This window comes from Amphiura filiformis, unplaced genomic scaffold (assembly GCF_039555335.1).
Source record: "Amphiura filiformis unplaced genomic scaffold, Afil_fr2py scaffold_49, whole genome shotgun sequence".
NCBI lineage: Eukaryota > Metazoa > Echinodermata > Ophiuroidea > Amphilepidida > Amphiuridae > Amphiura > Amphiura filiformis.
The window spans coordinates 765,349-832,000 of NW_027305513.1; the positions used below are offsets into that span (position 1 = coordinate 765,349).

At 37.8% G+C, this 66,652-nt stretch overlaps 2 protein-coding genes across 2 annotated transcripts; both read left to right on the forward strand.

Moving 5' to 3' along the window:
• The first annotated feature begins 1,913 nt into the window (after window positions 1-1,913).
• Window positions 1,914-10,792, forward strand: LOC140144317 (uncharacterized). Its single transcript, XM_072166143.1, has 10 exons — window positions 1,914-1,940; window positions 2,261-2,386; window positions 3,097-3,207; window positions 4,032-4,082; window positions 4,232-4,429; window positions 5,673-5,862; window positions 6,776-6,879; window positions 8,581-8,844; window positions 9,504-9,618; window positions 10,653-10,792. The coding sequence occupies exons 1-10, from the start codon at window positions 1,914-1,916 to the stop codon at window positions 10,790-10,792; spliced, it is 1,326 nt and encodes a 441-aa protein (XP_072022244.1).
• A 454-nt stretch (window positions 10,793-11,246) lies between these two features.
• LOC140144318 (E3 ubiquitin-protein ligase rnf213-alpha-like) lies at window positions 11,247-23,686 on the forward strand. Its single transcript, XM_072166144.1, has 5 exons — window positions 11,247-11,531; window positions 15,810-16,010; window positions 21,191-21,280; window positions 22,512-22,699; window positions 23,432-23,686. The coding sequence occupies exons 1-5, from the start codon at window positions 11,247-11,249 to the stop codon at window positions 23,577-23,579; spliced, it is 912 nt and encodes a 303-aa protein (XP_072022245.1). The 3' UTR covers window positions 23,580-23,686.
• Window positions 23,687-66,652: the final 42,966 nt, after the last annotated feature.

Sequence of the window (66,652 nt, forward strand, 5' to 3'; positions counted from 1 at the left end):
GACTTAGCTGTGGTCTAAGACCACGAACACAGCCGTGTTGTGACCCCTTAATGACATTTGACCCCAAAATATATGAAAACCCCATAGACATTGGCTAATGTCAATGCACATTTGCACGTGGCATCACTATACGCCATGTTATTTGTGGCAGAAGGGGCATTTTGAAGATATTTCGTTTTATACCGGAAGTGACCCCTTAATGACATTTGACACCAAATCTGTGTACACCCCGTATACACTGGGTAACACCAATGCATGTGTACAAGTGGCGTCACTGTCCTATGTAATTTGTGGAAGAAGATGCATTTTATAAGTATATCTTTTTATACCGGAAGTGAACCCTTAATGACCTTTGACCCCAAATTAAAAAATACCACATATACACTGGGCAACCACAATTTATGTGTGCATATACCGTTACTGTTCTACGTTTTTCTTAGCTAATAAAATTTTGTGAAGATATTTCATTTTATACCGGAAGTAACCCCTTAATGACCTTTGATCCCAAATCTGTGTACACCCCATAGACACTAGGTAATTACAATACATGTGTGCAAGTGGCGTCACTGTCCTACGTAATTTGTGGGAGAAGATGCATTTTAAAGGTATTTCGTTTTTATACCGGAAGTGACCCCTTTATGACCTTTGACCCCATATAAAAAATATCACATATTCATTGGGTTACTGCAACTCATATGTGAACATACCGTTACTGGCCTATGTTTTGTTTAGCTAATAAAATTTTTTGAAGGTATTTCGTTTTATACCGGAAGTGACCCCTTAATGACCTTTGATTCCAAATCTGTGTACACCACATAGATACTGGGTAATATCAATGCATGTGTGCTAGTGGTGTCGCTGTCCTACGTAAGTTGTGGGAGAAGATGCATTTTTAGTTGAAGTCATGTTTTTGACCCCTATGACCTCTGCGTGACCTTTGACCCCATGAGTTTCATGTAACTTGTAGGGGCACAGTCAATGATTATTGTGACCAAGTTAGGTCAAAATCGATGTAAGCATGTGAGTGCTAGAGCAAATGAAAAATTGACAGAAGAAGAAGAAAGAAAGAACCTGTAAGAAAAAAGACACAGCCGTGACTAACGTCAACGGCTGTGTAATCAGAGAGGCAATCCAAATCACTCAACCGTGACGAGGGTGCATACTTTCTAGATCATGTATATGACCCACTGCTACAATCACAATCACTTCCGGGTAACGAGGATGCCTCGTTAGCAACTCAGTTTCGCGGGAGAGTGGACCAGTTCATCTGTGATCAAGCCATCAGACAAGATTGCGAAATCGTAAAAGAAATATTTGTATTGATATTTGTGACCGTCTACCACAAACCGCTTGTAAAGTCGGCAAATTGTATTCCGAGCTACAGTGCAAAATGCGCATAAAGGTTAATCAAAATGTTCTTATTTTCTGATCCAATAAATTGCACGTACTGTGTACGTTTCGATAACCAATCTGTTATCTTTATCAACACTGAATGAAGACTGCTACTGTGAACTGGTCATCCAATCACCTATTGATTTCTTGGTGATTGATTTGGTGTTGCCAGTTGATTTTTTTTTCCTGTTGGATGTTTTGAGGATTTTTCACAGGATGTAGCAGTTCATCAAAAATGTGAGAAAGTTGAAATTGACCTTCATCTCTGTTCATGGTGGCACCCCTTCTCTTCCTGATCTCTATAGCCTCCTTGACCCAACGTTTATATCTGTCTTGCTAATCGTCAAGCTATATACAATATTCCTTGCTTGAATTGTGATCTTGCATACGTGGGAGAGACAGGAAGGAAACTTGGTACTCGACTGGACGAGCACCGCGCGGAAGCAGAAAACGAACTTGGAAAAACAGTCACCAGAGCAAGCAGGAAAGAATCGCTTACAACCACTCATAAATCGGCCATCATGTCGCAGAGAGGAACCATGTCATCGGTTGGGGGAGGCAAAGGTCATAGGCACGGAGCATCGAAACGTAACAGTAAGTGCAATTTATTGGATCAGAAATAAGAACCTTTTGATTGACTTTATTTTACCGATCCTGATGAATTTGTTCAGCGCATAAAGGTTGTATTCATATGCACCTCAAGTCGGTGCTACATGTTGATCCATTGTAGTGATCAGCGATTTGTGTTAACGCGCGACGAGGCCTGTGGATTTTGCTTACCACTCCAAAAAACCACATGTTTTTGTTTGTTTAGCTTTTTCCTTGTAAAATCCACGGTTATCTTTATGTCATATTGTCCTTTTAACAGATTCAACGAGTATTCGATGGATTCGTTGTTACTGGTGCAACGTACATGAACGTGCGAGACGCTCTTTACCAGTCTCTGTCAAATGTGAATGTGGTGCAAATTCAGCCATTTATTGATGCAGCGCAGGTTTGAACATCAATGGATATCTATAATTACCAATTCATTACCAGAATACAAAACCCACCCAAGTCCATACTTTGGCCAAATTGAGTTAAGCATGGGAAATTGTTGCTTATACATAGGCCCATCACATGTATAAAAGAACAACTCAAACCACCTTCTACGTGCGTCTATTGAGCATGTGAAGTCCAAAAACCACCAGGACTTGGGTGGTTTTTGCACACATATTATAGTGCACTCGCAAATTGGGCAAGATGGCAGACGTGCTAAATTGAGGTGATAGCAACAGTGATGAAGTGATAAAAAACGCAGAAATGAAGCCGAATTGGCACAGCACAAGAAAAAAAAAAAGACTGAGAGCAAAGGGTAAAGAATACACTTTGTAATTTAAAAAACAACCCAAGTCCGGCATACAAAATGACCTCCACGAAGTCACACAGTTTTTTTAATTTTCTAAAGATCACTTTCCATGGACTTTGGTTTTGTGTTCATGTATTCAATTAAAAGCAATGTTAATTTTCGGCAAAACGAAATCAACAAAAAATGTGCGGATAATCATTATTGCGCTTGAAGGCTACAAATCAGGTTTTAATCTTGATGAAAAAGCTGTTCAGTCAATACCGGTGACTACGTCGAATTAAATAAAGCAATTAACTATAAAATATTTAACATCCTTTTTCTTTTCATAATTATGTGTTTACTCCCTTTATTTGTAGGCTTTGGTTTGCCCAGACAGCCAAAAGGAAGCAGTAGTGTTACTAGCAATATTTAGAGAGGTTACCCTTTCAAATGCTTCGTTGGACACAGAAATGCGATCAACAGAAAAGGTAGATATTTTTTTGTAATTTGTGTTGTGTATATTCGTTTAATTGTATAGGCCTTCCAATATAGATATTTGCACTTCTCCGGACATATTTGGTGCTTGGAGCCTAAGGGGGGGGGGGGGGGTGGTCTCATCAAATAATTTGAACGGGGATGTGCCACGCAGACTTTCGGATGCTGACTTTCTCTATACCTACTTTTTGCTGTTTATGCTACCCGTCAGTATACCAATTTTCAACACAAAACACCATAAAATGACACAATTACCCTAATTGGGAGATTTTATGGGTACTTTTGCAAAAATGCGCCTTTGTCTTTACTTCACCCACCCATCGATATACCAAAATCGCTGAAAAGGTACCCCAAAACAGTGGCACATTTACGTATACCTTCAACCAGGGTGAGACCCCCCGGAGCTTGGTGTTTCCAATAAGAATTATATGAGTGAAAGTAGTTGGAAACCAACAAAACGGACATTGCATGCAGGTTAAATTATTTATTTAGTTACTGGTACTTGACAGGCTTTCGGACATTGTTTTTTATCAATAAAACCAATGCATACACGAAAACAACAAATAGTATACGAATCTTAAGAATATACTCTTTACTGTTTTGTTGATTGTATGGATTGGTTTCAGGTTCACCTGATGAAGGAAAATGTCCGAAAGCTTGTTAAATATCTAAATAAAGACTGTGATTACCTGCAACCTCCGTTTTGTTGGTTCCTAACATCTTCTTACATTTGGTTGGGTTTTATACCATTTGATTGATTTTGGCCTACTACCTAGGCATATTATTGATTGTTGTCCTTCTATTTCTGTCTTTGCAGATGAAGCAAACCCTAACGAGTGTCATCCAGGATGGACCATACGAAAACAAGGTTAGTATGATGCTTGGTATGATGATTCTTGTCATAATAATGTGGATTAAAACCACGCCCGTCGTTCGTCATCATTACCATAGATGTCGGAAAAGATAATTTTATGAATTTTATTTTGAAGGTATACTCTTTATATTTTTAATCTATAGGAATTTGGTTTTCGGTTAGTTCGAAACCTGCTTCACGTAGAAGGGAATTACAACCTTGTCGTGGCACCCAAGCAGTCATATGACCATCAGATGATCATTGCAGTAGTGGTTCATTCAATGTTATCCATCCAATGTAGCCCAAAGGATTACCTACGACAGCCGTTGCAAAAGTTGCTACTGGAACCACGGGAGATGAAAGTAAGAGGACTTCTTTAAACATTGGTTAAACAATACATTTTGATAGACCTGTAAAGCCAGTTTTATTAAATGAAATGGAAACTTCAAACATTTAAGACGATTGAAATTAACTGATGCGTGATGTGTTATGCGGCGGCCCAAACACGTTCAATTTGATCACTATCAAAGACCCTAGATACAAGAGTGCATACAAAAATCTACCTTTGTGCACTATACACATGAACATTAGTGCACAATGGTAAATTTTGTATCCACTATTGCCTCTAGGGTCCCCAATATTGATCAATAAAATTGATCGTGTATAGGCCGCATAAGTACAAGGAGTCCTCTTTTTTATATTATTAGTATCAAATTGCACCTCCCGAAATTATCTGACTCAATTACTCTAATTTACATTTTTATTATTTATTAATCTGCTCTTAGCGGTCAAAGCTGTTTTCCAGTATTGCTGAAACTGATGAAGATCCTCAGAATTCTTTATTGCAATTGATAGTGTGCGCCAAATTGAGTTAAGCATGGTTATAGACAAAAATACTAGTATTTTGTCACAAATGTAAACATTTTTGTCGGCAAATGACTAATTGAGAATATTCCTTTTGCACATGTGCATTTTAAGTGTTCATCGTTAAATCACCACGCTGTTATTGATAAAGGAAAACAAATGTGTTGTTCTCCCAATGTTGAACATTTTCTTGAAGTAAACAATATAACAGCCATGGAAATTATGATTCAGTGAGTAGGTCCTATCAAGGCTATAGCTAGCCTAAGTTGAGTGCCGGCTAGTTTTACTATCTACTATCCAATCTTTTTAGCGAACGTAGGGGATCAAAAATAGGCTACGGGTTATTACCCCCTCAATTTTGTTTTGCTAAAGATAATAATAAAACCTTTTTTTAATGTATTTAAAAAAAATGGACGCCGAGGCCAACACAACAACATTTTTTAGCTAAGCTAGAATAAATTATCGTTGTGGGAAACAGAAATTTATCAATTTGATCATAACAACTCTAATATAACTGATAAACATCTCATCATCTCGTCAAACCCATTAATAACTCCTGTTGTATTAACTAATAACAGTGGATCAAGCGTCGACTCGACTGCGAGTAACGTGTTGGTCATTAGATAAGTTGAGAAGCACATGTAATTGTTCAAAATGTTCACGCGGAAATCTGATTCATAATTATCTGTAGAATGTTCTGCATCTGGTTGTAAAAATAGCTGCTTTATTGTTTATCAACAGGCGATGCAAAACATTCTTCCACGAAGGCAATCTGAAGATGTTGACCTTGGCGATTATCTATGGAAAGTCATACTTTCTAAAGTGAGACGTCTGAAAACTAACTTTCGTATGTCTGACAAGAAATGCGTCTTGTTGGTCCACTTAGTGTTGAACAAGATACTGATAACTCAGCCAATGAAGAGGACGGAAGGTAGGATAAATTATAGATCGACCGCCGACCCCAATTGTTATGTTAGATGCATCTATGAAAAAGAGGAAGGAACGAAAAGAATTTGAAGCATCTAACCGTTAACCACATATATATATCTTGATATTGACAACCATTATATAGCACACTTTTGTCTTTTGATACATCGGTTCAATGAGGTTGTCTACTAGTTTGTCATCTCTATTATTATAGTATTTTCCTTTGGGCCGCCAACAGCCTCCAATGTTGGCAATGCATTATGTTTATTGTTATACTTAGTTTGTATTTCGTTGATTGGTTGAAAGATCTATCATGAAATCGTTTGGATTTATTTATGGTCAAAAGTCATCTTCAATACAAAGACCTGTACGGAGCACTATCAGGAGGTCATAAGAAAACAGTCTAATTTTCTTTTGGGCATGAGTAACAAAAGTAAAATGAAAATAGTTTGCATATTTTTATATCTGCCGCTTAGAACTTCCAGGCACACATAAAACGTTTTTGACATTATTCGCGAAGAAAACGTATAAATGCTGGGTTATATAAAGGGTATAAAACGTTTTCATTTATACATTCAAAAACATTTTTGAAAGATTCCACCAAAATATTCTAACATAATGTTATTTAAGTATTGACCAAATAAATATTTGGCAAACCATTTTTCCAAACAATAATGGCAATACAATTTTGATATCATTTTAAAAATGTTGTTGGCGTGTGTTTTCATACAACAGGTTTTAAAATGTTTTCGCGATTTCTATAAAACCCGACATTAAAACGTTTTTACTAAAACCAAAACCTAAAATATAACCACCAGTAAAAAATGTTAAAAAACGATTAGTGTTTGCTGGGTTAGAACTAATTTGTGATTTTCAACTGTTTAAACTTTAATATTTTCCACTTCTCTTTATCAAAGGAGCTTCGTTGCCCACTCAGCAGGAAGCACTGTTGGAATCAGATTACCGCTATAAGACATGGAAGCAGAACTTCATCACAAACTTTATCAGCCCTTTTGCAAAAGTATGTATTATGCAATCCATATTAAAAATAAAGAAGTGTAAAAGTAAATTAATGTGTTGCAATAAATTGATCTTTAATTGCCATCGTTTAAGCACATTTCACACGCCAGATTTATGCAATACATATCGATGGTTGAGAACCAGCAAGCCTTACCTAACATGAGTTATGACTTTCCAGTTCTCAACCCTCGATATATACAAAACACGTCAAATTCACATTATCAAATGTCTATACCTATTGGTGTATTTGAATACATGAATACAAAAGCCACCCAAGTCCATGGGAAGTGATTTTGAGAGAAAAACCTGTGTATCATTTTAATTCCTTCAGTTAGATTTACCTGGTCAATATAGTAAGTTTTACGTGCAAATGAGTGGATTAACCTGTATTAGGTATGACGATTAGCATTTCAGGGACTTCGTGGGGTTCATTTTAAATTTTGGACTTGGGTGGTTTTTGAATCATATACAAAGACAACAATGTTAGAATGAGATCACCACTAGTAAGATAATACAAAATAAAGCACACAGGTATGTATGTTGATAAGCATTCTGCCATGTAATATAAACCACACACTTTCCTTTATTAAACCCATTTTTGGTTCAAAAGTCACTCTCTAGCAATGAATGTGTTACAAGTGGACTTTTATACATACTGGATTTCAATCAATGTGTTACAAGACTCAAATCATGGAATTGGGTGATTCTTTCATACATGCTATTTTTCACATGCTCAATAGACACAGAGGATGAATTTGAGTTGTTCTTCCATACATATGACAGGCCTATGTATAGCAACAATTTCCCATGCTTAACTCAATTTGGCCAAAGTATGGACTTAGGTGGCTTTTGTATTCATATATTCATTTGCTTGGCCAAAGTATATACTTACTTTAATATTTCGTCCTACTTGTCGAAGGACTTCATCAGATGTGACCATCTGATCTACCTTCCCGGGAAACTGACTTCTGGTCGTGAGTGGTCTTATCTCCAGTCTTCAAAAGTGGGTCATATACGTGACTTAGGAAATAAGTGCCTTCCTCTCTATTCATGGTCTTTGTCCCCCTCTTTCTGATCTCCATTGATTTCTGTACTTCTCTGGACCTGACATGCTCTTTGACAAGTATCTTGGAGTCCTCCCAATTGACGACATGATTTGCCCTTGCGACATGGGAAGCGATGTAGATCAGAAAGAGGGGGCCAAATAAATATTAGAGTACTGGTTTTGCCAAGCAAATATTTATACCAATTGATTCGAAGATACAAACCTGAGGAATTTATTTACATAAAAAGTATGTGAATTTACCACAATAATTTATTTTGTTTGTTAGTTTGGAAGGCAATGACACTCGTATAATAATAATAATAATAATAATAATAATAATAATAATAATAATAATAATAATGATAATGATAATGATAATGATAATGATAATGATAATAATAATAATATGCCACTTGCATTCTGCATTTGTTTTTCAAATTCAAAACTCTTGCTCATTCAACCCACATCTCTCTTGTAATCTCCTAAGTCTCGTTATGCAATAAACAGTTTACTCTCGGTATTATAAATTTTAGAAATAATAAACCGCACTATAAAGGTATATTTTTATCCGGTGACTGCAAGATGTTTCAGCCACTTCTGAGTGTATTCTAGTTATTAATTGATAACAATAAATGTTCCTATTATTTCCAAATACAGGACCATGGGCTCGTATCTAAATGTTGCTTAAAGACCGAGAGAGACCTGCAAGCTGACGAAAAAGATGTAGTGCTACAAGTTCTCCACAAACCTGAATCACTGGAGGCCGCCACAGTGGGAGATGTACAACGACTCGCAACGTTGCCAGTAGCTTGGCAATACCAACCCCGAATAAGTGTTGCCACATTGCACCAATACATGGATAGTGAACGGCAGAAAAGTGGACAGAAACAATACCAACTATTGGATGCATTCATTCAACAGGTATACATGAAATTAAATATGCAAATTTAAAAGTACAGTTAAAAGTAGAGAAAATACCTTTTTAAACTCCCTGATGCATTAATTCAAATCACGGTTTCCCTACACCTAATGAATAGAGGGAAGGGGGTAGCTGTTCTGTTTTTCAGAATAGTTCATTGAATGGCGATCTTGCGATCTTACACAGATACTCGATCTGTTGTCATCTAATACCCGTGATTCGAAAGTAAATAGTTTACCTCGCATTTCAAAATTTAGTTTTTTCTTTGGGGTTTTAGTTGTTGAGAAAACACCACCAACATAGTAGAGCTCCAGGACACAGCTATCATAACAAACGACACTTCTTTTTAGTACGTTTTATATTGTATTTAGATCAACGGGTGTTTAGCATTAAACACTTTTCTCCCCCGTCAGATAGGGCCGGAAAATATTTTTTTGTGGCGGACGTGTTTAAGCGGCACCTTCTGTCTTTTACCCTACCCTTTGTGCGAATAAGCCACGTTTTATAAACGTGAACATGGGGAGGACATTTTTGAATGTTAGAATTTAGAAAGCAGCATTTGACGAAAATGGAGCATGAAATAAAGCTAAAATGAAGCCTTCTGGCATTTATTGATGTCTGAACTGCTATAGGTGATTATTTGTATGATTTATAACTTCAGGAGCCAGTACTGAGAGCAATGATCTACTTGCCGGATATCATTCGCTTGCAACGCCTTCTAATTGAACGGTATCATAGATGTGTCGACCTAGTAGAAGCCAGAAAACTTTCCGCAAGTAAGTTACTATAGAGCATAATGCATATTATTTGTTTAATTTTATTTATAAACACACAGGTGTAAGGATAATATGTGATGCGATCAAGCAAAATCAGTCGGAACTCGGAAATATTATATTTTCAGTTTCTTACAAGATTTTTAAAAACATTTACAAACCTGCATTTTGCAGAAAACTCCATTGAAATTGAGCAACCAGTTCCAAAGATCTGAGCAATTAAAGAGTTTCCAAAACAACAGGAAACAAAAAGAAATATTTGCTTTGTTTGGCTATATCTCAAAATCAATATTTCCGAGTTCCGACTGATTTGATCGCATCACATATGATTCATCGAATCAATATTGTAACATTCACTGAGGAGGACACCCAGCGTTTTTCAAAGTTCTGATTTTTATGCAAATGTACCCTGCAGAAATCATGGCTTTAGGTGCTGTAAACTACATGCCCAGTCGTTTTATTCATACGTTCGAAATACTCGTCGAACGCGTATGCGATGTTCATAGTACAATGTACGTACCTACCGTACGGGATGATCATAACACATCTCAAGGACTGACTTCATTCACGATCGACGGAGTAACACGCATTGTTAGGGTCAAAATTAAAAGGAGACAAATCTGTTTTATGTGAAAATGTTACAATATTGCTAGGGCTAAGTACCACTGCCCCTCAGAAACTTGAGTAATGCCTGTGCTAATTTAAAGTTTTGTGATTTTGTTTTCATGGGATCTCTTATTTTTTTGTTTCTTTAATTAAGTGAGTAATCAAGTGAATTTGATGCAAAAATGGTTAACTACCACTCCATTTGTAAACCTTTCCAAGATTTACGTACTCAATAACATGTTTTATGTCATGAGTGGAGCGGGTTCTAAGGTCAATGATAGTGACTGTGATGAGGAAAAAAAATGTTCCAAGCTACTAATGTCAAGGATTTAGGCCTATCTATACCATTGTCAGTAATATGTCTTAAAGCCGCCATGTGAACTATCACTCACATCAGAACATCGTTGTTGTTGTTTTAATTTCAAATGTAGCGTATGATGCTGACAAAAAGACCACACGTTTAATGGAAAGCTTTCTAACTGCATGGAACCAAGTGATCGAAATAGAAGGGAATGAGCTAGGTAAATTTCTTGTATTGTTCATTGTTTTACCTTCAAATTCTAAGTGTTGAAGTCTACGATTATCATGGTTGTTACTTGTTTTATTATATGCTTGTTGTCCGCCTCAAAAAGAGAATTCACGTGTAAAATTTGCACACTAACTAAATCGTTAAAAACTAAATGCAGATAAAAGTTAGTATAAAATTATAACCACACATTACTGGGATCAATTTTTTCATGCCATCACGCACACAGCTGCTTCAGCAAGCATACCGAATGAATACAAAGGCAAGTTGGACTTCAAGAATTGCAATCTGGTCGTGTTTCTTCCTACATCAACCGGTGATGGTCTGTGCTCTACTGAATTGGTGAACTTCCTCATTGAATGTCACAATGCCTTCATTCAATTTTACCAGGATTTGAGACAATTCCAAGGAAGGCTAGTATATTTTTATTTATTTATTTATTTATTTATTTATTTATTTATTTATTTATTTATTTATTTATTTATTCATAAACCCCCAAATGCAACCCCGAACATCTTTTTTTCCTCCTGGAAGTGTGACGAATTCACATCTCGTGGCTTATGATTTGAACAAGGAACTCCTACCCCTTATTCATGCACATTGCTGCCGTACATTAGAAGAAAGTTCATTGACATTTAACCTGGATAATTTAGAGCGGGCAATAGAAGATCATTACGTCAGAGGAAGACCGCTGATTACAAAGAGAGTAGAGGAGTTGATTTTCCGAGAAGGGGCTCTCAGCAATAGGGTATTCCAAGCAATCAGAAAGAGCGTAAACCCTCAGGTAAATATAGTCGAGAGGCTCATTTAAGGTTATACGATGTATTGTTGGTCGAAGCAGCAGAAAAAAAGTAGTTCACAGCATCTTGCGAATGGTAGTGAGCTTTAGCAAAAATTGCATTGCTCAATTCATAGCGAGCGTGTGAAAGAATTCAAATATCACTGAACTTTTGTAAAATATGTTGATTCAGATAATGAAAAACGATTTTTTGGCTGCTTCGACCAACAATATCTCGTATACCCTTAAAGCCATAATGTACGATCTTATAATATGAAATTGGTTAAGTTTTTTCAAACCTGATTTACACATGTCCCAACTTCCACCTAAATGGAATCAGCCAAATTTGTTGTGCTAGTAAGTCAACAGAGCAAAGTTCGACATAAAATCATAATTCATAAAACTATGACTTTATGTCCTGTTATAGAACTGCATGTTAAACGGTCAAAATAACCAGTAGGGTTTTTTTTCACTATACCTTGCTATTTCAGCTCAAACTCGACAGAAACCCTACCCTACATTATTACTAGTATTATTTCAGCATTTTGAGTATAGAATAACCAATTTGAAATTTGATGGAAATCGTACATTAAGGCTTTAAATGACACTTGTGATACACAAAAGTGTTGGCTAGTAATCATTTGGCTATTTAAATCCTTTTTCGACTGGTAAAAGTTTTCAAGATCAGGTCACTGAACTTTAGTAGAGGGCAGGATAGACTACGACTACTTACGAGTGGGATTTTAATGTTACCACACAAAGCAACACTGCAATATACAAAATGATCCATGGTGTCATACTGATATACCAGCTACAACAATCTCTATCTTTACGATCAGAAACATTGAATTTCCATTTAAGATAAACAACAATTACCTGTCATAAGTAGGTGTTTTGAGTTTGAAAATACGACTAGACAATAAACGGAAGCATGATGAATTACGTATATCTAGTCTCTGACTCCAATGCACATGTCTTTTTCTTCGATATCGAGTGATTGAGCGCAAAACTAAAAATATCAGAGATTTTTACTCTAAATTGTGTCGGAGCACTATTTAGTGCGCCGAGTAAATCCGCTTTTAATTTGATTTTCTTTTCTCTGTACCCATTTGTATGGCTAAATTCGATCTGGTTTAAAAACAAACGATGCCTGTAGTGCGCCATTACTATGGTCCTTTTAGGGGCTATATCATATCCTTTTCTGCAGATCTCAAAAGCCTCATTTCCCAAAATCTAGTACATTAAAAACCTCGCGTCGAAGTTTTCCCAAAGTTTAAAAAATAACGGTTAGTTAATGAAAAAAGAAGAAGTGAAATTTAGCAACGCGACAAGGTTTATTTGCCCGTAATAGAGTTCTATTGTATTCGCTATTGTATCCGCTATTGTATTCTATTCATAAAAACTACTGCAAGAATCGCGGCTGCAAGAATCGCAGTTCTTGCTGGTCACTACCGCCGGCGTTTCGCATTTATTAAAATTCAAAATGATCGGATACTCTTACAATTATAGACTTATACCCGCTTTTTATATAATATTAACAAATTGCAATTATGAAAACTAAAAACTTTTAAAGTGAAATATATTTACCATCGAAAATATATCATACTTAATTGTATATAATCTATATTGAACCCCGAAGTGCCCAATTATACCAAATGGAAATTCATACTAGCACCTATGGGCATCTGTTGACGTATAACAATGATAATCTTTCGTTCATGCTTCACACCTAACTCGTTTATTTGCACACTGCACGCAAGAAGCATATTGGAATGGCTAGCATCGAGCGATGGCAATAGCGGCGGTAGATGCAAGTATGAACAACATCATTCAAGCGTTTAATCCCTTATAACCTTTAGGTCCGAGAAGTGTGAAAGTTTGTGAATGATGTTCTCTATACGTCAGTGTAGAATCATCGTATGCAATTTCAACCGCAGTAGGCATATTATGACACAATAATCCATTAATTACTCGGACTAGAATCCAGAACCCACAGTCTTTTGATAGTTGGTGGTTGTGTAAATATTTTGTAACACTATAAAAAGACAGCTTTGTACTATACCAGAGAAGATGTAATTCTGTTCTCCTGCTTTTCTTACATCTTCTCTTGCAAACTGGAATGTGTATGTGGAGAATTGTAATTTTAATATCCGATGCTAAGGAAACAAGCAGGTATGACTATAATATTAATCAAAATCAAGAATAATATCAAACAAATCCTCCTACTCTCTCAGTACACTTGATTTAGGCCTGCATTATGATTATAGGCCTACGGTAATAAATACTTGAAGAAAAAAGTTGAGCTAAACAAGAAACCTTTCGTGCTTGGCTGATCCTTACTGGATGAAGGTCATATAGAGGCCCTGCATGCTTTTATCGATTGGCTCTAAACAAAGGATTTGAACCGGTGTCCTTCACTAAATCATAGTGCAGTGCAGTCATTTCAATCAAATGTTGTCATCAACCTATTTGATCGTAGTGCATTTGTTATGTGTACGAGCGTGTTTATAGTGGGAGCAGATGTGCGGTACATTACGGTAAATTTCTATCCGGTCAGAAATTATCCGGATAAACACTAGCAGTATATGTATGTAGGGTAGATCGATATCCTTCTCAACCGAAGGATATTGTATTTGCACTATAAACACACCAGTATAAATTGTGTGTGGTATTACCGGAAGTAGGAGCTTCGTCATGATGGGTAGACACTAGTATTTTGATAAGTAAAATAGCTGGATGAGGTATGTAGCTGGTTGGGGTGGTTACGGGTCGCTAAAACCACTAACCGCGAAATATGGATATCCAACTAGTTTGCCCTGTATGGCTACAAAGAATCACTAACCGCGCAATGTGGATATCCAACTGTTTTGCCCCGCAGGGCCATAAAGAACCACTAACCGTGGATATCCAACTCAAAAAAGCATCAATATCTACCAAAACGCGAAATATGGATATCCAAGTAGTTTACCCCGCAGGGCTACAAAGAACCAATAATCGCGATAATGGATATCCAACTAGTTTGCCTCGCATGGCTACAAAGAACCACTAACCGCGGAATATGGATATCCAACTCAAAAAAGTATCAATATCTACCAAAAAACGTTTTAAAACGCAAAAAGGGGCCAAAGTTTAAAAATCTTTCCTGTGTGGCTTTTCACCCTTTTTAAACTTGGTACCATTTATGAAAGTTTCTAAAGACCCATACAGAGTCATCTATACCTGTTGGTTTTCTTAGTTGTCAGTGTTTATTTCGTAGAGTAAATGAATTAATGTTCGTGCGTGATTGAAGTATTTCCGTATAGACGTTATAATGTATTTTGATTTAAGAAAAAGTAGCAAATACTCACTTTCTTACATTTTTCATCGTCATGTTGGATTCTGCGCCTTATGTAGAGATGTACACTACTCTTTATATAAACACACAATATAATAAAATATACACCTTCTATAATGTTTTTGATAATAGGCCTACATACATTGATATAGCCTAAGTCATATTGCACCGCTTTCGAACAGTCTCAAAACTATTAAGTGCTAATTTTGTTGCATGGAAAAATTATGACCCGTTCTTCATGTTATTATGATTAAATGGGACCAAGTTTAAAAAAGGGTGAAAAGCCACACAGGAAAGATTTTTTAACTTTGGCCCCTTTTTGCGTTTTAAAACGTTTTTTGGTAGATAGCACTTGCCCCTGTAAATTAGAGTCGGATATTATTGATGGTTGGACAATAAAAATCACTATTGATGTTCGTGTGTACAGTGCACAATGGCAGATTGTGTAAGCACTCTTGTATCTAGGGTTTTGATATTGATCGTGTATAGGCCGCATTAGACCAGTTAAAGGTTCATGGTCAAGCCAATAAAAAGCTTCAGGCCATCTAAATTAATGCCGATATAGGCCAGGCCAGCTAAAATGATTTAGTCGAGACAGTTAAAGCTTCAGTCAGTCAGAGTGTTTTTTATGAATTGAAGCAGTTAAAGGCGATCAAATTTATTTCACAATTTCTTTGAAATGATTTGTAATATTGATATTGAAATATCATAGCAGAAATTGTATATTTGAAAATCTAAATAAGTTTATGCCGTTTCAAAATGACACATGGTACTATTGTACATTCAAGTTTAAAACGATCTCGGCCTGAATTTTAACTGACCTTTATACTGGCACTATTCTATTATGTGGCTTTCCTTTAGATTCAGCTACTCGGATTTTAATAACCACAATATTGTAGCAATCTCCTTAACAGACCTAACCTAACTGTATACAAAACAATTTTTAACAGGAGATATTGTCCATCGCTCTTCGGAAGGATATACTGTCCGAGCTCACTTCCATCACGGCTCTTCGTGACTGCCTTACTGTGTCAGAGACTGTCATTGGATTCCTCTCTTCGACAGGTGGCGACCCAGAGATGTACATTAAGGATTATCTGGAAAATGTGTTGAGTCTGCCCAAAGAACAACAATTGCAACTCAATCCCAAGGTATGTAGTATGCACGTGGCAAACTATACTGCGCCAAAAAAGTATCCTTACACTTGGAAGAAAAATCCTAATTTTAAAACTAAACCATATTTGGGTTACTTTATTTATTTAATAGATGCACTCATCCGGCACATTATGACACCCCACTGAATCCAATATGACTTCAAGAAGTTACAAGCATTTGATTAGACGAAGGTCCAGTTTTAAAAGTGCCAACCCAGCAAACACAAAAACGTTTTAAAAACGTTTTAAATAAGTTATATTTTGGGTTTTGGTTTAGGTAAAAACGTTTTAATAACATTAAAATGTCGGGTTATATAAAGGTCATGAAAACGTTTTAAAACGTTTTGTATGAAAACACACTACAACAATTTTTTTTTAATGCTTTCGAATTGTTATTGTATAAATTAATTTTGCAAACATTTTTGCGAAATATTTTGTCAACACTTCAATAACATTATGTTAAAAGGTTTACACCCAGCAAACACAGAAATGTTCTTAAAATATTTTTTTTCAAAACGTTTTAATAACATTTAAATGTCGGGTTATATAAATGTAATGAAAACGTTTTTAAAACGTTATTGCAAATATTTTGGGAAAACATGTCTGCAAAATATTTTTTCAACCCCAAAATAACATTCTGTTTAGAATGTTTTGTATCAAGTTTTCAAAAATGTTTTTGGAATGTAATTAAAACGTTTTTATACCCTTTATATAACCCGACATTTAAACGTTTTCTGCAAAACATTTGTGTTTGCTGGGCAGTAGATTATCAACAAATGTCTTTTAATGTTATGAAAACGTTATATGCCATTAATGTACCTTTTATATAACCCGACATTTAAACGTTTTCTGACAACCTTTTATAACCTTTTGCGAATGATGTCGAAAACGTTTTGTGTTTGCTGGGAAACTGGCCTATTCAATACTCCACGGACTAGACATTTGGTTTGAGAATGGTGAATGGCTTATTTATGCGTGCCTTTAATTTAAAACAAAAGAAACAAAAGAAAACTGAAACAAAAGAGCTGGCAAATTAAATGAAAGTTATGGAAAGTACAGAGAAGTAAAACTGAAATAAAAACTGCTTTAAATAAAGCTTCATTGAAGAAACGGTTGTCTCTTTCTTGCACTTGTTGGAATCTTTTTGCGCCTTGTATAGGGCAGTTTGTCACTTTTAAAACTGAACCGCTGTCTATTCAATTGCTTGTAACTTCAACGTGGTGACATAATATGCAGGATTATATTATTTTTCCATGTGTAAGGATACTTTTTTGGCGCAGTATATTATCAAACTTAAATGTCAAACGATTTTTTGCTGCCTTTATGTGGACTGATTTACCCAAAACTGCCAGGTTAAAAAAATGTTGAGGTCTCGGTCACCCATCTTTGCACAATATTTTTGTGGGTCCTGAGAGCACTTTAGACACACCAAATTGCATTCTGAATACGAGGAACGTCCTCCTGATATCATATAATGTTGATTTTTTGGACAAAGATACATGTTAAGGGGGTACTACACCCATCACATTTTTTGCGGGTTTTTGCATTTTGTGAAGAAATGGACAAAGTGGTATGCAAAATGAAGGGCAAATCTTCTCGTTATATTGGTGGCATCGGTATGAATGTAGCTTACATGCTTTTGAAGATAGAAGCCAAAAGGAGGTACATCACTCATGCTTTAAATTCACTTCATTTTGGAAAGCTTGCTATCAACGGATTTCGTTAAAATTTTGGATACGTGTTGCCAACGCATTAGAGAAATAATGTTGATATGTAAAATGGGAATAAGTGGTTCCTGATGGCTTCATGAACTTGGTGATTTTCAGTGCTCCACGTCTATCAAAAACGAACTGGTTAAAATGCTTCTATTTTCAATGTTGAGCTATATTTTGTATTTGTAACTAGCGACATTATTTCACTGAAACTTAATTAAGCCATAGGTAACAGGTTACCACAACCATACTACAGCAATGTTGAAAAAATTGCATTTCTCGTCACCTATACCCACCATATTCAATAAGACTCGTAAGCTTAAGATTTGCCGATTTTGGTAACTATTTTGTCGTTATTTTCTAATCCATTTCAACTAGGAACTCCAAAATTGATACAGTGATATAATATTTTAAGTGGATTAATATTTTTTGAGTCTTACCTATCATTGTCGCTATCCAAGGCAAAAAAAAGCAAATATATTCCATAGAATTCTGCACTCGCCACGGTATCCGAATTTTGACACGCGAATTTTGACTACAATCTATTGTGTCATAACCAGTTGCCGTGTTTTATGCATGTATATATTTAGGTATTTTTAAGCTCAAATTCTGGCGTATGGGGCAATCCCAATACGGAGCCATGGAGTAGGAAAAAAAATTGGACAAGCCAAGACGGGCCGGGGGAAAGGAATTTGGGAAAATTGAGCAGATCGACGGGGGGAAAGCGATATTTGGTGCACATATATTAAATGGGACACGACTGATTTTTGAATAACACGCACTTTTGGAAGTCACGTCACGGGTAGGCTACAGTATTACGCAGTCAAAATCATGAAAATTTTCCTGCACGTTATCCGGCACGCTACGTAGGCCCTACGCTCGCATTTAGACATTCCCATCTATACAATTTTAAAGGCCTTTCCAGTAATCCCAGCAAAGTGTGAAAAATTAAAATTGTTTATAATGTCTAAAAGTGAAGGATACCCCGGTAAGTCATTTCAATTGTCATTTGGTATTTTTGAAATGTATAAATTTGGCATAGGATCCTATCAGCAGTAGGCCAATTGATGTAGGTGGCCTATCATAGGCTTAGCTAGTAATCAGATTCGTGTAAAATGTCTGATGATTTTTTTCTCGGGATGAGATTTTGTCTTTAGTACTCGGCGTTTGGCTAAACCACTAATACTATAACAACAAACAGGGACAACAAAGGCGATTATGGCCGGGGAAGGGAAGGGGAATGCAAGAGGTACCGGTAAGAAATTTCAGTTGGTAGGCCTACACCATTTGGAAATCCCCCAGTGAGCCCCTTATCATGCTTATTGAATATTTTAGTAGTGTTATGACCCCGGGCTACTTTTATTTTTCCGTGTTACCTTTAAAATGTACGCCTATCATTAAATTGCGGAATTGTAGGCCTATACTCGTGCTTTACACCGCTGATTCAGTTTATATTATCGCAACTCGCCATCTGGGGCGGTGAATTGCTTTCCCCATGCCAACAAATCTTTGCCCTCCCACTTTAACATGCCAACCCCTCTATCGACATACCAAAACATTATCCCCCTACACCTAGGCCTACATGGCAGCCGGTATTCAGTTTTAGGCAGGCCGAGAAGGGGCAAGCCGCAAGTTTTGGCACGTAGGCCTATATTATTGCAAAAGCCAAGTATTAATATACCCCCGGGGTATAGGCCCTAATAGGTCTACTATTATTTAATATGTTCACTTTTTCTACTCACTTTATTAGGGCCTACCATTTAAAATGTCTAAAATTGCGGAATTGTTAAAATGTCTTAAATTGCGGAATTGAGCAAATTTCTCATAGGCCTACGTCCAGTGCCGTAGGCCCCTACATAAGGGGGCAATGGGGGAAGCTACCCCACCCCCTGTGGGAAGTCCGCCCCTAGACTAAATCCTCCAGTCTCGAATATACGCACGGCCGTTGCACTGTGCTGTATACGAGCCGCCGCCATGTTTGTCCGCCATTTTGCGAGTGAGAGGCCAGGGACTCAGGCTAAGTCCGCCCCACCCTTGGATGCGGTCGCCCTGAAGAATTTTACTAGGGTCTTTTTTGTACTTTTGAGCCTATTTTGTTTCGTCACAAATTCCCCCTTGCATGAGGGTTTCCCCTTGCACTCCTTTGCCCCCCCCCTTAAAAATTCCTAGCTACGCCCATGATCCCCCATGACGCCACTTCACGGGGAGGGGAAGAGGCACAACATACATTTCTTGATTTTATCAGGGATTTTACCAAGAGAAGGTGCTAGGCATACATGCTCATGTTTAGTTCAGTTTTATACACGCATTTGAATAGGAATTGTTTTGCGCACTTACTTAATGTTTATGGAGCACATTTTCTTCATTAGTTTGTCAAGTTGATGTCAAATGTTCTATTCTATATTATTTGGCAATAGTGTTTTTTTTGCCTATAGTATGTCCAAACATGGTCCAATGTTGTAATTTGTTGTTTTTGATCGCAAAGGTCGGATATTTTTATTCCCGATTTAACTGTGCACCCGCCTGAGGGCTTCTGCAAGGATTCAGAATTCGGCGAAAGTTTGACGGTAATTTTGCCTTTTTGACACTAAAACGCATTCGATCCTTAATTTTATTTCAACAACATTTTTGATTAGGTAGCATAATGAGGCGGCTACCAACTTTTTTCCCAAATCTTAAAGAATTATTCTCAAATGTCTGACCTGTGTATTTCCTATTGGTAATACAAATTGACGTGTCAGCCCTAAATATACATAGGCAGGTCGTATTTTGGACCGGTAGCGAGTCTAATACGTACTGTATATGTGAATATCGATGAATGTTAGAAACGGCAGAAACCGGTTGTGAAGAAGACTACGTGGATCGTATAAGCGTCCTTACCAACCAGTCAACTTTAAGACAAATAGGTGAAAAATGACACTTTAACGACGTTCTTTCATATTTTTTTTATTTCACATGATCCGTGCATATATCGCCTAGTTATAAATGAAAAAATATTTTTTTAGACCAATCAAACCAATATATGGGTGTAGTACGCCCTTAAGGGGTTGATTAATTTCTTTGTAAGGAAAAACATACATGAAAACATATCGACATCCAGGGTTTCGTTACTCATTGTCCAAACTTATGTCAAGCGTAGAACCTTGCCTCTCAATACTCTCTGAGCGTACCCTCTGGTGTCCCCCCTCTCTCGCTTGTTGCACCCATGTTGGTATAGGATACAATAATGAGAAAGCTTTACGATGTTTTGAATCGATGAAAGATTAAAAGTCACAATTGTTGTTAATTCCTTTTTACGAGGAGAATACCTGGGAGAATGCCTGATAAACACATCGATCATACAGACAGAACGTACAGCAGCACATACAGAAGTATGATCTCACAAACTAAATACTAAAAACATTTTTACAACTGGATAACAACTGCCGATTTTTATTTGTTGTTCTTATGTTATTTTTGTTTCAGGCTCATCATTGTAGACTTCGGCACATATTGTCCTTGTGGCAAGTACTGTCGGTAGAAAGAGCAAAACGAAGACTTGCTTCAAAGAAACAGGTACCATGGTAGCCCTGGACTCTTTTTACATGATAAATTGCTAATATTGGTTAAATCATACAAAGCTTCGAGCGCAGCGTTTTTGGTGACGTATTTCATATCTACAATCCAGAAAACGCCCTTAAATCGTTTTATATATTATTAGTCTTACGAGATCGGACAGCAACGTTTGCACCGTAATTTTGTGTGACCTGAGAGTACATCAGACATACTCAATTGCATTTTGAATACGAGGAATGTCCTTCTGATATCAAAAAATTCTGATTTTTTAAATTTGCGATACAATACATATTTTATGACAAATTATTAAAAATTTATATTTTTGACATTTACCAGTCCTCACAATAAACTTTATAAATCTAATGATGTGTATTTAAAGTGTAGCTGGGAGGAAAATTCGAGCATTATTTGAAAATTTTGAACGTTCGTATTGAAGATATACATTTTCCCCCAAAAGACCTAAAGAACTTCGAATCCGAACATGCTACAGATGTGTAACAAAGATTATGTTAATTTTGTAACCCTCTTTCATATTCCGGGCATAACTCAATTTCGATGAAAAGTGAATTTTATTGAATCTTTATTGTGGCAAATGCACTGATCAAAAGAGCACCACTGATAGTGAATTTAAATTTGAATCATGTGATTAGAAAAGTAGTCAAGTAGATGATATAAGACCATTCCATTCTTACTGTAAAAATGTCTAGTACTTAATTTTACTTCCAAGATTATGAATATTTTGAGTCATCCAGTAGTAGAAACTAGACAAAATATGAATCAAATTCTGGACTCGCCAACAATTTTTCAGTAACGTTGCGACCTGTTCACCGGGTCTTCATCAGACTGTGCAGAGAATTGACTGATGGTTTGGTCACGTGATGGTAATAGGCGAGGAAGTTGGCAATCTGGCCACCAATTCACACCTGACGAAATCATCATCTTCGATAAGGAGGAGAGGTGAATTGAGAGGGATTTAAAGAAGCCACCGAGAAAGAGCCAAACAGCCAGCACTCAACAAGAAGTGAGGTCTCCGTTTCCTGCTATCGCACGCCTGGGACCCCACCGTGAAACAACTTCCTCGTCGATTACTATCACGTGACCAAACCATCAGTCAATTCTCTGCACAGTCTGATGAAGACCCGGGGAACGGGTCGCAACGTTACTGAAAAAATCGTTGGTGAGTCCAGAATTAGATTCATATTTTGTCTATTAATTTTACATGGTTCTACAGGATCCATTTGAAGGAGTTGGAAAATACTTCAGAGAACCCTTAACAAAGGAAGAGAAAGTAGGTGTGCTGAAAGGATTAAGACACGTCAATGTTGAAGACTTCCTAGCTGAATTATTTGAGTTTATGGTGGTCCAATTGAAAACAATACCCATGGGAACGCAAGACACACGAGAAGAGCGTCCAAGACTGTAAGCATATATTACGACTCTTGCATTTTACGTGGTGCTTTGCGAAGAATCGGTGACCGTCAAAAATTATTATTGACAGCAACAACAACATCAATAATAATGATAATAATTATTATAAAAATCCCCGTCTGTAGCAACGGGAAATTGAAAAAGCACAGAGAGCAGCGTGGTCAAGCGGTTACGGTCTCTGTCTCAGGTGCAAGAGGTCCCCGAATCAATTCCTGGTGGAGGCAAATATACGCTCTCTCCGTTGCTGCATTTGAATTATGGGGCAGTTGCATTGGACGAAAACCTCACAGCCAATTCCGATCAGGGTAACGTCTGGCTGTTTGTGTACTCTACCTGGGCATCATGGGAGAACAGTACATTGTCAAATGTTGAAGCGTAAATAAGATTCAAAATATTTTGGTTAATGGCCTCAGCTTTCGATCAGGATCTTTATCAAAGGCATTTGATAAAGATCTTGCTAGGATCGAACGATCAGGCCATTAACTAAATTTGAATTTAACTACATAGGCTATTTTTGTGGATAAACAGTTTCAACAGCTCCTTAACTAGGTATAAGAAATACCTTCGGTCTGTCCATGTTAGAATATTTCATGCACCTGCGACAAATTAAATGACCCGGGATAGGTTTTTTTTTTTTTTTTTTCTCACGAGAACACAGTTCTTTTAGGGTCTCACTGTATGAAACAAATATTCTTGAAACTAAACGTTTTTTTTCCTTTACAGGTTGATGGCTGAATTCAATTCATTCTTAGCGAATAAGGGACGTGGATTACATGGATTCGACAGGATGGCCGATCGTAATCACAAGCTTGCTGTTTCAAAAGCAGTGGATGTCTGGTGTATCGCTGCACAAAAGAAATCCACCAGATGACGTCAATAAAGGTGTCCAATATTGAGACGTGCAAGTGATCTTATTATAAATTCAGAAGTGCGAATGATTAACATAACATTTAATTGTTAAGGGAAGGGGTATGAACGTTTGGACAGTATTTATTGTGGGAGATTAGAGCACATCAGACATATCGAATTGCATTCTGAATACGACGAATGTCCTTCTGATATCAAATAATTTTGATTTTTTGAAATTCGCAATGTGATACACATTTTATGGCAAATCATTAAAATTGATATTTTGATATTTAACAGTACTTGAAGTAAACTTTATAAATCTGATGATTTATACTTAAAGTGTATGTAGGTGGGATGAAAAGCCGACGATCAATTGACAATTTTGACCTTTCGTATTGAAAATATGGATTTTTTTCCCAAAACACCCAAAAAAATAGGTCTTTTGGGGAAAAAAATCCATATCTTCAATATAAAAAGTCAAAATTTTCAATTGATCGTCGGCTTTTCCTCCCAGCTACATACACTTTAAGAATATATCATTAGATTTATAAAATTTATTTCGATGACTGTTATATATCAAAAATTTGAAAAATATCAAATTTTAATAATTTGTCATAAAATGTGTATTATATTATCGTGAATTTCAAAAAATGAAAATTATTTGATATCAGAAAGACATGCTTCGTATTCAGAATGCAATTCGATACGTGGAGGTGCTCTCATGTCCCAAAAAAGTACTGTCGAAACGCCATAAACGCTCATTCTAGATCCCTTAAGAGGTTCCAGGGATTTCAAGACAGACCATTGGGACAAATTCTTCAGATAATGTTGTATTATTCTATGTACAATATCGTAGCATAAAAATGCAAATGGTAATAATTATAACTAGTACAAGTTTTGAATAACATGATAAGAACTATAGACCTTTTCAGTAATTGCCCACCTTTCGCCGTAGATGGGGTAAATATGGAATTCGCCCTCGCTTTCGACATTTTTTGTCACGATTACCCCATCTACGGCGAGATTTTCCCTCGCTTTCGACACTTTTTGTCACGTGACATCGATGTTTACCCCATCTACGACGAAAAGTGGGCAATTACAGAAAAGGTCTATACAATACGTACTTGCAAAGGTAAAATAAAGGTGTAGTAATGTTAGTTATATATATTCCGATTCGTTGCTTTGCAGATTATGTATGTCGAAGTGTAGTGTTAGATTATGTATCGGAGTTTATACCCATTACCCAGTTTTAATATTTCATAATGATTTTATGTTTTTGTTTATGTCAGGACCGGGGCGTTAGAATTTAAGTTTCTTAAAAGATATGTGCAGTTTGCTATGTCTTTCACTATCATATATAATACTCTGGGAAATACAAGATAAGATAATTTAAGACGTATATAATATTATGTTAGCGGCTTTTGTCAAACAGGTATTCGTATTTTTGTTTTGTTTTTTCCAAAATACATGAATTCATGATTTTCTTGCCTTCATTCAAAACTTTCCATTTAGATCAAGCAGATGTGGTATGCAAATGGAAGAATGGATACACAATCGTTAGTGTTTAGGGTTGGACTTGAATTAGTGGTGTGATTTCTTGTCGTAACAGTTTTTGCCTTGGAGATTCATACTGAAGGTTTAATGTTTCCCAACAATAATGTGGTTTAATTGCATAGATTTATATTGTTGCCACTAGTTGTTAGCCTTGGATTGTATATATATTTAGAGAATAAAAGATATGATTTTGTCTTTTGCCTATCCAATATCGTGTCATAATGGATGGGCTGGTCAATATTTTGAGTAGTGGATTTTAACACTATGATGTGAATGGAGGTTAAGACAAAAATGTAAATGACGTGATTAGGGCTATTCAATAATTACTTGTACGTGGAAGTGAAGTGTTAGATTATGTATCGGAGTATACCCAGTACATGTATCATATACATAGGCACCCAGTACGTACAATACCAATTTAATGTTGTTCAGAATGATGGACAGGATTTTAAGATACGACCTTGTGAAAAATTATAAGTTTCTTTTTTGGCTTAGTGTATATTTTATTCTGTTATTCTGAACACACAGTGGCGCGTAAGACGTAAATGCTTTTGTCTCATCGTCATAATTAACTTTGTTTTTAATTATGTATGCCTTAGGACCAATGACCACTGACCATTCTATATTTCATACTACTCAGAAAAATACAGTAGTTCATGTAGTTTGAGAGCTATAACGTAATTGTTTATAATTACAAATCAACATAGCAAACATAGAGTTGTATAAACTGTACCTTTAAGAAATAGCTCCTCCAATGGTTTGCCGAGAGTTTGTTGATGACACAATTTGCCGATTTCCCAACATGCTATTATCAGCATATAAGCCCCCAATCCATATATCTTATACCTTTTGATATGAGAGCCAAAAGGTGATATGTTTACCGTGTAAATAATTAATTCAAAATTATAAAATTATCTTGTATTTTGTTGTCATAATCCACTTTAGACATATTGTGCCTTACAAAATCCAAAAGAAAAATATGGGTCTTCCACTGATACAAAAAATATGCAGTTTGCTGGTGTTGAAAATCCAGCTAATGTTGGGGCTTCTGAGTGCTGATTGGACCATGCTCTTTTAATAAACCTTGAGAAGAGAAACTTTGCAATGACGAAGAGGAATCTGTGTAAATTCATAAAAACTGTCTTTTGTATTATGTTAATAAATATTTTGATCAATCTTTAAGACCAAGTATTATTTTGACCAATTGTTTAACTACTCGGGAAAACAATACAAGTGTAAGAGTTTGAATGAACTGTATGCTGAAAGCAATAATTATTGTAAAATTTGCCCTAGTTTGTCTGGGACATTTGCTATTATAATAAAGGAGGACGCCTTCATTGTGTTGTCACATTTCTGATTTTACACGATTGTAATAAACTAACATACTCCTCCAAAAATATACTGAAGATGCTGTATTTTATTCTATACGATCGAAATATTCTTCGAACATGCTTATGGCTGAAATGTCTACTTGAGTGCGTGAATCTACGAGATGTTTGTCATCACATTGAGCCGATTGACTTCATTAAAATTAGAATGCATCGTGTCCTGTGAATAACTATTATGATATTTAGTCCTACTTTTGACCCCCCCCCCCCCTTCATAGACATGCAAAATTTGTAAATGTGGATTATATTTCCTAGGTTATTCATCATCCAGAATTGCCGCAAATTAAATTTGTGTTTTTACTTGTTTATAAAATCTCCTGTGAGCTGGTGCTGCCAGGTGCCGTGACCATGGTGACGCGCGATGGCGTAATCGCAACGCGTACAATATTAAAAACAATATTGTATTGCATCCGGGTATTTTGCAAAAACTATACAATAATATATAGTTTTGTTGTATCGCTCAAAAGCCTGATATAAATAATAATAATAATAATATTATATTATATTATATTATATTATATTATATTATATTATATTATATTATATTATATTATATTATATTATATCATCAATAATATTATTATTAGAGTCACGCGGTAGCCGTGACCAGCAAGTTTAAAAAAAAAGACTGATAAATACAATTTAGAAACAGATGCTCCGCGAGACTATATTTACACGTAACATTGTAACATTTACACGTAACCGCTATTGTTCTCGCTGGGTACAAAATATATCTAAAACCATGCTAAATCTTATTTTACTGTCCCAAGTGTAACTCATTAATTCAAAAAAGTGACACCAATCCTACAGTCAATCCGATTGTTTGATAATAAACAAACACTCTTGCTTCGTTTCACGCGGTATTTCATAGCCAAATTATTGGCAAATCATACTGATATGAATGATATCAACAATTTTTCGACGCTGCTACAGCCCTACATGCCAGTCACTGTCGCACTACTTTTAGAGATTCACTTTCAGATATACCGTATCATTTTCCTGGATACCCTACATACAAATTCTGGACCCTTCGTCAAAAAATCAAGTTTTTTCACAATTCTTTTATTCTTTCCGGACCACAGCACACACTCATATTAAAAAATAATCCACTTTCACACGCTGTTATATCGCGACGTCATGATTTTTCGCTCAAGTTCGAAACCTCCCACCATAAAATGTTTTATTAACCATTTTAAGGGCTAGGGTATGAACGTTTGGACATTATTTATTTTGGGACATTAGAGCACATCAGACATATCGAATTGCATTCTGAATACGAAGAATGTCCTTCTGATATCAAATAATTTTGATTTTTGAAATTCGCAATTTAATACACATTTTATGACAAATCATTAAAAATTGATATTTTTGATATTTAACAGTACTCGAAGTAAAGTTTATAAATCTGATGATTTATACTTAAAGTGTATGTAGGTGGGATAAAAAGACGACGATCAATTGAAAATTTTGACCTTTCGTATTGAATATATGGATTTTTTTTCCAAAAACACAAAAAAAAAATTAGGTCTTTTTGGGAAAAAAATCCATATCTTCAATATGAAAGGTCAAAATTTTCAATTGACCGTCGGCTTTTCCTCCCAGCTACATACACTTTAAGAATATATCATTAGATTTATATAATTTACTTCGAGGACTGTTATATATAAAAATTTTTATAATTTGTCATAAAATTTGTATTATATTGTGATTTTAAAAAATGAAAATTATTTGATATCAGAAAGACATGCTTCGTATTCAGAATGCAATTCGATAGGTCTGAGGTGCTCTCATGTCCCACAAAAATGCTGTCGAAACGCAATAAACGCTCATTCTAGATCCCTTAAGGGGTGATGGATGCCCAGAAATGAGAGGAATCTGCCATGTTTGCTGTGAATTCGTGCCTAGCAATATTGATCACAGGGTCAAAATTTATGGTGCACATCAATGACCAAGTTCTCTAGTTTTATATTTGAGCATGGCCACTTATGTAAGTTCATTGGAAAATATTTAAATAGGCTTGTATATGTGATGTTGCGTTTCAGCTCACGCACTTTTTTTGAGACGCGATTTCATTAAGTTCCCACTGGCCGATTTCCTAATATTTGTACATTTGTGTGTTGAAAACTCTAAAGAAAGAATTATGAATATGATGCTTATTTCCAACTTCTGAGCACAACATATGCCTTAATGAATCGTGTTAATGCAGACAATTCGACATGATTTTACACGCTTGGAAACGTCTATATTCATTTGATATTTTGTCAATCTAATTTCACAAATTATCCCACTTTTTTTTTTAACGCAAATGACTTTTGCGAATATTCAGATAAGCATGTACACTAAATTCACACTAAATGGTGTCCCTTCAACCTGTTGTTGTTCTCATCTCATTAATTTTTGCTTTAAAGAAAGTTGATCCCTTGATAAAGGAAGGTCCTCTCTATTTACTGACCAATCAGGAAAGAGTTTTGTTAATGTTTTCTGGTGGAATCGGAATTTCTTAAAACACCCCGTTTTAGGCCTATAAGTTGGACCACAACAAGTACTGTTGCCATTTATCAGTGCTTGGACTTGGTGCATGGAGATGTGTTTACATAGACAATACATGGGTGAGGGCACCCCCACAGTCAGTAGGAAACCGTTTTAGCAGACAATGTATTGACAAAAGACATCCCTAATATTATGTTACGCTATATTGGGTATCTCTTCTATTGAAATAAGCATTAAACCGTCGTATTAAGACTGGGGTCTGGATCACTTCAGCAATGTGCGGACAAAGCCAAAAATAAAGGTTCTTGGAATTTGCCTAAATCTTGTGATAGGAAAGGTATTTGGGACTAATGATTTTGTAACTTGATAAAAAATTCGAAAATCCCTTGTTGCCATGGTAACGGTTCTTTGAAGATTGCCACAGGGAAAGTACATTTTTCAATTTTACAGTTCGAAAAAGACACATTTTTCTAGCTAGCACTAATGAAATTGCTAGAAGTATGGAACCATTTAAATTGCTGCTGATAAATACCTATGTATTAGACGTTACAATAATAGTATTGCCAGTTTTCTCACCCACCTAGAATATTGTGTAATATGCAATGCAAAATCCCTCTTTTTTGCAATTTTTTTCATTAGTAAAAGTGGTATAACTTTGAAATTCAATAACTCTCAAGTTTGCTGATTAAAGTCAGGGGTTGGATGAGAATGACTATGAATGGGGATGATCAACCAACCAATAAAAAAATTGGGGTCTTTACCCCATAACGAAGTTTTACTTTGAAGAAAGTTCGCTATTTTCGATAAAAATGAGCTAATTACATAGCACTTTCACAGTATAAAAAATCCTTTATTGGCTTGTGATTTGCAAATAACATACCCAGAATAGTTTATTGACCCATCATAACCATTGGTTATCATTTGTTTAAGTAATTTTCACTTAGTAAACTGCCAGTGATCCCTCCCCCAGCCATATGGTTTAATGCACGAAAAATGTGCAAAGTTGGGCGCAAAATGGTTACCATGGGCATTAATTTCTTGGTGGTGGTTATCTGTCTTTTACAATTTCTACTCTTCCTAAACAATGGATAAATCGATTATAACTATTGAAACCAAATAAAACCCATTATATTTCAGTTGGTCACTACTCTGGAGTAGGCTAGAGGTTTTCCATGTATAATAATCATTTCTACTTCTTATTTAGGCCTATATTCACTACTGGACTCATTGATTGACTTTATCTGAAATACCTCACCAATAATCTAAATATGGTTTAAACATAATGAGAATGTGATAATTTCGTGGATTTATAATATTAAAGTCCTTTTTACCAGTTGTTTCTACCTTATCTGGGGCTTATAGCAACAACAGCAACTGACATACCAAGTAACATTTTCCATTGTTTTATACAATGTTATCTATAAATTTAGTTCTAAGACTGCATGATACTGAAAACAAATCTCAAATGTAAGAAAGATCAAACATTGTACAAAACAATAGAAAAATGGTTTTAAAAACATGGGGGACTGGACAATGCACTTGAATTATTGTTTTTAAAATGCAATGTCACAGTTGTTTTTTTTTTTTTTTTTTTTTTTTTTTAAAGTTAAATGTGGACATGGTGAAGCCATTGCCAACCCATCATAAAGTGATGCCCAAGTCTTTACTTTGTGTAGATTGTTAGAATTATAAACGGAGTCGCTCATGTGTGGGATTTTCTAATGAGATAATGAACAGTGCCTGACAGATGTCTGTGAGAGTTTTGATGCTGACACTGCTAAGTTTGTCATCTTGTGCTCTAAATAATCTATTTGTCCCCAAAGTAATAGGAGTAATGGGATGATAAAGTTCTGGTTTCTGCACCGCTTGCTTTAGGCACTCTTGATATACCATTGTATCTGCAGGATCTGCAAGTTCATCATTGATCTCTCGGAAAAAAACTACTTGTGTGTTGTGGGGTCAGATACTCGTCTCAGATGTAGGCCTGCTAAACATGCTAAATGCCCTCTTGTTGCTATTTTACATCCGCCAAAAACACATTTGCTTAGCAACAGCTGAAGGGTCTCTGTATTCCCAGCCCGGATTCCCAGTGACCTCTCCATGCTCATACCCATCAATGATAAATTCTTTCTGCTTCTTGGAAATTGGGTTTGTTTGTTTCTTGCTGACTATAGGTTAAATACCACTAATTATGTATTACACGGGTTTCAATGGCAAAATGGCTAATTTCTCATATTCAGAACTCTCACAGTTAAATGCCACTAATATCATGTGAAACTATATGATTTAGATGCCAAATGATCAAAAACTCAACATAGGGAGACTTTTCTTGTTTTAACGCACTTAACCGTAAACATCTCAAAATGGCATGGCAGTGCGCACTCGAAGCTGAAAGTTACAATATGGTAGGGCGAATATTTACTAAAAACCGTAGCCGTGCGTATGTATTTTGGTACTATTACAACAAAAATGTCATATAATGAGAGAAAATATACCATTTTGAAGCATCAAACCCTAAAAAGTACTTTTTTGGCTATATTACTTGGTCAATTTCAGCGATTTTAAAGCAGTCTTTTCAGATGCCATGCAAACAAATAGTTACTCGTCGTATTTCCATGTATCGCCCAGGCCTATTGTGTGTTGCTTATCTTCGAGTTTCGAGTCTCGAGTCAAATTTTCGTGGTATATAACCTTTAGGGCCAATTCATGACCTAATCATATCTCTGATTCAGAAAGAATGCATTGCTGTCCGTTTGTATTTCCTCTTATCTTGGCTGGTAGGCTTTTTAATTTTGATGTTTGCAATTTTGTCATATTTTCCTGACTGAATGTGAGCTACTAGCGTCAAAGCTTCAATGCTTTATGTATGTACATGTTTCCTTGGGTAACTGATTAGCGTTTGCAATACCTCTTGAATCCACCGTAGCTTCATCTGCTGAAGATAAAGCTTCACATACTTCCTATATTGCTGATTGGTGTTCTCGTAGAATTGGTGAACACTGTTGATTGTACTGGGTTAGTACTAGTAGTTGCCTGATGTTAAAAGCAGCACATAGTTCATGATGTTGATGATTTTCAAATGTTTCTTGGTTAACATTTTCTGATGTTGAATTCCCTGAAGATCCATCTGCTGGATCTGCTGGAAACTGCTTGCCCCTTCCGGCCTGTCAACAAATCTTTGCCCCCCCCCCCCCCGCACATGGCATATGTTTGAGTTCCCAATTTGCAAACCTTATAATAATGGTCTAGATGTACATGTATAATGCCAGCGTAGTGAGCAAATCATTTTGCATATTTGAACATTTCTGCACTGTTTTTCTACGCCCTTATCAGAGCGTGTCTGTAGTATAGTCTGCCCCGTAAATGTGCTCCAATAGAAATATATTCAATAATTATTTCATTACGGTTATTTAAACACAATCCTTTTAAGCGAAATTTGTCTTTTTTGCCATAAATTCCCCTTAAAAAATACACATTTTTTCAAAAACTTGGTACTTTTTCGACGCCCTTATCAGAGCGTGTCTGTAGTATAGTCTGCCCCGTAAATGTGCTCCAATGCCACCACCTAGCTTGCAGTGGCAAACAAAAACCTGGGCAAATCAGATGTGTCGTTTACCGGTATATTGTCAGTACCCTATGAGCTCCTTTGCGACGGCTAGGAACCATGGTATAGGTTCATGTTCTAGACCCTCACCCCTTTGACCTTTTAAAATTGCTCCCTTTGGGGTTGCCAAAAATTCTTGGACCCCCCCCCCCCCATATTTACCCTTCCTACAGGGCTTATCATTATTGCACAGCCCCTGATTGGTGTTCTCGTAAAGTTGGTGAACTCTGTTGTTTGTACCGGGTAGCTAGCTGTCTGATGCTAAAAGCAACCTGTATTCCAAGCGCTGCCCTCTATCTGTATTTGAATAGCGCTGCGATCTGTCTAATCTGCTTAACATGCTTAAAAGGCCTGTATGTATAATATAGCTTGTTTGTACCATTTAAAACTGAGACTCAAATTTAGGAAGTCACTTAATCATTTCATCAATAGAAATATATTCAATAATTATTTCATTACGGTTATTTAAACACAATCCTTTTAAGCGAAATTTGTCTTTTTTGCCATAAATTCCCCTTAAAAAATACACATTTTTTTCAAAAACTTGGTACTTTTAAAAAGCCAGAACTTCTTTAGAAGTTGAGACCCCAATTTTTTGAAACTATATATCTGTCAGCAAGGGTTCACTCTAGCTATGCCACCATACAATTACAAAATATCAACTTCTTCTTTACAGTTACACCCCTTCAATGTTGGGGTAAAATGACATTTACAATTTTTGCCCAAAAATGTGTTTTTTCTACTTAAAATTAAAGGATCTTTTAAAAGAATGACAAGCTCTTTCTTCATTTGCAAGGACTACCAAAGCATGGCCCTATCTGAAGAAAAAAATTAAAAAATTATATCACATGTTATATATTTGTGGCATTCGACCAAACTTTGCCCTTTTTCAAAAATGAAAATTGTAAATTTTGGTCATTTTCGACTAAAATTTGTTTTGTCCGACCATGCCAACAGGCCAAATGCAACTTTTAAATGTCATTTTTAAATGTCCCCCTAAACCCTTTCCATGCTAAAAGAATCAAGGATTTCAATTTTTTGAGTTTGTCCACATATTTAAAATGTTGCTTGACGGTAACAGATCCCTAGTCTTAAGAGCTCGAAGAAGAGGTTAGTTTGATGGTTATCTGGTCCAGTAAGAGCGACGCAGTGAAGCATCTTCTACGCCTCTCAACTATGGTTTGGGTGGAAATGTGCGGCTTGATTCCGAAAAACTACCCGACTTTAAATCAAATTAGGGGATATAGGGTATCAAAATTTTCACAGTTACGCCATTTAGGGAAGCAATAACTCCTATGCGCCCAGGCTAAGGGGCACCTAGGTCTGGATAACCTTCCGACACGATAATACTAGAGAGATTGCGAAATTTACGTGAAATGTGACACGGGAACGCCAACGGCAAGCTACATTAGTCGAAAATCGGTTAGTATGCCCTCTAGAAGGTGAAATCTATTGTGAATTGGTCAATCGTGGAATTACCGTAAGGCGATTACGTTGCGGTTGGTAGCAAAAAATGACGTTCCAAAATGACAAAAAAACGCATTATAAAATGCAGAAAAATGTTATGTTTATCATGTTATGAAGCGAATCAAAGTATCCTAATAGAACAAGTAGAGTCCGACATGTAATATAATCCATGTTGGGGGTTAAAAATTGATCTCGTATAGACAAGAAGAAGTGAACAAATTTCGATTTTTTTCGACGCGAATTCGAACGGGCAGATTGCCTATTCATTTGTGTGTGGAAAATGCCGTCCAAAAATCAGTTTGCGAAGAGGTGTTTTAGGCAAGATCGTGTCGTGTTACGGCATAAATGCGGTATAATTGTCTGTTTGGGACGGGGAACAGAAGTTCGTGCAACGCTATTTTCGCCTTGCTTTTTCGTTGTCCATTAAACAGCTGTCAACGTGTTTTGCTTATGGATACTATTCAGCAAACACCAAAATGTTTTTGAAACATGATAATGCATGTGTTTTTGGTTTTGGTTAAAACATTTTGATAACATATCGATGTATGTTTATATAAAAATCATGAAAACTCGTGTTATACTGAAAAAATAATACAACAACATTTTAAGCCAAAATTCGAAATGCTATAGTAAAATATCATTTGGCAAACATATTTAAGTGTCCATTGTGTTAGAATGTTTATCAGCAAGTTTTGAACAAAAGGTTTTTTGAATGTTATTAAAACTTTTAATGCCCTTGACCCTCACATAACCTTTAACCCGACATTTAACGTTTTCTATAATATATTTGTGTTTGTGGGTAGTAATCGAACTAGGCATTTTAGATTATAGTATCCAATTTCATTTTGCTTTAGAAAGTAAACAGGGTATTATTTATATGATAATGGAGTTTGTTTCTTTTTATTTGAATAATATACACCAAGGCGACTTCCTAGGCATCCAACATCAAACTCTGTTTAGATTAATTAGACAAATAGCATACACGTGTGAACATAGGCCTATACTCATTTTCCAATAGCGTTGTTGCGGCTCCCGTATGCATATGCACCGTAGATTTTGATGAATAGACTTACGGTTAAAAGTCAATCAGCTGTATGATTTGAAGTACTCAATATGCGTGACACACCACGAAGAGCGTGCTGATATCAATCAATAAATCCCACTTGAAATCGAATCCAAAGTATATACACATAACAATGAGAGGGTTTGTGGTTTGTGCATCGATACATATATAATAGTAGGTCTAATATCTCACCCTCTCTCAGGCTCCTCTCAAGAAAGAGGGGGGGGTGGGGGCGGCATGAATTTCTCTTTCGGGGATAGGGGCAAAGTGAATGTCTGTGGTGGGGTAGACAACTTTTGCTCAAAATTGGCGCCACAAGTTTACATTTGCATAATTTTTTGTGTACTATGTCATAAACAATGGAGGGCCAGGATTTTTTTCGGGGGCATAGGGAGGGGGCTAAATCAACTAATTTTCTCCCATGCCCCCCCCCCCCGCGGCGCCGCCTATATGTATTTGTTTAAATTAGGTATTTTTTTAATCTCAATTTCTATTGTACTAAATAAAAACCGAAGGGATGATATAGGGCTGATTATACTGGCCTTTGGAGTGGTCAGGCGCCCTCTCTATCTCTCTCATCATAATGCTCTCTCTCTCCCTTTCTTCTCTCTCTCTCCCCACATATGGCCCCAACCCACCCACCCCGTCTCTCTCACTCCCTCTCACCCCCCACTCACACACCCCCTTCCCTCAGGTGTGTGTGTGTGGGGAGGGCTGATCGCCTTGATTGAAGTTATACCAAGTACAATGCTAGAGTCCCCTTCCCTCCCGTAACATTAACTCTTCCTCCTCTCCCAGTCCATCCGCTTTCCTTATCTGCTCTCTCTCTCCCTTTCTCTCTCTCCCACACGTGGCCCCAACCCACCCACCCCGTCTCTCTCATTCCCTCTCACCTCCACTCTCTCCTCTCCCGGGAGTGAACTTACAAGTAGGCCAACGTCTTGTGTGGACACACTCGCAAGTTACTTTCGAAATTAAACGAACATGTAAACACACCCACTTCTATGGGATTAGGTGAATGACCGCTAAGGTCCACCTTAGTATGCTAATTCTCCTTTGTAAGTTACCGTACGTTTGATTGTTCTGGATAAAGGATATGACCGGAACCATGACTACTTCGTGCCTTCATTGTTATGTATCACGGGTACCATGGCTACTATGTGCCTCCTTTGTTAGTATGCTAATTCTCCTTTGTTAGTTACCGTACGTTTGATTGTTCTGGATAAAGGATATGACCGGAACCATGACTACTCGGTACCTTCATTGTTATGTATCACGGGTACCATGGCTACTAGGTACATCCTTTGTTAATATGCTAATTCTCCTTGTTAGATACCGTACATTTGATTGTTCTGGATAAAGGATAACACCGGAACCATGGCTACTCCGTGCCTTCATTGTTAGTTTCCGTAAAGGATTAGAGAGCGCAAGGCGCTCGTTATGCTTATTCTCTTCATTGTTTGTTACGAAACAGGTTCCTCACCTTAGGTAAAGGTTTAAACTCAGTCGCTACGCTATCGCGACGATTGATTGACTTGTATTGAATAAAATCGCTGTTCCAAAGGCGACTGGGTGTAAACCTTTACCTAAGGTGTCTAACCTGTAGGGTAAAACAATGAAGAGAATTAGCATAACACTGAGCGGGCTTGCGCAGCTGAGCAGTCTATCTAATCTCTTGCGCAAATTAACCATAAGTGGTGGGGTGGGGAGGTGGGGAATGTTGGGGGGGCAGTGGCGGCGACAGGCATTTTCGGGGGTACAAGGGTGGGGAGGGGCAAAGTAAATTTCAGGGGTGGGTAGAATTAACCCATTTTGCGCAAAATTGGAGCAAAAAGTTTTTCTTATCTCACTTTCTGGTTGTTTATTGTACCAAACGAAAACAAACGGGGTTATGTGAGTTGATTTATAATTTGGCTTCTTTAAACAAGATTGATTTGCACATCAATTTATCTTTTTAAATAGAATTCAGCATGCTGCCAAATACTGATATATAGGGCTTATTATACTGTCATTGGAAGTGGTCAGGCGCCCTCTCTTCCTCTCTCCATGCGAGTGTTTGGGGCGGCTTTTGGGGCGCCAGCCCCCCCCCCCCCCGGGGGAAAAGCAGGGGCGGCCAAAAAGAAGGGGCGGCGGAAGAAGGGGCGGCAAAAAGAAGGGCGGCAAAAAGAAGAAGGGGCGGCAAAAAGAAGAAGGGGCGGCAAAAAGAATTAGTAAAGAAAAAAGGGCGAACAAATTTTAAATAGTATAAAAAACTTGGAAAAATGGTACTATACATTTGTTTTAGGGCGCTAAAAGCTAACGCTTTTTCTTTTTTCTTTTTTTTTTTTGCTCTTCACTTTTTCAGACCTCCTTTTCGGGCTGTTTGAGGAAGGGACGCCAAAATTTAATTTTCTTCAGCCCCCGAGGTAGGGGCGGCCACGGTACGCCACTGATCTCTCTCTCTCTCTCTCTCTCTCTCTCTCTCTCTCTCTCTCTCTCTCTCTCTCTCTCTCTCTCTCTCTCTCATGATAATAATAATTATTATTACCGGGGTATCACTATTTGAACCAATTCGATATTATGAGTTCAGTTAACAAAACTTCAAAGGTATTTTAGTGAAAGTGGTGCCGCAATTGGGAACTTAATCCAATTTTCCCTTCCCCTCTTCATCTGTCCCTCATCTCCCGGTCCCTTTCTCACCCCACCCTCCCTTTCTTCTCAGTATCTCCACACACAACTCCATGAAATACACACACACACACACTCTTTCACTCTAGGCGGGGGCGGGGGGGCTGACCGCCTTTGATTGAAGTTACCAACTACAATGGCAGAGTCCGCTTCCCTCCTGTAACATTAATTCTTCCTCCTCTCCCAGTCCATCCCCTTTCCTTATCTGCTCTCTCTCCCTTCTTCTCTCTCCCACATATGGCCCCAATCCACCCACCCCGTCTCTCTCATTCCCTCTCACCTCCACTCGCTCCTCTCCCGGGAGTGAACTTCAGAACTTACAAGTAGGCCTACGTAAACACACCCACTTCTCTGGCATTAGGTGAATGACCGCTAAGGTGCCTCCTTTGTTGGTATGCTAATTCTCCTACCGTACGTTTGATTGTTCTGGATAAAGGATATGACCGGAACCATGACTACTCCGTGCCTTCATTGTTATGTATCACGGGTACCATGGCTACTATGTGCCTCCTTTGTTAGTATGCTAATTCTCCTTTGTTAGTTACCGTACGTTTGGTTGTTCTGGATAAAGGATGTGACCGGAACCATGACTACTCGGTACCTTCATTGTTATGCATCAGGGTACCATGGCTACTAGGTACATCCTTTGTTAATATGCTAATTCTCCTTTGTTAGATACCGTACATTTGATTGTTCTGGATAAAGGATATGACCGGAACCATGACTACTCCGTTCCTTCATTGTTAAGGGATTAGAGAGCGCAAGGTCGCTTGTTATGCTAATTATCTTCATTGTTTGTTACGGAAGAGGTTACTCACCTTAGGTAAAGGTTTAAACTCAGTCGCTACGTTATCGCGACGATTGATTGACTTTTATTGAATAAAACCGCTGTTCCAAAGGCGACTGGGTGTAAACCTTTACCTAAAGTGTCTAACTTGCGGGTAAAACAATGAAGAGAATTATCATAACACTGAGCGGGCTTGCGCAGTTGAGCAGTCTCTCTAATCCCTTACGCAAACTAACCATGGTGTGGTGGGGGAGGTGGTGGATGGGGGGGGGGGGCAGTGGCGGCGGCAGGCATTTTTCGGGGGTACAAGGGTGGGGAGGGGGCGAAGTGAATTTCAGGGTGGTGAATCAACCCATTTTGCGCAAAATTGGAGCAAAAGGTCTTTTTTATCTCAATTTCTGGTTCTTTATTGTGGGTTTATGTGAGTTGATTTATAACTTGGCTTCTTTAAACAAGATTTGTACATCAATTTATCTTTTTAAATACAATTAAGCATGCTGCCAAATACCGATAGATATACTATGTAGGGTTAGTTATCTTTTAAGTGGTCAAACGCTCATCATAATACATGTACTATTATAATCACTATTTTAACTCAATTTCTGTTTGTGTATTGTACCAAACGAAAACCGAAGAGATTATGTGAGTTGATTTATAACTTGGCTTCTTTAACAAAGATTTGCTCATTAATTTATCTTTTTTAAATAAAATTCAGCAGAGGGCTTATTATACTGTCATTGGAAGTGGTCAGGCGCCCCTTTCTCATAATAATAATAATTATTATCACTATTTGAACCAACTCGATATTATTAGTTCAGTTAATAAAACTTCAAGGGTCTTTTGGTGAAAGTGGTGCCGCTATTGGGAACTTGATCCAATTTTTCCTTCCCCTCTTCGCCTGTCCCTCATCTCCCGGTCCCTTTCTCACCCCACCCTCCCTTTCTTCTCTCTCCACACACCACTCCATGAAACACACACATACACCCTCTTTTCCTCTAGGCTGAGGGGGGAGGCTGACCGCCTTTGACTGAAGTTACCAACTACAATGGCAGAGTCCGCAGAGGGGCAAAGTGAATTTCAGGAGGGGGATCAACCCATTTGGCGGGGGGGGGCTGACCAAACCACCGTCAGTCCGAATTTTTATGGTCCGGGTTAGAGTTAGGTTTAGCGTTAGTGTTAGGGTTAGGGTTAGGGTTAGAAACCCTAAAAATTCGGACTGACAGTGGTTTGGACTGACGGTGTGTAGGCCTACCCAAAAACTTAAGCTTTGAGGAACATTTGAGAAAAATGCGGACATCTGTGGAGATGAGAGGAGAGGAGAGGAAAGGCGAAGAAAAGAAATCGAGGACAGGATAGAGCAGGGCGATTATTTTTCGTACATCATAATTAGGCCTATATATTTGTAACGCATGTGGTAAAATCAGTTGATTTTTCAGAGTTTTGCTTTATTCCGTGTTTGATTATCAAAAACGGAAATAATTTTCAAATATGATGTACGAAAAAAATAATCGCGAGCGGGGAGGGAAAGCCCCGCCGGAGATGAGAGAAGGGGAAAAGGGTGGAATTAGATTTAGATGATGTTCCCAATTTCATCACTATCATCAAAAGACCCTATTTTATATTTAAAAAAAAACTTGCCCCGATTCCATCAATAAAATAATTATTATGAGCAATGAGGACGCTTGACCAATTCAAACACCATGAGTGTCTATCAAACCTTGAAACCTGACAGATATAGTGGACAGCACCCACCCAGCTCTATAATAGAGGCCTTGCATGTGATGTATCATCCCGTAAATATGGCGGACTACTCAAATGCATTCAACAAAAGCATGATTGCAATCTACCGTGACAGTTCACTCACACACATAACCCTGCACTACCATGACTACGATCAAATAGGTTGATGACAACATTTGATTGAATGGACTGCACTCCGCCATAACTACGGTGAAGGACACCGGCTCAAATCCTTTGTTTGGAGCCAATCGATAATTTCATGCAGGGCCTCTATTGATGTATGAGGCACAACTTTCAGGGTCACATTTATAAAGACTTAACGGTGGGATTTATTGATTGATATCAGCCTGTATTCGTGGTGCGTCACGCACGTGAATCTACTTCAAATTTTACAGCTGATTGACTTTTAACCGTAAGTCTAATAGCGTTGTTGCGGCTCCCGTATGCATACGCACCGTAGATCTTGATGAATAGACTTACGGTTAAAAGTCAATCAGCTGTATAATTTGAAGTACTCAACATGCGTGACACACCACGAGGAGCGTGCTGATATCAATCAATAAATCCGACATGAAATCGAATCCAAAGTATAATAGTTAATACACATAGGCCCTAACAATGAGAGGGTTTGTGCATCGATGCATATATAATAGTAGTCCTCTTCAATGAGGGCGGTGGTTTTCGATTCACAAGCCAGATGATGGTGGATGCGATATCGCGATTTTTGACGTCGCCATTGGATTAACACATAATCATGAAATCTTCACAAACAATTCTAAATTTGTTATGTGGTGTCAAAGCAAAATTATCTTACTCTAAAACCGTTGGGGTTCTGCAAAGTACCCCACTGCAAGTATGTTAATTGTCCATTTATAATCGCTAACCGTGTATTGTGAATGGGGCTGTCAGCCCTGTATCTTCGCCAGCCTCGTACGTCCGTGTTGCGTGTCCTATGCCGCCTGTCACAAGCTTCATGGTCATCGCGGAGCAGAAGAAGCGCTGAAAGATTTTGAATATAGGGAAGGGGGGGGGGGGAATTGTTTTGAGTCTGCTCCGAGACGCGATATGCTGAAGGGGTGGGTGCGGGAGGGCGGGTTTTGAAATACATACATGTTAACCTTAAATCAATTGCATTATGAATTATACCCTAAAATTAGGAATTTGACCTTAAAATACAATACAATAAAATAAAATAATGAATACCTCCAAATTATGAATTTTACTTTCAAATTGTGAATTTGATCTTAAAATTATGAACTTTACCCTTAAATTATGAATTATTGGGAGGTGCCTAGGGTACTTGGCCCCACCAAAATTATTGCCCCCCCCACAGCCCTCGGCGATTCATGGGCCACTGCGGAGTTGATTCGATTATATCAGTAGGTTCTTGTCCTGGCCTTGGAAAGCAAAATAAATTCTATACCTCTCTCCTCAAATATTTCGGGCAAAGTGAATTTCTGGCGCAACAAGTTTACATTTGCATATTTTTTTGTGTACTGCCACCACCTTGTTTGTCATAAAATGTGTATTCTTGTTTCATGTCATAAACAATGGCGGGCCAGGATTTTTTTCGGGGGCATGAGAGGGGGCTAAATCAACCAATATTATCCCATGCCCCCCCCCGCGGCGCCGCCTGTATGTGTTTGTTTAAACTGAGACTATTATACCAAGTCTCAGGTTTAAATGAGGTATTTTTTTATCTCAATTAATATTGTACATGTACTAAATAAAAACCGAAGGGGTGATATAGGGCTGATTATACTGGCCTTTGAAGTGGTCAGGCGCCCTCTCTATCTCTCTCATCATAATGCTCTCTCTCACTTTCTTCTCTCTCCCCCATATGGCCCCAACCCACCCACCCCGTCTCTCTCATTCCCTCTCACCTCCACTCTCACCTCCACTCTCTCCTCTCCCGGGGGTGAACTTACAAGTAGGCCTACGTCTCGTGTGGACACACTCACAATGTTATAAATATTGATAATAATAATAACTTATATAATTGACCATTTATAATTATAAAGCTACCAAGTAATCTACATTTTAACGTGAAGGTCTGAAAGGCAATCCCGACAAACACAAGACGTTTTAAACCATTTTAAACAGGTTAGGCCTATATTTTTGGGTTTTGGTTTTGGTAAAAATGTTTTAAAACATGAAATGTCGGGTTAGATAAAGGCCATGAAAACATTTTAAACCGTTTTTTTATGGAAACACACTACAAAAATATTTTTTAAATGTTTTCAAAATGTTATTGAAAAATATTTTCTGCAAAAATGTTTTGCTAAATATTTTGTCACCACTTAAATAATGATATCTTTGAGAATATTTTGAGAATTTTGCAGTAAGTTATCAAAAATGTTCTTGAATGTTATGAAAAAGTTTAATTCACTTTATATAACCGGACATTTAAACATTTTCTGGCAACCTCTCCTCTCCCAGGAGTGAACTTACAAGTAGGCCTACGTCTCGTGGGGACTCACTCGGAAGTTACTTTCGAAATTAAAGGAACATGTAAACACACCAACTTCTCTGGGGTTAGGTGAATGACCGCTAAGGTGTCTCCTTTGTCAGTATGCTAATTCTCCTTTGTTATATACCGTACGTTTGATTGTTGTGGATAAAGGATATGACCGTAGCCATGACTACTATGTTCCTTCATTGTTAGTTACCGTAAGAGATTAGAGAGCGCATAAGGCCGCTTGTTATGCTAATTCTCTTCATTGTTTGTTACGGAACAGGTTACTCACCTTAGGTAAAGGTTTAAACTCAGTCGCTACGCTATCGCGACGATTGATTGACTTTTGTTGAATAAAACCGCTGTTCCAAAGGCGACTGGGTGTAAACCTTTACCTAAGGTGTCTAATACGGTAAAACAATGAAGAGAATTACCATAACACTTATCGGGCTTGCGCAGCTGAGCAGTCTCTAATCCCTTATGGAAACTAACCATATCAGTAGTGGGGTGGGGGAGGTGGGGATTGGGGGGCCGGGGCAGTGGCGGCTGCAGGCATTTTTCGGGGGTTCAAGGGTGGGAGGGGTCAAATTGAATTTCAGGGGAATCAACCCATTTTGCGCAAAATGGAGCAAAAAGTCTTTTCTATCTCAATTTCTGTTTGTGTATTGTACCCCGTATTGTACCAAACGAAAACCGAAGGGGTTATGTGAGTTGATTTATGATTTGGCTTCTTTAACAAAGATTTGTTCATCAATTTATCTTTTTAAATACAATTAAGTATGCTGCCAAATACTGATAGATATCGGGCTATTTATACTGTCACTGGAAGTGGTAAGGTGCAACCTATCTCTCATCATAATAATAATATTATTACTATTACCAACTTCTCTGGGGTTAGGTGAATGACCGCTAAGGTGCCTCCTTTGTTAGTATGCTAATGCTCCTTTGTTATATACCGTACGTTTGATTGTTGTGGATAAAGGATATGACCGTAGCCATGACTACTATGTTCCTTCATTGTTAGTTACCGTAAGGGATTAGAGAGCGCATAAGGCCGCTTGTTATTCTCATTCTCTTCATTGTTTGTTACGGAACAGGTTACTCACCTTAGGTAAAGGTTTAAACTCAGTCGCTACGCTATCGCGACGATTGATTGACTTTTATTGAATAAAATCGCTGTTCCAAAGGCGACTGGGTGTAAACCTTTACCTAAGGTGTCTAATATGGTAAAACAATGAACAGAATTACCATAACACTTATCGGGCTTGCGCAGCTGAGCAGTCTCTCTAATCCCTCATGGAAACTAACCATATCAGTAGTGGGGTGGGGGAGGTGGGTTCGGGGCAGTGGCGGCTGCAGGAATTTTTCGGGGGTACAAGGGTGGGGAGGGGTCAAAGTGAATTTCAGGGGGAATCAACCCATTTTGCGTAAAAATGGAGCAAAAAGTCTTTTCTATTTCAATTTCTGTTTGTGTATTGTACCAAACGAAAACCGAAGGGGTTATGTGAGTTGATATATAATTTGGCTTCTTTAACAAAGTGTTCATCAATTTATCTTTTTAAATACAATGAAGTATGCTGCCAAATACTGATAGATATCGGGCTGATTATACTGTCATTGGAAGTGGTCAGGTGCCCCCCTCTCTCTCTCATCATAATAATAATAATAATTATTATTGCTATTTGAACCAACTCGATATTATGAGTTCAGTTAATAAAACTTCAAGGGTCTTTTGGTGAAAGTGGTACCGCAATTAGGAACTTGGTCCAATTTTTCCCTTCCCCTCTTCACCTGTGCCTCATCTCACGGTCCCTTTCTCACCCCATTCTCCCTTTCTTCTCTCTCGACACACAACTCCATGAAACACACACACACCCTCTTTCCCTCTAGGTGGGGGGGGGGGGGACTGATCGCCTTTGATTGAAGTTACCAAGTACAATGCCAGAGTCCTCTCCCAGTCCATCCACTTTCCTTATCTACTCTCTCTCTCTCTCTCTCCCTTTATTCTCTCTCCCACACATGGCCCCAACCCACCCACCCCGTCTCTCTCATTCCCCCTCACCTCCACTCTCTCCTCTCCCAGGAGTGAACTTACAAGTAGGCCTACGTCTCGTGTGGACTCACTCGGAAGTTACTTTCGAAATTAAACGAACATGTAAACACACCAACTTCTCTGGGGTTAGGTGAATGACCGCTAAGGTGTCTCCTTTATTAGTATGCTAATTCTCCTTTGTTATATACCGTACGTTTGATTGTTGTGGATAAAGGATATGACCGTAGCCATGACTACTATGTTCCTTCATTGTTAGTTACCGTAAGGGATTAGAGAGCGCATAAGGCCGCTTGTTATGCTAATTCTCTTTATTGTTTGTTACGGAACAGGTTACTCACCTTAGGTAAAGGTTTAAACTCAGTCGCTACGCTATTGCGACGATTGATTGACTTTTATTGAATAAAAGCGCTGTTCCAAAGGCGACTGGGTGTAAACTCTTACCTAAGGTGTCTAATAGTACGGTAAAACAATGAAGAGAATTACCATAACACTTATCGGGCTTGCGCCGCTGAGCAGTCTCTCTAATCCCTTATGGAAACTAACCATATCAGCAGTGGGGTGGGGGAGATGGGGATTGGGGGGGGGCGGGGCAGTGGCGGCTGCAGGAATTTTTCGGGGATACAAGGGTGGGGAGGGTCAAAGTGAATTTCAGGTGGAATCAACCCATTTTGCGCAAAAATGGAGCAAAAAGTCTTTTCTATCTCAATTTCTGTTTGTGTATTGTACCAAACGAAAACCGAAGGGGTTATGTGAGTTGATTTATAATTTGGCTTCTTTAACAAAGATTTGTTCATCAATTTATCTTTTTAAATACAATTAAGTATGCTGCCAAATACTGATAGATATCGGGCTGATTATACTGTCATTGGAAGTGGTCAGGTGCCCCCCTCTCTCTCTCATCATAATAATAATTATTATTATTGCTATTTGAACCAACTCGATATTATGAGTTCAGTTAATAAAACTTCAAGGGTCTTTTGGTGAAAGTGGTGCCGCAATTGGGAACTTGGTCCAATTTTTCCCTTCCCCTCTTCACCTGTGCCTCATCTCCCGGTCCCTTTCTCACCCCATCCTCCCTTTCTTCTCTCTCCACACACAACTCCATGAAACACACACACACACACACCCTCTTTCCCTCTAGGTGGGGGGACTGATCGCCTTTGATTGAAGTTACCAAGTACAATGCCAGAGTCCGCTTCCCTCCCGTATCATTAATTCTTCCTCCTCTCCCAGTCCATCCACTTTCCTTATCTACTCTCTCTCTCTCCCTTTATTCTCTCTCACACACATGGCCCCAACCCACCCACCCCGTCTCTCTCATTCCCTCTCATCTCCACTCTCTCCTCTCCCAGGAGTGAACTTACAAGTAGGCCTACGTCTCGTGTGGACTCACTCGGAAGTTACTTTCGAAATTAAACGAACATGTAAACACACCAACTTCTCTGGGGTTAGGTGAATGACCGCTAAGGTGCCTCCTTTGTTAGTATGCTAATTCTCCTTTGTTATATACCGTACGTTTGATTGTTGTGGATAAAGGATATGACCGTAGCCATGACTACTATGTTCCTTCATTGTTAGTTACCATAAGGGATTAGAGAGCGCATAAGGCCGCTTGTTATGCTAATTCTCTTCATTGTTTGTTACGGAACAGGTTACTCACCTTAGGTAAAGGTTTAAACTCAGTCGCTAAGCTATTGCGACGATTGATTGACTTTTATTGAATAAAACCGCTGTTCCAAAGGCGACTGGGTGTAAACTTTTACCTAAGGTGTCTAATAGTACCGTACGGTAAAACAATGATGAGAATTACCATAACACTTATCGGGCTTGCGCAGCTGAGCAGTCTCTCTAATCCCTTATGAAAACTAACCATATCAGTAGTGGGGTGGGGGAGATGGGGATGGGGGGGGGGGCGGGGCAGTGGCGGCTGCAGGCATTTTTCGGGGGTACAAGGGTGGGGAGGGTCAAAGTGAATTTCAGGGGGAATCAACCCATTTTGCGCAAAAATGGAGCAAAAGTCTTTTCTATCTCAATTTCTGTTTGTGTATTGTACCAAACGAAAACCGAAGGGGTTATGTGAGTTGATTTATAATTTGGCTTCTTTAACAAAGTGTTCATCAATTTATCTTTTTAAATACAATTAAGTATGCTGCCAAATACTGATAGATATCGGGCTGATTATACTGTCATTGGAAGTGGTCAGGTGCCCCCCTCTCTCTCTCTCATCATAATAATTATTATTATTATTGCTATTTGAACCAACTCGATATTATGAGTTCAGTTAATAAAACTTCAAGGGTCTTTTGGTGAAAGTGGTGCCGCAATTGGGAACTTGATCCAATTTTTCCCTTCCCCTCTTCACCTGTGCCTCATCTCCCGGTCCCTTTCTCACCCCACTCTCCCTTTCTTCCCTCTCCACACACAACTTTATGAAACACACACACACACACCCTCTTTCCCTCTAGGTGGGGGGGGGGGGGGGGACTGATCGCCTTTGATTGAAGTTACCAAGTACAATGCCAGAGTCCGCTTCCCTCCCGTAACTTGATCCAATTTTTCCTTCTCCTCTTCGACTGTCCCTCATCTCCCGGTCCTTTCTCGCCCCACCCTCCCTTTCTTCTCTCTCCACACAGTGACAACTCCATGAAATACACACACTGGGGGGCTGACCGAACCACCGTCAGTCCGAATTTTTAGGGTTCGGATTCGGGTTGGGTTTAGGGTTAGCGTTAGCGTTAGGGTTAGGGTTAGGAAGATGGAGATGAAAAAAGAGGAGAGGAAAGGCGAAGAAAAGAGACCTAGGACAGGATAGGAAAAAATAGGCCTATATTTTAACGCATGTTCGTGGTAAAATCAGTTGATTTTTCAGGATTTTTTTATTTTTTTCAGGCGGAGTTTTGCTTTATTCCGTGTTTGATTATGAAAAACGGAACAACTGAATTTTCAAATATGATGTACGGGGGAGGAAAAGCCCCGGCCGGGGAGAAAGTGAAAGGAAAGGGAGGAATTAGATTTAGATGATGTTCCCAATTTCATCACTATCACCAAAAGACCCTATTTTATAAATAAAAAAATAACTCGCCCCGATTCCATCAAAAATTATTATGAGCGATGAGGACGCTAGACCAATTCAAACACTGGTGTCTATCAAACCGCAGACAAACCTTGAAACCTGGCAGATAAAGTGGAGAGCACCCACCCAGCTCTATTGATGGGTCACATTAATAAAGACTTAACGGTGGGATTTATTGATTGATATAAGCCTGTATTCGTGGTGCGTCACGCACGTGAAGCTACTTCAAATTTTACAGCCGATTGACTTTTAACCGTAAATCTATTCATCAAAATCTACGGTACATATGCATACGGGAGCCGCAACATCGCTAATAGCCCGCAAAACTCAAATATCGCTAATCTGGACTGAATGCTTAGAGCATTATATACAGCCAGTCGTATTTGCATATCAATACCGAGGAAAGTAGTTCGATGAAAGAAGATAATCTTCTCTGGTTCGATGCACCCAAGGTGAATCAATGGGTGCTTCCTATTATCTTTAGATTATTTGTCTCAGCATAGCGCCATCATGATTGGAATTGCGTTTACACTTAGTCTTGGTTCAGACTCTATGCGGCTATCACGAACATACTAGGAACGACGAGCGTTAGGACCAACACAAACTGGCTGTGCAGGAGGCTAATTTGGATGTGAACGGGACTATGACGTTCTACCGCAAAATGCAGAAATCCGTAACCCGTATGGCGTTTGCCGTGAACGCCTCTTCGCAATCTCTCTAATAACTTTGTTTGCACGGGTTCGGAAATAGGTGGAAACCTTAACCGTCATGCATATAATTACACTTTATTTGGGTGTCCCCTTATTTCCTCAAAATTATTTTGAGCTTATTTAGGAGTGTTCATTCTATCCGATATAGCCTACTTCAAATCTCTCTTGCCGTTGTCTAGAAAATCAGAAGTCTGGCCCTTTATCGCTTTGTCTAAAACTAAGCTACTTTCGGGTGCCTCTCGACAAAAGTCGCTTCCGCGATCAAAGTAGTCGAAAGCACTTTCTCACCATGTCTAATGTGCGTGATACCTAATTCCCCGTTCACGAAAATAATATTGATACTACGGCGTACAAATGTTCAAAATCGCTTGAACATAATAAGCTATATACGAGGGGCGGTCAATAAGTTTGTAGAACAAGGTACTTGAAAGAGTACTAGATAAATCTTGCTATCTCACTCTTTAACATGGTCACTGCGTACATAAATGCTCTTGAAACCTTCTATGTCAACAAAATGGAAGTCTTCCGATTACTCCTTAAGCCACTCTTCAGTGACGGCTCACCAGCATTGATCACCAGCAAACCTGATATTATGAAGGTAGGACTTAAAATTCTAAAATAGGTTTCCCTAACTATAGGCCATGCCTGGACCACATCCTGGTTGCTTTAGTTATCTGATCCCTCTGTTTTGAATGGCAGCTTGACAAACTGAGAATAGTGTACAGGACTCAATCCGAGAAAAATCCCATTCCTACCACCAATCTTCTTCACTTGATGGCTTGCCACAAGTTCGCTATCATTGAATATCAAGGACTTCATCACTCTTTACAGCAACTGTACCTTGTTAAATTTAATTTAAGTTTTCACCTCCGTCGGGAGCAAATCACACGATGACCATTTGTTCACTTCTGGTAATACATGTGAATTCAAGGAGCTTCTTCTGCAGGGTGTCCTAGCCATACAGTGATGCAAAAATATGTTTGTAATAATGTTTTGAAGAAACACGCTTTCAAATGAGATCAAATTCATTACCGTGCGACAAACCGTGCTACGAACTTTTTGACCACCCTCGTAAGCAGAAATCTCATTTTTGACTTTCAGTGTGCAGCAATGATATAGATTAATTTAAAGCAATATTATCTACGCTACTCAAATACACTCAACGGAGCGCGTTCATCGTGTCAACCGGATGTCTGCAGCGGATGTTAAAAGTCACTGCACGTTGGCAAGTGTATAATTATTACTTTTGTCGCAGTGAGCACCGAAGTTGGGGGGGGGGGGTGTCGAGCGTTTCCCCTTGAGTTTCTGAGATTGTTAAACTGAATCACGCGTTAAATTAATGCTAAATGAATCTAAAACGACGAAAGTTATTCATTTTTGTTCTCGTTTTAGGAATACACCCCCTAATTCTTTGCCACCTCTTGCCACTGGAGACTTGGCCATTAGTACATCAAAAGCAGCATATGATCTTGTGGTGTGGTCATTGATGGAAGCCTTGACATGAAAGATCACCTTAAAAATGTTACTAAGGCTGGCTCCTTCACAATTTTTAGAATTTCAAGATTCGCAAATATCTTGACCAAAACACAACAGAGCGGTTAGTTCATACTATTGTACGTCTTCGCAATTGGAGTCTTTATATTTGGCCTAACTCAGTGCGACATTGCTAAGGTGTATCAAGATGTAATGATTGGTATTCATTAATTTTGATGTTTATTGAAGAGCCTGCCTCTTCCAAATACAACAGTGGATTGAGGTAGAACCACTTGTTTTACAATTTATTGTAAACTATTTGGATCTTATGTTGAATTTTGATGAGTCAAGCTCATCCATTATCAATGAAAATTAATGTGTACCAATCATTATGAAACAGCTTGTATGTAAAATTGAGCGGCTAGATTGGCGTAAAGGGCCAAATATCGCGACCACATTACGCCAGTGTTTTTTGATCTTCACTGGCTACCTAATGTGTACCATATTGAGTTCAAGATATTGCTAATTACCTTTAAAGCCTAAAAATGGTCTTGCTCCATCTTATATTACTGATCTTTTAATCACATACAATCCTGGCCGATCTCTTCGCTCTGCGTCACAAAACCAGCAAGAGGTAACACTAAATTTAATGGCAAGCCCTCTGTAATGTTGCACCCCTTCTGTGGAACAAACTTCGGTTTCACATAATAAAATCATCTTCATCTCTTGCACATTGCAAAAGTCAGCCCAAAACATATTTGTTCGAAATTGATTTTACTGATTCATAGGAGCCTTGAAGTCTTTATTTAACTCTATGAACTGGCGTTACTTTTTGAATTTTAATTATCTTTGCTCCTGCAGTTTGGTCCCTTGAATTTTGATATTGCCTTTTTCTTGTTTCATTTTGTTGTATTTTAAAATGATATTGCTTAATGCTCTGCGTGCTAGCCATAGGCCTCAACATAAAAAGTCCAAGTTTTGAGATTTTTTGTCAAAATATCAAGAGCTATCTTAAGAACTATTGAACCAATACTAGGCTTGTTTGTACTCATTTTAATGCATTTTTCATGCTGATTCCATATATGGTCATAAAAATTTACATTTCTGAAATTTTTGAATTAAAAAAAAATTTGAAACATGTCGTCTGCAGTCGACACCCGCGTGAAGAGAGTTAAGCTTTACCTTGCACATGTTGTTTGTTTCGCCTGATTTAGTTTGTTTCACAGTATCTGCGTTTTGATATTGCTTTTTCTTGTTTAATTTTGTTGCATTTTGAAATTCACCCAGCTGCGATTGAGGACTTCCCGCTTCCAAAATAGTCCCATACAATACACTATACTCGTGAACTTGCTTGCATAGGCATCATAACACATGGATGCTTTATCATCATCCGTAGAGCCGCACTGTGCAATATATTGGAGAAATCCTACATTCTTTTATAGGAAATACACCAAATTTGGCACAGAACTTACAACGCTGAATAATTCTTGATATGGAATTAACTGAAAGTACAATCTACCAAAAAACGTTTCAAAACGTTAAAAGTTGCCAAAGGTTAAAAAAAATTTCCTGTGTGGCTTTTCACCCTTTTTTAAACTTGGTCCCATTTAGTAAAATAGTAATAACATGAAGAATAAGTCCTAATTTTTACATGCAACAATGTGCTCTTATAGGTCAGTTTAAGACTGTTCGAAAGCGGTGCAATATGACGTAGGCTATGTATTATCAAAAACATTTCAAGGTTTATGTTTTATTATATTGGTGTAGTAGAAGAGTGTAGTAGATTTCTTTTTGACATGGGTTAAAAAGGAAAGAGTTGGGAAAAAAAAATTCAAGTATAGTCAATCCAGCACCTTTTGGCGACATAATAAGTTTTTGGTTCAATTAGTGTGCGCGACGCGCGCGAAAAATGTTGCTTTTTGAAGCTAAACTGATGAAATATGGTGTAAAAGTAGAATAAATGGGCGCGTAGCGCGCGAAAATTTGCACTTTGGGGGCAAAAAATGGGCCAATATGAGGTTATTTTTGGTCAGAAACCCATTAGGTTTCGATGCAAAAATCGAATATTTTTGTAATAATGTTTTGAAGAAACAAGCTTTCAAATGATATCAAATACATTACCCTGCGACAAAGTAACATACCTTGTTCTACGAACTTTTTGACCGCCCCTCGTAAGCGGAAATCTCATTCTCGATTTTCAGTGTCCCAGTGAATTGTCATGATAGAGGCCCCAATTTTTAAAATAACGGCATACTGCAGCAGTGCAGCAATGATATAGATTAATGGTAGAAAGCAATATTATCTACGCTACTCAAATACACTCACCGGAGCGCGTTCACCAGGTCAAACGGATGTCTTCAGCGGATGTTATTGCTCTGAAGATTTGTTGTTGATAGTGATGTTTTTGAGACACCTCCGCATGGGCTATCTTATAAAGAAAAAGTCACTGCACCTTGGCAAGTGTATATACGTATAATTGTTACTTTTGTCGCAATGAGCACCGAAGTTGGGGGGTCGAGGGTTTCCCCTTGAGTTTCTGAGATTTTTAAACTGAATCACGCGTTAAATTAAGGCTAAATGAATCTAAAACGACGGAAGTTATTCATTTTTGTTCTCGTTTTAGGAATACACCATTTGCCACCTGGAGACTTGGCCATTAGTACATCAAAAGCAGCATATGATCTTGTGGTGTGGTCATTGATGGAAGCCTTGACATGAAAGATCACCTTAAAAATGTTACTAAGGCTGCCTCCTTCACCATTTTTAGAATTGGCGAAATTCGCGAATATCTTGACCAAAACACAACAGAGCGGTTAGTTCATACTTTTGTACGTCTTCGTAATTGGAGTCTTCATATTTGGCCTTCCTCAGTGCGACATTGCTAAGGTAAAACTAAATTTAATGGCAAGCTCTCTGTAATGTTGCACCCCTTCTGTGGAACAAACTTCGGTTTCACATATTAAAATCATCTTCATCTCTTGCACACTGCAAAAGTCAGCCCAAAACATATTTGTTCGAAATTGATTTTACTGATTCATAGAAGCCTTGAAGTCTTTATTTAACTCTACGAACTGACGTTACTTTCCGAATTTTAATTATCTTTGCTCCTGCAGTTTGGTCCCTTGCATTTTGATAATTGCCTTTTTCTTGTTTAATTTTGTTGTATTTTTAAATGATATTGCTTAAGCTTTACCTTGCACATGTTGTTTGTTTCGCCTGATTTAGTTTGTTTCACAGTATCTGCGTTTTGATATTGCTTTTTCTTGTTTAATTTTGTTGCATTTTGAAATTCACTCAGCTGCGATTGAGGACTTCCCGCTTCCATAATAGTCCCATACAATACGCTATACTTGTGAACTTGCTTGCATCGGCATCATAACACATGGATGCTTTATCACCATCCTTACAGCCGTACTGTGCAATATATTGAAGAAATCCTACATTCTTTTATAGGAAATACACCAAATTTGGCACAGAACTTACAACGCTGAATAATTCTTGATATGGAATTAACTGAAAGTACAATCTACCAAAAAACGTTTCAAAACGTTAAAAGTGGCCAAAGTTTAAAAAAATTTCCTGTGTGGCTTTTCACCCTTTTTTAAACTTGGTCCCATTTAGTAAAATAGTAATAACATGAAGAATAAGTCCTAATTTTTACATGCAACAATGTGCTCTTATAGGTCAGTTTAAGACTGTTCGAAAGCGGTGCAATATGACGTAGGCTATGTATTATCAAAAACATTTCAAGGTTTATGTTTTATTATATTGGTGTAGTAGAAGAGTGTAGTAGATTTCTTTTTGACATGGGGGGGATGGAGTTGGAAAAAAAATTCAAGTATAGTCAATCCAGCACCTTTTGGCGACATAATAAGTTTTTGGTTCAATTGTGCGCGACGCGCGCGAAAAATTTTGCTATTTTGAAGCTAAACTGATGAAATATGGTGTAAAAGTAGAATAAATGCGCGCGTAGCGCGCGAAAATTTGCACTTTGGGGGCAAAAAATGGGCCAATATGAGGTTATTTTTGGTCAGAAACCCATTAGGTTTCGATGCAAAAATCGAATATTTTTGTAATAATGTTTTGAAGAAACAAGCTTTCAAATGATATCAAATACATTACCCTGCGACAAAGTAACATACCTTGTTCTACGAACTTTTGACCGCCCCTCGTAAGCGGAAATCTCATTCTCGATTTTCAGTGTCCCAGTGAATTGTCATGATAGAGGCCCCAATTTTTAAAATAACGGCATACTGCAGCAGTGCAGCAATGATATAGATTAATCAGATTAATCAGATTAATTAATCTGTAGATTAATGGTAGAAAGCAATATTATCTACGCTACTCAAATACACTCACCGGAGCGCGTTCACCAGGTCAAACGGATGTCTTCAGCGGATGTTATTGCTCTGAAGATTTGTTGTTGATAGTGATGTTTTTGAGACACCTCCGCATGGGCTATTTTATAAAGAAAAAGTCACTGCACCTTGGCAAGTGTATATACGTATAATTGTTACTTTTGTCGCAATGAGCACCGAAGTTGGGGGTCGAGGGTTTCCCCTTGAGTTTCTGAGATTTTAAAACTGAATCACGCGTTAAATTAATGCTAAATGAATCTAAAACGACGGAAGTTATTCATTTTTGTTCTCGTTTTAGGAATACACCATTTGCCACCTGGAGACTTGGCCATTAGTACATCAAAAGCAGCATATGATCTTGTGGTGTGGTCATTGATGGACGCCTTGACATGAAAGATCACCTTAAAAATGTTACTAAGGCTGCCTCCTTCACCATTTTTAGAATTGGCGAAATTCGCGAATATCTTGACCAAAACACAACAGAGCGGTTAGTTCATACTTTTGTACGTCTTCGTAATTGGAGTCTTCATATTTGGCCTTCCTCAGTGCGACATTGCTAAGGTAAAACTAAATTTAATGGCAAGCTCTCTGTAATGTTGCACCCCTTCTGCGGAACAAACTTCGGTTTCACATATTAAAATCATCTTCATCTCTTGCACACTGCAAAAGTCAGCCCAAAACATATTTGTTCGAAATTGATTTTACTGATTCATAGGAGCCTTGAAGTCTTTATTTAACTCTATGAACTGACGTTACTTTCCGAATTTTAATTATCTTTGCTCCTGCAGTTTGGTCCCTTGCGTTTTGATATTGCCTTTTTCTTGTTTAATTTTGTTGTATTTTTAAATGATATTGCTTAAGCTTTACCTTGCACATGTTGTTTGTTTCGCCTGATTTAGTTTGTTTCACAGTATCTGCGTTTTGATATTGCTTTTTCTTGTTTAATTTTGTTGCATTTTGAAATTCACCCAGCTGCGATTGAGGACTTCCCGCTTCCATAATAGTCCCATACAATACACTATACTTGTGAACTTGCTTGCATAGGCATCATAACACATGGATGCTTTATCATCATCCGTAGAGCCGCACTGTGCAATATATTGGAGAAATCCTACATTCTTTTATAGGAAATACACCAAATTTGGCACAGAACTTACAACGCTGAATAATTCTTGATATGGAATTAACTGAAAGTACATTTCAATATGACTTCATATATTTAGCTGATTTTTACCACAATTTTTACCCAAAAATGTCATTATTACAGAGATCAAAACTTCCTCAAGGATCCTCTGCAGTAACTTTAATCTTCTCCGTTACGCAGCTGTGGGTTTGCCAATAGTATATGGTTTCTCAAGCGTAACAAATCCTTTATTCCATACAAGGATTGCTTCGTAACATCATAAATAATCGATAGATATCGACTATTTAGTAGAAGAGCGGGGCACAACAAAATTAATGCACCTGCATAATATATTCCAAATAACTTTGTCCTGAACGGTAAGTAATTTTGCAGGGTTTCAAAATAGGTTTGTTTTGTCAAAACTTTTTACGCAATATCCTGTAACTTCTATATATTACAAACGTCCAATTTCTAAAATCTAAAATTCTTAAGAAAGCTAGACCCTGTATTCCCAGCAAACACAAAACGTTTTCGACATCATTCGCAAAAGGTTATAAAAGGATGTCAGAAAACGTTTAAATGTCGGGTTATATAAAGGATATATTAAGAGTATAAAACGTTTTCATAACCTTAAAAGACATTTTTTAATAATCTACTGCTCAGCAAACAAAAATGTTTTACAGAAAACGTTTAAATGTCGGGTTATATAAAGGGTATAAAACGTTTTAATAACATTCCAAAAACATTCTTGAAAACTTGATACAAAACATTCTAAACAGAATGTTATTTTGGGGTTGAAAAAATATTTTGCGAAAAATGTTTGCCCAAAATATTTTCAATAACGTTTTAAAAACGTTTTCATGACCTTTATATAACCCGACATTTAAATGTTATTAAAAGGTTTTGAAAAAACATTTTAAGAACATTTCTGTGTTTGCTGGGTTCAAATATTTTAACATAATGTTATTTAAGTATTGACACAATATTTAGCAAAAATTTTTGAAAAAATAGTTTACAATAACATTTTTTGAAAACATTTAAAAATATTGTTGTAGTGTGTTTTCATACAAAACGTTTTAAAACGTTATCATGACCTTTATATAACCCGACATTTTAATGTTATTAAAACGTTTTTACCTAAACCAAAAGCCAAAATATAACTTATTTAAAACGTTTTAAAAACGTTTTTGTGTTTGCTGGGTTATTATATTGAATTCACCCATTTTGGTGACACATTTGTTTCCTCATGTAGACTACTTGGCTAATCCGTTACTAAATTTTAAAGGCCCATTCAGTGATTTGCTCATCCGGACGATACACTGCATTATATTTTTTGTAGATTTTCACCCGATATTGAGCCACAGGGGTTACCAAGTTGCCTCATTATCAGGCCTACACGTGGCCTAATCTATTTTCATATAAAATAGATTTATATTTCTTTCTTTGCCCCTAAAAATGTTAGCTTTTACTGTCAGATATATACTCTTTTAATTTTGAGCCGAACAACTAAGGCAAAGCAAAAATTGGAATTTACTACCAGCTCACGTTGTTTTCGGATTAATTATTTCGGAGCAATTATTGGTTGAATTTTCTTCAATTAGGATTTTTAGGAGGGTACTGTCCCCCATAGAAAATTTAGGAAACGTGTCTCCCAGTACCACCCCACTCGCTTCCACCGCCTATGATGCACATCAACTGTTGGTAAATTTTGTCCTGGGGTTTCGAGCCAGGGAAACTTGCACCTCCTGCCCCCGATCGGTAAGGCATACCATAACCAAAAACGTAGGGAGAAGCAGAGCAACCGCCGGCGTCGCCGGAAAGTTTTGACTTTACCAGAAGCGTTGTAAGGCAATTTTGGTCGAATAAGAAAAGTACTTTTTACTGCTGAGAGGAAAACTACTAATGCTGAGAGGAAAACTACTAAATATTATTTGAACATAGGATTTGGGACTCGACCTTACTTCGCGGAAGAAATTAATTTCATGGTCTTTTGACGAGTTGAAATTTGAATGGAAAAGAAATATTTTAAACACGGATTTTTAATTCTCACTGCACGGATTTTTAATCTCACTGCACGAACGTGCCAGGAGGCACGTTAAAATAGCCCATGCACCTCCGATGACGTCATAGATATTGATAACGTCAAACAAGAAGTTGTCCCAAATACACTGCAAAAGTATTTTACTCAACATTAAGTAAAAAGGTCACAACTCAACAGTTGAGTAAAAAATTACTTAACATTGAGCTCATATAAGTCACAACTCAACTAATGAGTAAACAATTACTCAACGTAGCTCAATGTTGAGTAAATTGTCACTTGAACAACCATTTTAAGATCACAATTCAACTTGATTACAACCAAATTAGTGGTATTTATGAAACTTTTCGCCTGTTCCGCGTGTTCCGCGAGCAATTGTTTTAGGAAGGGGAGGGTCTTTTGTATCCTTGACCTGGGGCCACAACCCCTAGCTAGGGTCATTGCTGCTGGTGACGAATCACAACACAACACAAAAGGACCGTCCTCACTTAAACACTCCGTAATAAATCTAAACCGTTTCATGTTGGTCGTGTGTAGCATCTTCTTAGCTCCAATTTTGTACCGTATTTGCTGCTAAAAGCTCTAAATTGACAAAGATTGAAACAATATATCAAACATTTCGTGCATTTTCAAAATGTTGCAAATAAAAAACGATAATGCAATTCAAGGCATGGCAAAACTAGCTTGCCCGCAACGAGCCCCTGTTGACTATATCCCAAGTACCCGGTGTATTCAATTGTTAATTTAAAACGCATGTATTGTTATAATGATTTGCTGTTGCCTCTACAGCTAATCGTGCTCCTTTTAATTTTCAACTTTTACAAATGCATCAAACTTCATATACTAGTATCTATCTTTGTCAAATCTTCAGCAAATGTGACGTGTCATGTCAAAAGTAGACACCTTTTTACATATCTTAAATAAAGAGATATTTTGCTCCACAACGCCGTTTTCCCCAATGAAATCGGACATTCCTAAGCGAATATATTGAGTTCGTAAGATATGGTATTGGAAATTGAGATATCGGCCTTTAAAGATATTATTGACAATGTTGAGAGTAGGAATTACTGTCTCAATGTCTCAAAAAATATGAAAGTATCAGTCAATATTTTAAAAATTAATAACATCACAAATTCGCAACAAACCCAAATTGTGAAGCTATTTCTCCACTTACGATCCTGCCCAAAAGTGTGTCCTTTTGACATTACACGTCACAAATGTGGTATGAAATTGGAGCTTTAAGAGATTCTGTACACGACCGTATCAATCAAATTGTCAAAACATAAGCAGGTTAAGATTTGTGATTACATAAATGAAGACTTTTTGTGTTGTGTTCGATATAAATTATATTATACTCATTGGGGGAACACTGATAAATGTGGAGAAATGCGGAGGTGTAAATATGAGCACGAACACATCACCATTACACTAACGATGTGGAGTCATCCAAAATCAACATCACAGACAGCTACAATCCAGGAAAAAAAGGTTGGCACACTTTGCCTGTCTTTTGGTATATCTCTTCCCCCGCTCCCCCAATTCAATGTTGGACCAAGCCATGTTGTCAACAGATCCGTGAGACCCTCCAACATTGAAAGATGGGGAGTGGGGAAGGTGAGATATAGGGGGGTCTGTACTTCACATATATTGCATGCATGTTTCACTCGCCTCTCCAGTTTTGATAGGGCACGCATTTCCATTAGTGCAAGTGTGCCAACTATTTTTTTCCTGGATTGTAGCATTTATTACAAATTCTGCCTCGCTTACGCATGCGCTCTGAGTGAAGGAACAAAATACTTGTTTTGCATCCTTGCCCATAGTCGTTTAATAGAGCGTTATTGGCACTCACGCAGCGCAAGTATGGATTCAAACTAACCACCAGTCAAACGGGAGCCGTTGATTGGCTAGTGGTATGTCTTGTAACCATAAACAGTATCATCAATCCTGTGATTTATTGCGTCACTAATCAACGTTATCGCCGTGCATTTGCTAGCGTATTACTCGGATTTTGTTGCCGTAGGGTGGTCGGAGATCAACATAACCGTTCAAAATACAGCACCAATAACGTACCGATTAGTACGATAAGCCACAATCCTTGATAGAAAAACTGACGGTATGCATTGACTTTGATGTATATTAAACTTGTGAAGACTGATTTAAACGTGTCCTTGATTTCTCGTAATCTCTTTCATCTCAGTGGAACCATTTTAATACAGTGGACTTCGGGTATATATAAATGCGCTTTTATAAATGCGCACGTGACACCTACTAGTCGCCATACCGTGTTCAACGATGTAAGGTACCCGGATGTACACAAATTCCACACGCAAAAGTATAGGCGAAAATGACAGGTTACAAGGAAAATTGCTTTTTGCAAAATAGTGGCATTGATTGCAAAGGGCAAAATAATTTGACCCAAAACATAAACTCTTTATTTAGATTTTCCATTACGGAAAAAAAAATTAATGACGGAAAAGCTAGATATAGCTGATTTAAAACTTATATTTCATTATTTCCGTGCTAAATGGGCGTGGCAATTGGCCATATTGATGACGAAATGTGATTCTTACTGGCATTAAGGTCAGAACTGAGTAGCTGCCGATGATGTTATTTGATCATTTTTGCACGCGATGATAGGGAACTTAGGGGGCTGTCATTTTCTTCGGAAGGAATGGGTCATGGATTTATTTATTTGGGAGTCAAGAGAAATATTTCCCCTCCCCCTGTAGTGCCGCCACTGAACATAACCCTGACCCTAATTTTAACTCTCATTTTAACGTAAATTGACGAAACTATATAACTTTAGCCCTTTTCGGAATAATGACCCTCTCGAACTAAATAAGCTAGATAGATGTCCTCGCCCGACCTGCTCAACCCTAACTTACTCATTCGCTCGTTCACATTCAATTAAGTATCAAAATGGACAAAAAACTAATTCAAAATGCGTTTTTTAAGCACCTTTTTGTGTCCCCCATGCTAAATCGATAATCTGTACACCCTTTGACGTACAATTTGGAGTATAAACACGTAGATGACTGTACATGATCTAATCATCCCGGCTGGAAGATGTTGAGGAAGACTCGTATACTATACATCACGCTCATACGTTATATGACAATTTGACGTACAATCACGTATGTGATGGATGGTTTATTCACCCTTAGATCGTCATACACATTATTGTCATGGTATTATATATTGTAATTGTATACGTCAATTTTGTTCAGTTTGGTTCAAATGGCTTATAAAGTTTTACTTTACACGGGAGGGGAAACTTAGCAAAAAAAATTAATTTATGAGTGTAAAGGGGGAGGGTGGGTTTTGCCTAGCCGTAAAGGGGAACAAATAATATTTATAAAATTATAAGTATAGTACATAAGTAATAATAAATAAATAAACAAATAAATAAATAAATAAATAAATTTGCGCTCGTTCATTTATTCCTTTATTCGTGCGTTCATACCGCATGGTGATGCTGTACATCTCAGGTCAGGACACTGTGCAGCATGTGGTCACATGAGGGCGACTAACCAATTTTAAACGGCATAGGCCCTATGTCCGGGTCTACATGGTCTATGTTTACTTTAAGTAAGCAATATATTGATGTTGACTATAAACCAGGGCTAACATATGCCTTAAAACTGAATTAAACTGGTTTATAGACTATCTACCCAATAGGAAACTGTATTATGTTAAAATTAATGTAAATCTAGTTGTATGAACATTTCACGTGGTGTACCTCAGAGGTCGATTTTAGGCCCATTATCATTCATATTGTAAAATTTGTCATCTATGGAACCCTCAATGGTTCTGTAACAAACCAGCAAGGTTTTATAAAATGTTCAAAAAATAGGCCAAAATGGTTCTACAAAAGGCCAAAGAACCCTTTAATGAACCTACAACGGTTGGTGCCATATAGAGGACAAAAACGCTTTTTCAAAGATATTTAGAACCTTTTTGCTGAAAGGGTATGTCAATGATATCATAAATACTAAGTCTATTCTAGAATTTGTTTTGTTTGCAGACGACACTACTATTATCTATTCACATGCCGATATTACTCTAATCTCATTTAAACTACAAGAGGTCAATAATTAGCTCAAATAAAAACAATGGAAGCAAATTATATACGGCAAGGAGATTCATTGAGTAGGATTCTTGAGATCATAATTAAGTTTGTAATCGTTAATTTTGATAGCCAAATCAAAACTTTATTACTCACGGAACTCAAATCTCACTCCAGATGACATCATACAGCTTCTACAATTTAAAACCACCACATACTTCAGCTTTCGTGGGTCGATATATCGCCAGGTTTTTGGTGAAATGGTTGGAGCAGGCAGCAATAGCAACTGCGTCGCTAGATTGCAAGCTCAAGCTATGGAGGAGATATGTCGATGACATTTTGGACATAATCAACAAAGACAGTACAAAGAAGCATACTGACCACCTCAACACTACTACCGATGAATCTGAGAACACCCAGTTTACCTACAAAGAAGAGAAAGAGGGTCAAATACCATTCCTGGACACTTTGCTCATTCGTAAATAAGATGGCACGGTCAAACTGCTTGTGCGAAAAAAAAAACTACACCGACCATTATTTAAGTTTCAAATCTCAACACCCATTACACCTGAAACTGGGTGTAATCAGGACATTAACAATAGATGAAGGACAAAACAACAACAACACCTCAGAAGAAGACAAACGAGGCATGGTTGTTAGTGGAGGGTACGACTGAGAAACTTCATAGAGTCTTCCGGAAACATGGTTTTACAACGGCCTTGAAACCAACCAACACACTAAAAAGTGTGCTTGTACACCCCAAAGACAAATAGATGATTGTTGTTTTTTATCTTTGTAAATGTATCATGTAATTTGACCTTCGGGTCACTTTTTGATAAATGTTAATAACATATAAATATGAATATGAATATGAAATAGGATATTGATCAGACCAGCGAAGTATGACATCCCTTGCGAAGGATGTAATAAATCCTACATATAAGAGACTGGTAGATCATTTGGGGGTAAGGAAGAAGGAGCCTAAGAAAGAAGCAGATAAGTTTGCAACTAAAAACTTTACAAGAGCTAGCAGAAAGCTTTCCACCACAGAACAGCACAAATCGGCAATATTACTGATATGACCACGCAGCGCAAGAAAATCATGTCATCGACTGGGAGGGGCCAAATTACTCGATAGAGACTCAAATGCCTTCACAAGGAGAACTAGACTTAGCTGTGGTCTAAGACCACGAACACAGCCGTGTTGTGACCCCTTAATGACATTTGACCCCAAAATATATGAAAACCCCATAGACATTGGCTAATGTCAATGCACATTTGCACGTGGCATCACTATACGCCATGTTATTTGTGGCAGAAGGGGCATTTTGAAGATATTTCGTTTTATACCGGAAGTGACCCCTTAATGACATTTGACACCAAATCTGTGTACACCCCGTATACACTGGGTAACACCAATGCATGTGTACAAGTGGCGTCACTGTCCTATGTAATTTGTGGAAGAAGATGCATTTTATAAGTATATCTTTTTATACCGGAAGTGACCCCTTAATGACCTTTGACCCCAAATTAAAAAATACCACATATACACTGGGCAACCACAATTTATGTGTGCATATACCGTTACTGTTCTACGTTTTTCTTAGCTAATAAAATTTTGTGAAGATATTTCATTTTATACCGGAAGTAACCCCTTAATGACCTTTGATCCCAAATCTGTGTACACCCCATAGACACTAGGTAATTACAATACATGTGTGCAAGTGGCGTCACTGTCCTACGTAATTTGTGGGAGAAGATGCATTTTAAAGGTATTTCGTTTTTATACCGGAAGTGACCCCTTTATGACCTTTGACCCCATATAAAAAATATCACATATTCATTGGGTTACTGCAACTCATATGTGAACATACCGTTACTGGCCTATGTTTTGTTTAGCTAATAAAATTTTTTGAAGGTATTTCGTTTTATACCGGAAGTGACCCCTTAATGACCTTTGATTCCAAATCTGTGTACACCACATAGACACTGGGTAATATCAATGCATGTGTGCTAGTGGTGTCGCTGTCCTACGTAAGTTGTGGGAGAAGATGCATTTTAGTTGAAATCATGTTTTTGACCCCTATGACCTCTGCGTGACCTTTGACCCCATGAGTTTCATGTAACTTGTAGGAGCACAGTCAATGATCATTGTGACCAAGTTAGGTCAAAATCGATGTAAGCATGTGAGTGCTAGAGCAAATGAAAAATTGACAGAAGAAGAAGAAAGAAAGAACCTGTAAGAAAAAAGACACAGCCGTGACTAACGTCAACGGCTGTGTAATCAGAGAGGCAATCCAAATCACTCAACCGTGACGAGGGTGCATACTTTCTAGATCATGTATATGACCCACTGCTACAATCACAATCACTTCCGGGTAACGAGGATGCCTCGTTAGCAACTCAGTTTCGCGGGAGAGTGGACCAGTTCAATTGTGATCAAGCCATCAGACAAGATTGCGAAATCGTAAAAGAAATATTTGTATTGATATTTGTGACCGTCTACCACAAACCGCTTGTAAAGTCGGCAAATTGTATTCCGAGCTACAGTGCAAAATGCGCATAAAGGTTAATCAAAATGTTCTTATTTTCTGATCCAATAAATTGCACGTACTGTGTACGTTTCGATAACCAATCTGTTATCTTTATCAACACTGAATGAAGACTGCTACTGTGAACTGGTCATCCAATCACCTATTGATTTCTTGGTGATTGATTTGGTGTTGCCAGTTGATTTTTTTCCTGTTGGATGTTTTGAGGGATTTTTCACAGGATGTAGCAGTTCATCAAAAATGTGAGAAAGTTGAAATTGACCTTCATCTCTGTTCATGGTGGCACCCCTTCTCTTCCTGATCTCTATAGCCTCCTTGACCCAACGTTTATATCTGTCTTGCTAATCGTCAAGCTATATACAATATTCCTTGCTTGAATTGTGATCTTGCATACGTGGGAGAGACAGGAAGGAAACTTGGTACTCGACTGGACGAGCACCGCGCGGAAGCAGAAAACGAACTTGGAAAAACAGTCACCAGAGCAAGCAGGAAAGAATCGCTTACAACCACTCATAAATCGGCCATCATGTCGCAGAGAGGAACCATGTCATCGGTTGGGGAGGCAAAGGTCATAGGCACGGAGCATCGAAACGTAACAGTAAGTGCAATTTATTGGATCAGAAATAAGAACCTTTGATTGACTTTATTTTACCGATCCTGATGAATTTGTTCAGCGCATAAAGGTTGTATTCATATGCACCTCAAGTCGGTGCTACATGTTGATCCATTGTAGTGATCAGCGATTTGTGTTAACGCGCGACGAGGCCTGTGGATTTTGCTTACCACTCCAAAAAACCACATGTTTTTGTTTGTTTAGCTTTTTTCCTTGTAAAATCCACGGTTATCTTTATGTCATATTGTCCTTTTAACAGATTCAACGAGTATTCGATGGATTCGTTGTTACTGGTGCAACGTACATGAACGTGCGAGACGCTCTTTACCAGTCTCTGTCAAATGTGAATGTGGTGCAAATTCAGCCATTTATTGATGCAGCGCAGGTTTGAACATCAATGGATATCTATAATTACCAATTCATTACCAGAATACAAAACCCACCCAAGTCCATACTTTGGCCAAATTGAGTTAAGCATGGGAAATTGTTGCTTATACATAGGCCCATCACATGTATAAAAGAACAACTCAAACCACCTTCTACGTGCGTCTATTGAGCATGTGAAGTCCAAAAACCACCAGGACTTGGGTGGTTTTTGCACACATATTATAGTGCACTCGCAAATTGGGCAAGATGGCAGACGTGCTAAATTGAGGTGATAGCAACAGTGATGAAGAGATAAAAAAAGCAAAAAAGAAGCCGAATTGAAAAAAAAAAAAAAAAAAAAAAGACTGAGAGCAAAGGGTAAAGAATACACTTTGTAATTTAAAAACAACCCAAGTCCGGCATACAAAATGACCTCCACGAAGTCACACAGTTTTTTTAATTTTCTAAAGATCACTTTCCATGGACTTTGGTTTTGTGTTCATGTATTCAATTAAAAGCAATGTTAATTTTCGGCAAAACGAAATCAACAAAAAATGTGCGGATAATCATTATTGCGCTTGAAGGCTACAAATCAGGTTTTAATCTTGATGAAAAAGCTGTTCAGTCAATACCGGTGACTACGTCGAATTAAATAAAGCAATTAACTATAAAATATTTAACATCCTTTTTCTTTTCATAATTATGTGTTTACTCCCTTTATTTGTAGGCTTTGGTTTGCCCAGACAGCCAAAAGGAAGCAGTAGTGTTACTAGCAATATTTAGAGAGGTTACCCTTTCAAATGCTTCGTTGGACACAGAAATGCGATCAACAGAAAAGGTAGATATTTTTTTGTAATTTGTGTTGTGTATATTCGTTTAATTGTATAGGCCTTCCAATATAGATATTTGCACTTCTCCGGACATATTTGGTGCTTGGAGCCTAAGGGGGGTGGTCTCATCAAATAATTTGAACGGGGATGTGCCACGCAGACTTTCGGATGCTGACTTTCTCTATACCTACTTTTTGCTGTTTATGCTACCCGTCAGTATACCAATTTTCAACACAAAACACCATAAAATGACACAATTACCCTAATTGGGAGATTTTATGGGTACTTTTGCAAAAATGCGCCTTTGTCTTTACTTCACCCACCCATCGATATACCAAAATCGCTGAAAAGGTACCCCAAAACAGTGGCACATTTACGTATACCTTCAACCAGGGTGAGACCCCCCGGAGCTTGGTGTTTCCAATAAGAATTATATGAGTGAAAGTAGTTGGAAACCAACAAAACGGACATTGCATGCAGGTTAAATTATTTATTTAGTTACTGGTACTTGACAGGCTTTCGGACATTGTTTTTTATCAATAAAACCAATGCATACACGAAAACAACAAATAGTATACGAATCTTAAGAATATACTCTTTACTGTTTTGTTGATTGTATGGATTG

Coding starts and splice junctions, on each gene's coding strand:
- LOC140144318 (XM_072166144.1), top strand. CDS start 11,247: ATGCAACCCCGAACATCTTTTTTTCCTCCTGGAAGTGTGACGAATTCA. Junction 11,532..15,809: donor GAAAGAGCGTAAACCCTCAG/GTAAATATAGTC, acceptor AATTTTTAACAG/GAGATATTGTCCATCGCTCT. Junction 21,281..22,511: donor GACTTGCTTCAAAGAAACAG/GTACCATGGTAG, acceptor ATGGTTCTACAG/GATCCATTTGAAGGAGTTGG.
- LOC140144317 (XM_072166143.1), top strand. CDS start 1,914: ATGTCGCAGAGAGGAACCATGTCATCG. Junction 8,845..9,503: donor TGGATGCATTCATTCAACAG/GTATACATGAAA, acceptor TTATAACTTCAG/GAGCCAGTACTGAGAGCAAT. Junction 9,619..10,652: donor AGCCAGAAAACTTTCCGCAA/GTAAGTTACTAT, acceptor TTTCAAATGTAG/CGTATGATGCTGACAAAAAG.